A 72,089-nucleotide genomic window follows, 5' to 3' on the forward strand; every position below is an offset into this window, starting at 1 on the left:
AGACCCCCCCTAAATAGAGAGAGAAAGAATGAAGGACTAAGAAGCCCCTCCTCAAGTAGACACCTTTTGCATCCCAAGAAAAGATCGCAAATGAAGGAACTTGCTTTCGGTGAAAGGTTTGGTGAAGATGTCCGCAGTTTGCTCCGATGTAGAACAATACTTAAGATCAATGATGCCTTCCTGAATGAGCTCCCGAATATAGTGCATATGTATCTCAATGTGTTTCATCCTCTGATGATGAACTGGATTTCTTGAGATCTGTATAGCACTCTGATTATCACAAAAGATGATGGTAGGCTTTCTGACTGGAATACCAAGCTCAGTAAGAATATTTTGAAGCCAAATAGCCTCAGTGGTGGCATTGACTGCCCCTCGATACTCGGCCTCTGTCGATGAAAGAGCAATTGTAGACTGCTTCTTGCTCGACCAACAAACTAGACTAGAACCAAGTGAGAAGCAATACCCAGAAGTAGACTTGCGATCCTGAGAATCACCTGCCCAATCTGAATCCGTATATCCTACCAAGTCAATATCCACACCTGCTACATACTGAATTCCATAATTGTGAGTACCCTGAATGTAGTGGAGGATTCGCTTAGCTGCTTTCGAATGCAACTCATGTGGCTCCTGCATGAATCTAGAGACCATGCCCACAACATAAGAAATGTCGGGTCTCGTATGAGTCAAATAAATGAGGCTTCCAACAAGCTGTCGATATAAAGTGCCATCAACCAAGGGTGAAGAGCACTTAGCCTCAAGTTTGACTCCTGACAAAAATGGAGTAGGTGCAGGCTTACAATCAGCCATGTGAAATCTGGAGAGCATATCAAGTGCATACTTGGGTTGTCCAAGGAAGATTCCTGAAGATGATTGAGTGATCTGAATTCCCAAGAAGTAATGTAGAAGACCCAAGTCTGACATCAAAAATCTATCATGTAGAGCAATTTTCACTGCTTTGATGGTGGATGAGTGACTCCCTGTGAGTAACAAGTCATCAACATAGAGAACTAGAAATGTGAGAGTTTCATCTTGTTGCAGAATGTATACGTTCGGATCAGAATGGCACCAAGTGAAACCAACTGTCAGAAGGAATGAGTCCATCTTGGCATACCAAGCTTGAGGAGCCTATTTAAGGCCATAGAGAGACTTTCGAAGTCGACACACAAGTGAAGGATCCTGAACAAACCCCTATGGTTGCTCCATGTAGATTTCCTCCTGAAGGTCACCATGAAGAAATGCACTCTTCACATCCATCTGATGAACTTCCCAACAATGGGCTGCAGCTATAGCAAGAACAAGTCGGATGGAATTCATCTTAGCAACTGGAGCAAAAGTCTCAGAGTAATCAACCCCTGGAACTTGGGAAAAACCTTTTGCTACCAAGCGAGCCTTATACTTATCAACTGACCCATCCACTGCAAATTTTGTTTGATAGATCCACTTGCATCGAACAAGTTTCCTTCCCTTAGGAAGAGGAACTAAATCCCATGTGTGATTCCTTTCCAAGGAATTGAACTCTTCTTGCATTGCAGCATCCCACTCAGGAACACTTGAAGCTTCTCGAAAGGACTATGGATCAGAAGCTGAAGCAATGAAGAGATGTGGAGCTTGCTGAAATTGTGACCTTGTTCTTCTAGTATCTAATGGATCACCAAGCCAATCTCCTGCTGACTCAAAAGTTTGTCGAGACCAAAGAGGCACTGAGGCTGGAGAGTCTGGGGGAGAATCATCAGCCTCTGAATGATGACTATGAGAGGAATGTGAATCCTCATTATCACTGTCACCATCTGAAGTAGAGGAAGAAGACTCCTCATCAAGATTAGGAGGATTAAGATCCTCTAAAGAACTGTCATCATAATGCAATTTCTCCAATGTGATAGTGGATGGAGAAGTGGTATGAGAAGAACTAGAAGAACTCTCCTCAAAACGAACACTCCTCTCAATGAACAACTCATGAGTAGTGGGATGGAGAAGCCTATACCCTTTGACATCATCTGGATATCCAACAAATATGCAAGGCTTACTCTGCGGATCCATAGCCTTGCGTTTTTCAACTGGAATGTGGGCCCATGCAAGAGAACCAAACACTCTAAAGTGTTTAACTATGGGTTTTCGACCAATCCAAGCTTGAAAGGGAGTTACCCCCTTCACAGCTTTATGAGGAACTCGATTCTGGATGTAACATGCACAGTTGATGGCCTCTGCCCAATACTGAGGTGCCAAAGACTTGGAGTGAATCATACAATTAGCCATCTCCTTCAAGGACCTATTCTTTCATTCTGCTACACCATTTTGTTGAGCACTGTATGGAACTGTGTGCTGCATGTTGATACCTTCTGAAGCACAAAACTGTTCAAACTGATTATTAACATATTCATCCCCATTATCTGTACGCAGAATCTTGATGGACTTCCCAGATTGTTTCTTTGCAAAAGCTTTGAAATCTAGAAAATTTTCAAAGACTTCAGACTTTTGTTTGAGAAAATAAACCCATGTATATCTGGAAAAGTCATCAATAAATGTCAAGACATATCTAGCCTTGCTGAAGGATGGTTGTGGAAATGGTCCTGCCAAGTCACTATGTACCAACTCCAATAGTTGTGTAGCTCTCCAAGCTTTACCTTTATCATACTTCTCCTCTGGATGCTTACCAAGAATGCACCCCTGGCAAACTCCATCAAAAAATCGAATAGAAGGCAACCCTGAAACCATTTCTTGTTGACTGAGTTGTTGCAAGTAACGGTAGTTCAAGTGGCCAAACCGTTGATGCCACAAACAACTCACCTCATCTGCATGAGTGAGTAAAACTGTCGAAGGAGAGTTAGGAACAAAGTGAGAAAATTGATATAATCTAGAATGATGATCTGCTTTTCCCACAGCAACAGTAGACCCATTATGCATTTCGCTGATTACCACTGCATCTGGTGTGAACTCAACTCGCTTGCCAGAACCAATGTGAGTGATCTGATAAACGGATAGGAGATTAGTTGATAAAGATGGAACACAAAGGACATCTTGAAATGTTCCTTCACCCACATCAACAGACCCTCTCCCATGCACTTCAACAGGAGTGTCATCACCCATTAGGATGGAAGGCATAGAACATGGCTCTAAAGATGTGAAATCATCTTCTGAAGAAGCCATGTGGTGTGAAGCACCTGAGTCAATTATCCAAGAATTTGGTTGTGAAGCAATAGCAACTAGGGCCTTACCCTTTCCTTTCCCCTTACTCTTATCTATGTCCTTAGAAGATCCTTCTGATGAACTCTGTTTGACTGAATCAGGAACCTTGATATTATTCTTTTCAAGAAGATTTGAAAGGTGATCAATTTGTTTCTTTAAACACTTATGTTCATCATGACCAGGCCTCTTACAATAAGAACACTTGACCTTCTCCTTCTTAGGTTGTTCACCTTTTGATGAAGAGGTCTCATTGTTTGCTTTTGAAGTAGCATATTTCTGATCTTTCTTCTTCTCTCCTTGGTTCTTTTGTTTCTTATCTTGCTTACTAGACCCTTTCTGTTCTTTTGTGCCTTGATTTACAACTAAGGCATGTGACTTAGAGGGCTTTATTGTACCCATTTGAACCAATTTGTCCTGCTCCCTAGTGAGTTCTGCAGCAAAATCATCTAAAGAAGGCATTTTGAATGTGGTACCTAGGGCACATTTGGTAGCATAGAATGTAGAAACAAACACTGAATAGTTAGGACCAAGCTTAGAAAGAATACTCAAGATCAGTTGCTTATCATCTTTCTTAGTTCCACACTGTTCCAACTGCAATCTTATAGACTTAAGTTTAGTGAAGAAGTCTTGTATAGTATCAAAATTGGTTGGATTCAACCCTATGAGTTCATTCTCCAATTGATGACCTCTTAGTTCATCCTGCTTACCAAAGAGGTTTCCCAAAGTAGTCCATACTGCATTTGGTGTAGTAGCAGATTCAATGTGAAAAAGAAGGTCAGGAGAGACTGACATGCACAATGTACCAAAAGCTTCATCACATTTATTAAACCATTTAATCTTTTCTGCAGCATCTTGAGGTTCAGTTTCAAGTCCCATAGTAACACGATGATATCCATGTCTTTTCAGATATATTATCATCTTAGATTTCCATTCAAAGTAATTATATGGTGTTAAAAGTGGAACTGTAGATGCATCCATGATAGCAGAAAAGAAGATTGCAAAGAGTCAAGAAGAGTGCAAGAAAGAAGACACAAGAGACACCCCCCCTTTTCACTAGTCTTTGAAGTCACCCCCCCCAAATATTACAAGGTTGGCACTTTATAATTAGTGCATTTACAAGGCTTTTATCAGATTACAAAGCTTTCTAAGGCTTTAATGGCCAAAATAGAAAGTTTAAATACATATAAATTTAACACAAAATCTGAAAAAATTAGCCTTATAGCTGCTCAATGTATCTTAATACCTTTCCAACAACTATTCGTTTTTGTAAAATAGAGTTGTGAGAAGAAAGATATGATCTATAGAAGGGAAAAAAAAACATGCAGCTGATTCAACCTGCAATATCTAACAAAGAAGGGTAGAATATTTCAATAAGACCTGCAATTATGAAGAGTGCTCATTTCCAGCTTTCCGTCAAGTACTCTAATTTTTTTTACTGTGTTCTCCAAACTCTGAATTTGGTGAAATAAAAGTCACTTATGATTTTCACAAGCCTTCTGGACACTCTGGAAATGCTAAAGAAGCCTCCAATATTACCAAAAATGCTGCAATCACCCAGATCTCAAAGAACACATATATAAAACCAGATTTAACTAGAAGCTTATTTTCCTTTAAACTGTTCTGATTCTCCAGATCACACGAAAATGCAGGAGAAGAGCATACTTGGTTTTTAAGAAAAATATTAGCTATCTAACAATCTCAAATCTTTCAAATAAATCAGAAAAGCAATGAGCTATACCAGACAACACGGCTCTAATACCATGTTAAATTCTGTGAGAAGCAAGAATTGAGCCAGGATCTGATGTCGGTCATAGATCACATGCAACTCCAAGCAATGGATGATCGAAGATCAAAATAGCTTAATGAAGATAAATCTGATATGAGAGAAAAATAGAGATAAAGAAGAGAATTTAGAGAAGACTCTCACCGAGCTATCACTTAACTTGTGAAGGTGAGAGTATATTGCTTATTATATAGAAAAATAATAGCATATACAACCAAGAGGTGCATTAACTCCCACCTCCATAAAAAGTGGGAGGTTTTACCTACTACCCCATAAAAGGTGGGAGGTTTTTACCTTCTTGGTAAATGCCAAAACATGTGGCATAACCTCCTTACATGAAAACAAAAAAGGAGTTATAAGAGGTGGCACATAAGGCCAAAAGAGGGTGAGAAACCCAACTACCCCATAACCCACTTAGGAAATGACAAAATAGTGGTTATGAGAGGTGGCACAACAAGCCAAAAGAGGGTGTGTAACTCAACTACCCATGTGAGGTGGAGAGTTACACATGTAGCTAATGTATTCCGCCACGTGTCCTCATATTAACCACACCTAATAACCTAAGCAAGCTTAATAATATATGTGTAGGAAAAATAAATACCCCCTAACATAAGGAAAATAAAAAAAACCTACACTAACAGAGGCATCTAATAAGAACCTATTAACTATCTTGCACAGAACAGTGAACAAATCAGGGAAGGATTGGCATCTGCAGATCAATCCTGCATTATGGGCTTACAGAACAAGTATCAGAACACCTACTGGGGCTACACCTTTTTCTTTGGTGTACAGGTCTGAAGCAGTATTACCTATCGAAGTAGAAATACCATCTCTAAGAGTTTCATTGCAAGGCCTCATTATTGATGAAGATCATAGAATATCTAGATTGCAAGAACTCGAATTGCTGGATGAGCATCGGCAAGTGGCATTTGATCATCTCAGAGTGTATCAGAAGAATGTCCAGATGGTATAACAAGAAAGTTTGACAAAGAGAATTTCAAGTTGGAGACCTAGTACTGAGAGAAAATCCAAAAAATCAACAATTTCGCGACAACAAAGGGAAGTTTGAACCCAACTGGCTGGGTCAGTACATTGTTACTGCAGTATTCGACTCTGGTGCCTATCAACTCTCAAACTCGGAAGGAGAACAACTCCGTGAACTGATTAACACCATCCACTTGAAGAAATTCTTCACTTAGCACTCTTTGCTCTAGCAAAACTTGTACAGTTGGAAAAAGTCCTAGAAAAAAAAAATCCTAAAAATTAGAAAAAGTCCTGAAGAAAAGCAAAAAAAATAAAATAAAATAAAATCCTGAAAATTAAAAAAAGTCCTGAAGAAAAGCAAAAAAAAATAAAATAGAAAAGAACAAAAAAATAAAATAAAAAGAGGAAAATTGCCCTAGTGAAAACCTGGTAAACAGGCACGTTGGTAAAAAAAAAATGAATCTCTGCCAACCAGGTGAAAACTTGACAAACAGGTGCCTCTTGTACTCAAGCACTCCATCTATCAATGCAACATTGGCATTTCTCGCTTTCAAGCATCTTTTGCTTTTGCTTGTACATATTTGCAGTCACTTTTGTGACAACCTGGTTCGTTGGAACCCTCATGACTTGAAACTGATCAACATCCTAGTCTTAGGTTACTCAACAGAGCACATTGCATATCCTAAGCATTTTCAACCAAGTTATTATTCCGTCAGTGAAACCTGGTTGTCCACTCCAAGTCACTTACCTGTCTCCTGACTACTACAGAGTTTTTATCACTGAGTTCACAAGCAAAACAACATACGGAAAACAATTACTAAATAGTTTGAGCTATAAATGACAATTTTCTTTGTATGCTATCTTTTGTATTGATTTTTGATAATTATCCCCTTGAGTAACTCGAGGAAGTATGTATTGACTAAGAGGTACAAGGATTAGGGGCATAATATTTTCTTTGTTTTCTGCTTGTAGGAATGATCCCGATGATCTGGAAACATACAAATTAGCTGGGTGTCTGTGATAAGAGCCTTCACATTAAGGTGAAATCGCCTCACATACCTCGACTCTGCTTATTTGTATGCTACAGGGAGGTCCATATCATTTCTTTGTCTATTTTGAGGGAATTTCTTTATGATGCAATTCGGGTCCCTGCGAAATCTGTCCAAAGATATGAACGAAAAAAGGGTCATTGCGGACAAGATAATTAATATTGCACATTGAAAAAGAAAGGAACTCTAACCTGCCTGTTGTGTTCCTTATGCTTAGTGATGAATCTTAAGTATTTTAAATCTAGTGACTAGGTTTAGGTTGCATTTTGCACATCATTTTGCATTTCATTCTACATTTTTGTGAATCTAGAGTGATTTTGGTATAGTAATAATCTCTTTGTCTTATGAATGACAGCTGAGAGAATCATCATTTCTTACACTAAGTGGTCTTTTTTATCATTATTTCTTCAATTGAGTACTTGTGTTTTGAGATGTTTAGCTGCATACATGACATTTCATATAGATTCATTCATTCATTTCATTATTATTCATTTATACTGATCTTATTGCATAGAAAAACAAAAAAATTGCATTACTCATTACTCATTACTCATTACTCATTACTCATTTTCATTCATTCATTTATTTGCATATAAAAAAAAGAAACAAAAACATAAACATCCATATTCATTTGCATTATATACATTCATGTTGAAATAAATGCATACATATAGAATAAAGCATATAGAAACATCTCGTAGTCGATCAACATGAGTACAATGAAGTCAAATCAGATCTCGTATTTATATATATATATATATATATATATATAATGTCAAGTATGAGGGTACAAAATGATGTCCAATGACATATACAAACTCCCATTGGAGCAAGAATCATATCGGCTACAAAAAAATGGGTGTGTCTACAAAAAAATATCCAAGCTACAAATTGAATCATCTAGCTGGCGCCCTCTCCCTCATCACCTGGTGGAGGAGGAGGAGCCTGATGCCCGGGATCCTGTCGAGGTGCTCATGCTCCCTCTGATCTAGCCATATACTATGAATAGGGTTGCACCTACTGTGCAACAGGAACTGCAACACTATACGCTGCTACATAATACGCAGCCCTACTGCTCTGGAGAAGCACCTCCTGTCGAAGAGACTCTATCTCTGCTCTCGACTCAGCTCTCAATGCTGTGATCTAGCGATCACACTTGACCCTAATCTCGACTAGCTGCCTGTCTCGCTCTACCAGCTGAGTCTGAGCCACTGTCAACTATGATTGTAGCTCTGCAAGGCGTGCTCTCATCAATCATCCTGTGTTGACCCCTTGCTCTCTCGCAGGCTCTCTGCCACCATCTCCACCGCCATCTCCACCTGTGGCTCCACCCTACTCATCCCGCCGCTATCGTACCTGCCTCAGAGCTTCTCGCTCCTCCTCTCTGCCACCCAACCTCACGCCTACTCTCCCAAGGGATCCACCCTCACCCCTCTATTGTCCAGCATCAACTCACACTTCGCTGCTGCTAGCACCAGGATCACCACCAGTCTATCATGGAGCATTTGGTCTCTGTGCCTGTCTCTGGCCCTGTCCCTACCTATGGCCCTGTCTCTGTGCCTATCCCTATGCTGGTGTAGGGGCATCATCCTCCACATCCTCAATATGAGGAGCATGCTCTCCAGGATCCGTAAACCGAGGGAATGGATGCTGCTGAAAGTAATCCCTGTATTGGGGCAATACCCCTGCATCTGCTATATTATCCAGGTAATCCCACCTCAGATGGTGTAAACCTATCAACTCCTGCATCGCTAAAGCATAGGATAGCCTAGGTGACCATCCCTGCCTCTCCTCATCAGTGTATCAAGCATATGTCGTATACTCCTTAGAGATCCCCTGTGGCCGACCGTACTGCCTCATCACTCATGAAATAATGAATCGCTCCACAATAGTTTGCGACCTCCCAATCAGTGGGCGTGTAACAAAAAGATCTCTCTGAATCGCCCGCCAGTCATCCCATGACTCCAACCCTTTGTACGGTCTCCATATGATAGCTATCAGATCATCAAGCTGTCATCGCCAGAAGTCTATCTTGCCCAGATGGGGCTGCGTAATATATCTGGCATACCTGTAGATAATAAGCTGCCCGGGCTCTCTGCTATCATCGACTATCAGCCGACAAATGGGAAGGTGCTCCCAAGCCCACACCTATAAAATGTAAACCCCTACAGCCATGCTCCGCCCATCTTTGTAAACAATCTCATGCATCTCCCAATAAATGTGGGCTAATAAGCAAGAGCCCCAGCCAAGTCTTTGAGGGGTCTCTATCAACCTCTCCAGCATACGACCCCATCCGCTCTAAAAACCCTGTTGCCCTCTGTCTGGTATCAAGAAGCAACCAATGAAACCTGCTAGGACACATGCCAGCGGATATTCCTCACTGTACCTGCCCATCAATATATCCCAACTCGTAGAATGAGTGAAGATGTCAGGATCCCTGAATACATTCCTAAGAGCCTGTAGTCTAGGTAACAATGCAGTATCATAATCCACCTTATCCCTAGCAAAAGGGATACGAAGGATCCTATACACATCCTCGGGAGTGATAGTCAACTCCCCAACTGGCAAATGAAAGGTATTATGCTCTGAATGAAATCGCTCTACCAATGTTGTCAGCATCCCGTGGTTCACACGGATGTCAGGTAACCTCATCAAGTGAGTAAAGCCACACATATCAATATTAGCCTACTCGACCTTAGACAAATCACAAACCAAAGCCATAGTAGGAGGATATACGCATCTAAAGAGCACAGGAGGTAAGCACACCTGCAACAATCCAATAATGAAGCATCAAAAAATAGTCCAAGTGAGCCTACAAGAGAAGTTAAACATCACACAAATCCAACTAAGTCAAATGCAAAACCAAAATTTCATGTTTACACTTTCAAAAATGGTCACTATTTTTCGAACAACAAAACACAGTTAAGCAGAATCTCATACGAGTCAGGAATGGCTTTCGTACGAGAAAACAGCCTCAAACAACACTTTATTGGACTCCGCACGACAAAATGGTCTCCTAACTGACCTGTCGTATGACACAAGGGTGGATCCAATACGACAAATCTAATGGCTTCAAACAATAAAAGAAAAATTGCCAGTTTTTCGTACGAGACAGGATCTTGTCTCACACGATGAAACGTGACACTCGACCCAAAACCCGTGAAAAACGTGAAAAATGCATTAAAAAATTCAAAATTGGAAACATAAACAGGCTTAAGATCAATCACTTAATGCTGGCTCGTATTTTCGGGGTTGATTATGTCTTCTCTGGCTCGAATCGATGCTGATGAGTAGGGACCACCATTTTTCTTCACAGAAGGATTTTTGAATTTTCAAACTTGGAGGGTTAAGATGAATTGAAAATGACACTTTCGTCCCATATATAGCCAAAAACCTAATTTTTCAACTTGCTTCGATGGACATGAAAATTGTACCCTTAGCTAATGTGCCTGCTTTGATTCCATTTTCGAGATCGAAATCAAAATTCGAGATCATCTTGCTAGTCAATTACACAATTTGGACCACTTATCGCTCTGTTCATCAAATTCTCAGTCTTTCTTCGATTTGCACTCAATTTCTCAACAATCAACGCTGAGTATCAATTTCAAATTTACGAATCAACTTTGCGATCAATTTAATTTTCAAAATTCTTCAAAATCACTTCGCACTCAAATAACTAATCATTGCTCAAAATTGCCTAAAATCAACTACCCTCGCTATCATTTTGATTTCGCTCCCGAGGGGGCATATTCACGACCTTATGACCTCAAATCTTACAAGTCGAGAAAATTTTCAAATCTTCATCAAAATTCAAGCAAAATATTTTCAATTAAAGAAAATCAATCCTTATCGCTAAGAGGCATCTCAGCTTCATCGCTTCACATCAAGTTGAGATCTCTCGATCATCCGAATATAATCAATCACTAGGGGCATATCAGTTTCATCACTTCACATCAAGCTGATATTTGTCCTTCATCTGAATTAATCTCTTAGCGTTAATCAGTTTCATCACTTCAAATCAAACTGATTATTTGTTTAAACTTAATCAAAAGTTTAAAGAGTTTCTTTGATCACACTAAATCTAAGTAGGTGTTCAGTATTCGTTTCTTGATCAAGCTGGATGGTTTATTCTTCTCTCATCGTGTCTTGATCAATCAAGTTCAAGATCGATTTTTTATCATCACTCACTGTATCTAAGTTCAATCAAGTTCTAGATCAGTAAGATCTGCTTCTTGATCAATCAAGTTCAAGTTTGGTATCTTTGTTTTCTATCGCTCCTTAGTTCAATCAAGTTCGAGATCAGTATCACTTTAATCAGACTTTATTCAGCTTTGTCACTTCGAATCAAGCTAAACACCTTGCTTTTCATCTAGTTCGTGATCAATCAAGTTCAGAACTGGTATCTCCTAGACATCACACATTCTTTGAACCAATGCGTTGCTCGCACATTAATTCAAAGAGGGGCAAATGTAATACCCTAAAATTAGTCATCTAAACCATGGGCCTCTAATCTCGACAACATCACCAAGGTCCTAACCAAGGCAATTAAATCAATCTTGAGCACATTATTAATTCTTTAATTATCAAAAATCACATGGCAAATCAATTACTCAATATTAATTAAATATTTATTTAATTAATTGAATCATTTCCAAGAATATCATTTTGATCAATTATCCTATTTTAATTTATTAAATATCTTTGCATATTTAATTAATTAATAAATTTGCCATTCAATCATGCGAAAAGAATTAATTTACTACAAAAAGAAGAATTTATTACAAAACAAAGAGTTGAATTGAAAATTAAATAAAATAATTGAATTGAGAGAAATCAAACTTGAGATATTATTTCTTTTTCTAAATTTAGAACATGAAATCAGAAAAGCAATTAATTGAATTATTAATTATTCTCTTAAATTGGAACTCGAAGCTTTTCAGAAAAAGAAGTTCAGTTGCATTAAAAAGACCTTTTTCTTGAGTAAATCAAATATGTGCATGGAATTATCTATTTTTATCTGATATGCATGGAATTAATTTATTATTATTTTCCAATGCAATTTGGACTTCTAATTTGAATGCATTTCAATTAAACTATAATTGGAATCTATCTCAAGGTTAACTCAACCTGATTTCTCAATTATTTTCAATCAGTCCTAAATTGAGCTTTTTCTCTTGTGATTCTCTATAAATTCAGTCTCCAGCTCTCATTCCAATTCACCCCAGAGATTTTTGAGAACATGCTTGGAGATTGTTATCATGTTGATTTTGCTCTGGAGTCATTGATATATTGTGCTCTTTTTTTTTAGATTACTTGCATCCATTATTGCTTGAATTGATTATTGCTTGAATTATTCATCCATCTTGCATCCATATAGATTAAATATCATATAGATTAAATCCTTCATCTTGGTGTAGTCTACTCACTGGTATTGCTTATAAAAATCTGAGAGCAATCTTATACTCGCATCTTTTAGAAGGCAATTGGTCGATTTGTCATGGTTTTCTTATTAATGCTTATATCTGACTAACCATGCATATAATGACTAAATTGAAGTGTTGTGTATTACAGATATAGCTCCTCATCCCACTTTTCACACACACAACGTTCAGTTTTTACTGCTTTGCAGATCCATTTTCCTTTTCGCCACTTCGTGAAGCCTAAAACCCGCGCACCTTCACCCAGTGAAACCGGGCGAGCTGTCCAATCAAAAGGAACTTGATGGGTCTTTACCTTAGTCTTTGCTTGGATGTCGGAGCCAATTTCCTTTTCGCTATTTCATGAAGGTTAAATCTCAGTCACCTTTGTCTTGCGAAACCGCGCAGGCCATCCGATCAAATAGAACTTGATCGGTCTTTATCTTTAGTGAAAACCTGGAAGCTAGGCCCACTTCCACCTTTCGCCACTTCACAAACGGTAACTCACGGGCATCTTAGGGTTGCAAAATCACGTGCGCCTTTAGATTAAAAGGAACCTGCTCACTGGTTAGGAAACCCGATTAAAAATTAAAAACTGTAGGAAAAGACTAGAAAAATAATGCGTTGCTAGACCCGCCTAGGAAGAAATAAGAAAGGGGGGGGGACACTTCTCACGACAAACGAACCCTTCTTTAAGTGAATAAAGTAACACAGAATTAGAAAAAGAGGGTTTTTCTTAGACACTGGAGCTATTAAGACTTAAACCCTAAACCCTTTTGGGACCTAAAGCAATTAGAGGTAATAAGGCCAAACCAGACTCAAAATTTTCATAGACTTAGCCAATTATGGGACAAGAATACCCTTTTTTTAAATAGTGATAATAGATCCTAAGTTCTCTAAGGAGAATTACACCATATGGTGTGGTAGAATGAAGCTCTACCTAAGAACCCTAGGAGATCAATACTGGAATCGTATAATCATAGAGTACAATGAACTTACAGGGTTTCTCACTACAGATCAGATCAAAGAAAGGCAAGACAACACTGCTACTATGGATTTGATTGCTAGCACTCTATCTGATAATGAGTATGTTGAGGTTCAAGATTTGAAAACAGCCTATCAGATGTGGAATAAGCTAAAGATTATCTATGGAGGAGATCCTCATGTTCAAAAGGCTAAAGTGGATAGCTTGAGAGGAAAATATGATGAGATGAGGATGCAAGACAGATAAAATATAGAACAATATAGTAAAATAATAAAGGATATAGTAAACTCCATCAGAAGTGTTGGAGGAAAGCTTGAAGAAGATGATGTGGTTAGTTAAATCTTGAGAACCTTGCTACCACAATATTCCATAAGGGTTTCTACAATTCATGAACTCATATTCTTGGGAACAGTTAGTGTTTCACTTGACTCATTGATTGGTAAGTTGACTGCCTTTGAACTGGGCAACTATGATAACAGTGTACCAAAGATAGATGCTGCCTTCAAAGCTTCCATGATATCTGCACCAACAACAAGAAGAAAATAAACTGGAAACAGTTCTACTAAAAGAACCATTCATTCTCATGAAGTCGAGAACCTGTTATCTAAAGAATAGGAACAAGATGAGATTGAAGCTCTATTGGCAAGAAGACTGCCAAGAGGAAAAGGAAAGTATAAAGGTAAACTTCTCTTGAAGTGCTTCTCTTGTAATAAGATAGGTCATAATGCATCAAGATGTCCTGATAATGATAGAGATAGGAAGGATAATTTTAGAAGCTACAAGGACAAGAGCAAGAAGGAGTATTATCTTGCATAGGAAGGAGTTACCGATGAAGAATCAGAAGAATTTGATGGAGATGAAATTGCATTTGTAGTGATAAAGGAAGATAACACAAAGGAAAGTGACATGGAACTAATCTCTAGTTCAATTCAGTGTGGAGACTGGGTAATTAATAGTAGTTGCACTCACCACATGACCGGTGATAGAAACAAATTCCTCAGCATGGAGGACTGCAATGGAGGAATGGTGAGATTCGGCAATGATGCTCCTTGTGCAGTAAAAGATAAGGGATCTATAGCCCTAAAGAACAAACTAGCTTAAGACACCTAGGGCTACAATTTCAAGGTGGCCAAACACCCTCTATCATAGTGACTCCAAAGAAGAGGTCAATGGTTTGATAACCCTTCTTAGTAGGGTTAAGAGCCTACCAATATAAAATATTTTTCAAGAATGGATGTATCAATACATCCACATAATTAAGAAAGGTAATTCAAAGATATTTTGTAGTAAACAAATAAGTGATGCTATTTGTGATCAAATTTCCAAAGTCACAACTACTCTTAAGTTCTACAAGAATTCTTACCTTGTCTATGTTGATGCATTTATGAGACACTTTCCAAGCTTGACCACTGAGGGTGACATAAAGAAAGTTCTCGTGTACATGTATTATTCACAGTTAACTCTGAAGGAAAGCATCAAGCATTTTAGGAGAGTTAATCATGCCTTCTTTGGTTCTTATATGTGTATGTTTCACAAGAAACTTGAAAAGAGGACATTTTTAGACAAGGCATGAGAAATTACTAAAATTTTTGGTTGTATGTACCTACAGTTTCCAACCTTTACATATATCAAGATAGGGTATTTTGAAGTGTGTCCCTATATGCTTTCTAGGTACCCAAGTGACAAGATTGTATTTATGGAGTTGTGACACCATATCATGATTATACATGGAAAACAATCTGAATCACACAAGTCTAGTTTCAAGTTTCCTCTTGCCATTGGTAGGCATTCATTGACAACATCTTACAAGGCCAAGGCTATGCAAATAGAGATGCAATGGTTCACAATGAAGAAATTCAAAAGGAGGGAAGATTTTGATTATATAAGAATGAAGGATAATATTAAGAGAAAATTTACTCATGTTCATAGGATTGAGGACATATGGGGTGACTATATATCAAAAGAAGGTGCAAGGAAGCTGGACTACAACTAGCTTACCATAAAGTAAATTAAGAATCTAGATCTTGTAGATATTCTAGAGGAGATGGAAAATGATGAAGTTATCCTAGACCATACATATGAATAGAAGATGAGTGTTGATACTCCTCTTCCTCTAATTCTGTGGTCTCAAAAGGAGTCAAATTATATAAGGGAAATATTTCAACCTATTCTTTTGAATACAAATGTTTGGTAGTAGGAGAAAGGAATCAGGTTGAAACCTTTTAAAACAAGCTCAAAAGAGGACACTGCAAGATCTATTGCCAATAATTTTGAGTCGAGAACCAAGAATCCGAAGGATGTTTGTATGCCTAAGAAGACACCAAGGTAAAAGTTCACAGTGGGTAAGGATAAAAATGAAAAACAAGGGTAAACGTCTACACAAGCTGAGGAGAATGTTGATAAACAAGGTGTGTAAGAAGGAGAGGAACAAGAGGATGGATATCAAGAAGAGGATCTACTAGAACCTCCAACTACATTAGAGCAATAATCTACATAAAAAGTTTCTCTATGGGTTTTCACTCCTATTTATGTCATAGTACCTCATCTTGTCACTAGTGTGCAATCCCTTCTATTTCTATTTTTTCTACTATACAATCTTTACCTTCCATTTCTATTGTTTCATCTATGCTAATTGTTTCTACTATTTCTATTGTTGCACCCATGATTTCAATTCAACCCATCCATTGTTCCACCAGTAGTGAGTCCATTTTTTGACACATGATAACATTGAAAATGTTTTTGGCTCACTTTCTTCATTTCCCAACCTATCTAAAGTATCTACAACCATGCTTGATGATATAATGAATGATTTTGATAAGTTTATATTTGAATCCTTGCCAAATGTATCAACTATAGAAACCTCATTTGCAATAATGACTCATACCATGTAGTGTCCCTCCTAGACTCGCATTTTGATTTGCATTTTGATAGGATTTTATAGACATATGGTGGATACTTAGATGGTTATTTATGATGCTAGTACTCTATGTGGATTTATGTTATTTGATATGACTCATCATGTTTGGATATTTATATGATTGATGATGTTGGACATACTATATACATAGAATCACCTTGATTTTTGAAGATGTTTATTGGGTAGAAGGGCTAAAATATAGTATGTTAAGTGTTGCACAACTTAACAATAAGGGTTACCAGTTAGAATTCAATGAAGGAATATGCAAAATAAATGACAAATCAGGAAGTCTAATTGCTACCGATAAACAATCTAGAGGTAATATGTTTCTCCTAGACACCACCATAGGTAGTTGTCTAATGGAAAGGTAGAAGACAGTTGGTTGTGGTACAAAATATTGTGTCATGTTAACTTTTATAGCATAACAAAAGTGAGTTAAATGAAGTCTGTTAGAGGTATGCCTAATATTATGAAACCTGAAAATGTTATGTGTAAAGAATGCCAACTAGGAAACTTAACTAGGTCTAGTTTCAACATCAAAGCTTATTCATTTGAGAATGTGTTGGACTCAGTTCATACAAATTTGTGTGGTCCTATGAGGACCAAGAGTTTCTATGGAGACTTGTATTTCATGTTGTTTGTAGATGACTTCTCAAGAATGATGTGGGTTGTATTCTTAAAAGAAAAATATGAAGCCTTTCACATGTTTAAAGTCTTCAAGGCTCAAGTAGAGAGAGGAACCGGTAAGAATCTGAAATGTCTGAGATTAGATAGAGGAGGAGAGTTTAGCTCTCAAGAGTTCATGAACTACTATGAAGAACAGGGGATTATGAGACAGATGTCTGCACCCACAACACCTCAGCACAATGGAGTTGATGAAAGAAGGAATATAACTTTGATTGATTGTGTGAGGACTCCGATGATACAGAAGGATATTCCACATATATTTTGGAGAGAAGCAGTAAGCATTGTTGTGTATACCTTGAACTAGATACAGGTGAAGAAAGGGGTAAATAAAACTCCCTATGAATTATAGTGTGGATACTCACCCAATGTGAGCTATTTCAAAGTATTTGGAAGCAAATGCTATATCAAGAGGGATGAGTACTCTGGAAAGTTTGACCCAAAGAGTGATGAAGGAACCTTCTTAGGTTACTCCACAAAGAGTAAATCATATCGATGTTTGAACAAAAGGACCGGTAAGATTATGGAGAGTGCCAATGCTAGAGTAGATGAGTTCTCTGAGAAAAATGAATAGGATAGCAAGAGTGAACCAGAGGATTATCAAGGATTCGAGTACACTGTACCAGTCAAACCTAGTGAAGAGAATCTTGTTGTAGTGGCAAATAAGTATGTGAAGTAGAACCTACACAATTGGTAGAAGAAGCTCCAATAAGTGAACCGATATTAGCAAGGTATGTTAGAAACAATCACTCTGCTAAAAATATCATTGGTGACAAAGATGTAGGAGTATTGACTAGAAGAAGAGAAAGAGAGAATGCCTGTCTGCTCTCTAAAATTGAGCCAAAAATAGCGAAGGAGGCTCTAAAAGATAAAGACTGGATCAAAACCATGGAGGAGGAACTAGAGCAGATTGAGAAAAATAAAACTTGGACTCTAGTGCCCAGACCGGAAAACAAAAATGTGATAGGCACCAAATGGGTGTTTAGAAACAAAATGTATGCAGTCGGTCAAATAGTAAGAAATAAAGCAAGGCTAGTTTGCAAAGGCTATGCTCGGGAAGAAGCTTTGGATTATGGATAAACCTTTACACCGATGGCCAGGCTAGAAGGGGTCAAAAATTTTCTTGCCTATGCTGCTTACAAGAAATTTAAAGTTTACCAAATGGATGTCAAATCGACATTCTTGAACGATGTTTTAGAGGAAGAAGTATACATATAGCAACCGAGAGGGTTTGCATCAGAAGATGAAAGAGATATGGTATGCAGGTTGAAGAAGGCTCTATATGGACTAAAATAAGCACCAAGAGCTTGGTATGAGAGGCTGCACTTATATCTATTAAGCATAGGGTTCAAGAGAACCAGTGATAACAATAACCTACATATAAAGACTGGAGAAAAAGGAAAACATCTGATTGCAAAAAATTTTGTTGATGACATTATCTTTGGAGGAGATGGTCAGATGAGCAGAGGTTTTGCAGAACAAATGAAACAAGAGTTTGAAATGTCCATGGTCGATGAAATAAAATTCTTCATCGGCCTTTAAGTATCACAGCTAAAGAATGGCATATTCATTAGCCAGACCAAGTACATAAGGGAAAGTTTGAAGACTTTTGGAATGGAAGATTGCAAACCTATTGGAACTCCAATGGTTACAGGTTGTAAGCTCTCCAAAAATTATGAGGCTTATGAAGTGAATGAGACACTTTACTGATCCATGATCGGTAAGTTGCAGTATGCAGTACAAAGTAGACCGGATATAGCACAAGTTGTTAGCTTGGTTGCCAGATTTGTTGCAAATCCAAGAGACTCATATGGTGGCAGTCAAGAGAATATTTAGATACCTTAAGGGAACTGATAAGTATGGTCTCTGGTATCCCCATAAAGGATATTTCAGCTTAAGTGTCTTCACTAATTCAGATTGGGTAGGGAACATTGATGACAAAAAAAGCACTAGTGGAGGTGCATTATTTCTTGGAGATGGGATCGTGTCATGGACAAGAAAGATACAAAATTGCATCTCGCAATCCACGGTTGAGGCTGAGTATGCGGTTGTTGCAATCAACTGTACACAGGTAGTATGGATCAAGCAATTATTGGAAGGTATCCAAGAAAAGGTGACTTAACTAGTGGTGATTCACTGTGACAACACCAGTGCTATCGACATATCCAAGAATCCAATGATGCATTCCAAGATAAAGTATATAGATATCAAATACCACCACCTTAGGGAACAGGTTCAAGACAAGGAAGTGAGGTTGGAGTATATACCAACAAAAGAACAGGTGGCTGATATCTTCACCAAGCCACTACAAAAGGACACCTTTGAATACCTCAAAGGTAAGCTAGGGATGATACCCCTACCTGCATTAAAGTAAGTAAAAAGGGCTCTATATCAATCTAGTATGATTTCTTTATGAAAAATCTCTAAGACTAGATTGATAAGTGTGGACTACTCTAGTTAGGGGGAGCAGTCTTGTAAGTGTACTGAAATACATCTTTGGCATTGTTGTCAAAGGGAGAGATATGCTTATAGTGTTTGAGCATTGGTAAGTAGTGATTGATCTGAAGTTGTTGAAACATAGAATTGCCAGTGTTAGGGGGAGATATTCATTACTCAGAGCAGAAGTAATGACCAATACAAAAATAAAGAAGTAGTGATTGAGCTCAAGTTGTTGAAACACAGTATTGCCAATGTTAGGGGGAGATATTCATTACTCAGGACATAAGTAATGACCGGTACAGAAATAAAGAAAGAAATGAAGAAAGTATATGTAGGAGAAACTAGTAAGATATATTCTGAAGTGTTGCCATCAATGCCAAAGGGGGAGATTGTTGGCATTGACAAAACCAGTTAATCCAGAGAACTGATATACTTGCTGATATTTTTCATTGATGTCTAACATTGACCAGTGGAGTGGTACCGGTGGAGTGGTGTATCTCAGTAGCAAAGGTGATGACTTGTAAACAACATGGAAACAACATAAGAGACAAATGATCAAGGTTCAATCAGCTCAAGGGAAGACAAACTAAGCTAACTGGTCTGTCACTCAAGAAGATCGGTGTTGAGGTCAGATCTTCAAGTTGGTCATTCTAATGATGATGAAGTCATAGAAGGTGACTTATGCAAGAAGGCTTGAGGTTGTATGCAAACCGGAACCTCATTAGCAAACAAGAGAAGAGGCTTGATGAAAATAATGTAAACTGACGTCAAAGAATGAACCAATAATGAAGAGCATAGTGGTATACCAATACATCGGTGAAGCGAAAGGAAGATAGGTGGACACCGTAAATCTCAGAGTGGTGATCGATTACACAGTTGCGATGGCAAAAGGTAAGTTGGTGAGCTTGTGTTTACGACAAACTAAAGGTTGGTGAATTCAACTTCACTCATCATGTAGTTAAACCATGATTACTTGCGGATTTTTTGGTTCACATTTAAAAGACTATACTCGACCCAGAAGTCACTATTTTTGGGGAATGCGGTGGCAGAATTGGTTGAGTAATTGGCGGAATTGTTGCAGGGCCTACTAAGCAAGAGCGGGAAGATTTGAATTTTAAATCTACCAAAAGCTATGATTGCATTGATTAAGGAAACACCTGAAGGTGACGATAGAGAATGTATAAAGTATTTTGAGTTCATTCAAAATATTCTTGATTGTAAAATTTGCAAAGTGTAAATCTTGTAAGAGGCGATCCGAAGTGCAGATTCAAGAGTGAGGAAGTGTTAAATGATTTAGCAGAGTAGAGTGTGTGTGAAGTAGACCACCAGAGTGCAGAGTTGATGGTATGAGCAGAGGACCGGTGAAGTGCAGACCAGACACAACTGGTGGAGACAGTGTATGATTTTCATTATGATCTGATCAAGCTATCAGTAGCTATTCTAGTAGATCAACTTCTTGTTGCTTTCTAACCATTGCAACTCAAAATCCCTTAACCGGGTGGACTTTAACAGGTCCCATTGTAAAATCCCTTAACTGGGTGTCATCTTAATTGATGATCCTAAGACCTTTAACAAGGCTACCTCTAATAGGGTAAAGACACTAACAGGCCTTAAACAAATTCCCTTAATTGGGTGGCACCTAACAATGTCTTTGTAATCTCCTAACAGGGATGGCTCCTCACCGAGCATACTCCAGAAGAGTGCAAATTTTGTGAGTTTCTACTCACGTCGTGGTTTTCTTCCATTTGGGTTTCCACGAGATAAATCTTGGTGTTACTTTGTATCTTTTCATGCATGCATGTTCTTCTGCAATAACTATTTATATTGATGAATATTAAGTTAGTGCAAACTTGAGTTAAAAGTTTTTAATTTTGTAAAAATGGTAAAGTTTTGATTCACCCCTCCCCTCTTAGCACCAGTTGGGACTAACATAAGGATACATGAAGGGTTAACTTTAGTATACAATCTTCATTCCCTGAGTTAGCAAGTATGGGTTTTGGGTTTTCTACAAAAATGGCTCATAGTAATTCTTTAAGGAACAAAGTTGACGGGAAAATTTTGTAAAGTAAACTAATTAAAGCTCTGTCAACCTTTATCAAAGGAGTAGAATTCATATTGCACTCTAGCCGTAAGCAACCTTTTGGAAAAAGCCTTTTATATAGTGGCCAGAAGAGAGATATCGCATGGAAATCACTAAGAGGTGATGAAATCCTCAAAGATATTCCAAGTTCTAATTACCTTGCAAGGTGATCAAATCACCACAAAATATTTCTCTAATAAAAAAAAGTATGTGTCATTGCCACCTTTCTCATTCACCCAAGATCCTAAAGGCATGGATAGAGGATACTTGGTGCAACTATGGTTGCACCCTATAGAATGAGCAAGTGCTCAAAACACAAAAAACACACGTTCATTCCCATTAAACAATTTCGTTGTGAGATAATCTACAAAAACAAAAACACAAATTGTTTGGGGTTTTAGAATGCCTTCGACAATATATTATGCCAAACAAGTCAGTAGTTTGTTTTTTCTTTCATTCTTTGTCCCACGAATGCCAAGGAAGCTACATAGATGATTAGTAACAGAGAAAACCCTAATGCTAAATAGAATTGAAATCTCTACAAATCTTATTAAAAACCCTAATTTGGAATGCACTTATACATGTCAATTGCGCAAGAACAGAGGGTAAACTGCACTACGGGATGCTTCAATTGTGCAATAGGATGCTCCAAATGCACAACATGATGCTCCAAATGCACAACAAGATGCTCCAATTGTGCAACTCTGGTCTCCACCTGTAAATCTAATAGAAATTCAAGTCAATTTTGCAAATTGATTATGTAAAACACTAAATTAAGCATAAAATGGCTAAAATTGATGAAAAATAGAGTGTAAATCCTATCGAGGAAATGCGGTAGTTGCTTGAAGAGCTTGATCTCATTTGCATCATTCATGTTGTTGTTCATTTTTTTTGCATACGACATCGTCATCACGTTTGTCTCTTTCCTCTTCTTCCTCTATGACAAACATTGTTCACATACTCAACATAACTGTTTTTTGTTTTCCAAGCAAGGCTATTCAACCTGGAGATAATATCTTCTTGCTCATCTTGAAATCCTAGGTTGGGTTGAAGCGCATGAGTAATGTTCTCACCGAGGAGAATCATTTTGATTTATTTTAACAAATTCTAACCAAATTGAAGTTCTAGATGCAGAACGATGTCCCAATTAGACTAAACAAGAGTTGATTTATTTTAACAAATTCTAACCAAATTGAAGTTCTAGATGCAGAACGATGTCCCAATTAGACTAAACAAGAGTTGATTTTCTTAACCTTGCGAGATAAAATGGAAACTTTGTGATTCACTCAACCTTCTACTTAAGCTATTTGTGATTATGGATTGAAATGAAAGGTTAATTGACCTCTTATTTGTGTTGTGTGAGAGTTGTTAATAGAAAAGGAAAGGTTAATTGACCTCCTATTTATGCTATCTGAGATTTGTAAATTGAAAAGGAAAGGTTAATTGACCTCCTAATTATGCTATGTAAGAGTTTTACACTGAAAAAGAAATAGTAATTGACCTCCTAATTATGTTATGTGAGAGTTGTGGTTATTTTAACCATAAACCTATAAATTTGATTGTTAGACATTCAAATCAACATAAAATCTTGCATGCAAACATTAGATCTTTTTGAAACCTATAAATGAAAACCCTAATCAATAAAATGCCTACATGTGATAAATTAGATTAGAGAAAATCCTACATGTAAGTAACAAATAATGAAAACTGACTATCCTAATCAATTGCGCAACAATATTGGTCAACTACATAGCATAAGTGATAAAATGCACATGAAAATGACCCCAAATGCGCAACAGGATGCTCCAACTGCACAACTTTGGGCTCCAACTATGCAATTGTGGTCCTAGATTGCTCTAGAGGTGAGATTTTTAGTTTTCAAAACCTACAAATGATCAGGAAAACAAAAAGATAATTAGTTGGGCGCTAGTTCACGTCGGGTTCACCAAATGTAGATTGGGAAAATCATGTAAATAAATCATTTACACAATTGCAGCGAGTCAAAAACTTAAACAATTATGCTAAAATCTCCAAATCTAACCAACAAAGACATTGAAATAAAATAAAAATTAAAAATGAAATAAAATGATATCACCATAGCATTCCTTCAATGTGACTTTGTTGTTCTTCCTTTCTACTCTAATTTGATGTAGCTCTCAATGTGCAAGTGCAATTTTTGACATGAAAGCAAGGATGATATCAAAGATACTAAAAAATGTGAGTCTAAGCTTAAATGATTTCAACAAAATGATAATGCTAAAACTAGATGATTGCTAAATAATCCAACAAAGTAAGGATGCTTAAGACTAGATTATTTGAATGAAGAATGAGGTCTCAATTTATAGAAAAACCGAGACTCGGTGGACAGTTGGGATCAAAATGATTTTTGGTTAATTGGATGGACCTGGTTAAGCACATGACAAAGCTTTCATTTGAGGAAGGATGAGAATGATGGAGATAAAGTGGAAGAGATTAAAGAAAGCTGATTTTTGAATGTGCATGTCTCATTTTTAAATTAAAAAGAAAGATAAATGAGATATTGCCAAAAGGATTGATTTTTGAAAATCAATTAAAACAAGATATTAGTTTCCCAAATTTGAAAATTAGGAGGATAAATAGAAGAATGATTAAGAAAATTTTAAAAAGCAAAAAATATCCTCATATGAGAGGATAAATCGAGATAATTAATAAATAAAATTTATTAAATATCTCACCATAAAAAGCAAATAAAGATGAATTAATAAATAAAATTTATTGATTGTCTTTATTTTGGAAGAATATAAATACAAAAAATTAACAATAAGCAGTGTTCCTTCTTATGTAGTTTAATACAATTTATTAACTTATTATTCACATTTATGACTTAATTAATTAAATAAAATAAATTTATTTAATTAATTGACAAAGGGGACAAATAAATAAATTATTAAATCTATTTATTTAAACTTTAGAAGAACTGTTAATAAGAAAGGGGGTTTAATTAATTAATTGACTAATTAAACCTAAAAGGGCAAATAAGTCAAACCGACTTCCAGAGACCTTAATTTGGTCAAATTAAATCAAATTAGGTCAATTTGGGTGAAATTGGAAATAATTGGGAATGTTTGGACAGAAAATGGGAGGAATTGAGTCAAAATGGGAAAATTATGTTAAATCGGGTAAAAGTGGGCAAACCAAGCCAAAGCGGGTCAAAAGACTGAAATGGGACCGATGTAAAGCCATGAGACATGAAAAGAGGTCAAAATAATATCATAAACTTGAAATTGGGAGAAAATTATGCGATTTGAATAGAAAATGGGAAAGGGGAAATGATAAGATCAAAACAGGAGCAAGTTGACTTCATTGGGGTAGGTTTTTGACAAAATCAAAATGGGGAGGAACTGGCATCGATGGGATGGATTTTAGGACAAATTGTTATCGGAAACTTGAAATGGGGAAAAAATAATGTCAACTGGACATAAAATGGGAAGAGAGAAGCGATACAAGATCAACAAATAGTACGGACTATACACGCGATTAGGTTAAAAATGGTGAACCTAGTCGTTGACCAATTTTTAGCGTCTACACTATGTAATGTACTAAACATTCAATACAATAAAAATAAATGATTAAATTTCCATAAAGTTCATTGTGAGTATATTTATGCATTCAGTCAAGTGTTTGTTTGAGTTAAAAACAATTTTTTTCATGTTTTACTACCTTTTAATATTTAACTTGTAAAAAGTAAATTGAGTTTAGTTCTTTAAGTGTTTAGATCAATGGTTGTTTCATGTGGTATCAAAGCATCGGGTTCAACTCATGGACCTATGAGATTATTACAAAAATCTAATGTTTGAATGTTCATGTACCAAAATGGTAAGGTTGAAGCAAATTGCTAGAAAGTCAATTGTTTGCAATGAGATATTACTTAGGGTCAAGAAAAAGTGGGCAATTCTTATAAAAACCATAGAAGTAACCAACACCCTGGGAGATAATTGGTTGGGAAATGAGTAATCTTTTAAAAAATCCCTTTATTAAGTCAAATAATAGAGGAAAGAGCTATAAGAGTTGGCCTCAGTTGTTGAAAACATAACTAATACCCCTCCAATGCTAACTGAGGAACCATCCTTCACCAGATATGTACCTAGCGAGTGTAGTACCACCAAAATGCAAGTCAAGACTATAGGTTTAGAGGAGCAACTACATGTGCAACCACCCCCTAAGGTGATAGTGATTAGCTCAGATGAATTTGAGAGATATACCCCTCTTGACCACAACTAGTAGTCATTTAGGTCAATCTTACTATAAATAAGGATGTAATTTTCCAAGTTGAAATATAATAAAGATGTGGAAATTTTTCAAGTTATCCTTTATTTTTATCTGACTTTATGTGAATGATGAAATATTTAAATCTTCAAACATAGGTAATTCGCTTGATAGCCTAATTAGCTTTATCAATGGGTAACCAAGTTTGAAGGAAGCCCGTTATGGAGCATACTCGAACTAACTTTGGGGGAAGTCATGAAGTATCACACCAATTTCAAAATATCAAAGATAAGATTGACCAAATCTTAGCAAGGCTTAACTAGGTAACCTAGAGAATCGGTACCTTGGAGCAACGAATAGAGGGTCGGGGACAGTTGAAAGGGGAAACTCATTGATATGAAGAGGAGGAGTCTAGACATGCTAGACTCACTAGAATGGACAAAAAATAATCATAACCATTTTGAATATGTAAGTAACAAGAGGGATCAATTAGCTGGAGAGTTGTCAATAGATATCAAAAAAGTGACTTCACCTAAATTTGATGAGACAGTTAGCGACGATGCAACAAAATATTGGCTCTTAGAGATGGAGAAGTACTTTGACATTAGGAATTACTCAGAATTTTCCAAGATAACTTGGGGAGTAATTCAATTGTTTGGAGAGGCATCCACATGGTGGATGAACAAGTAAAGGAAGTTTGGGCTAAAACCCATGAATTTGATGTTGGATCAAATCGTGGTCCTCTTCCATCAAAGATGGCTTCCCTAGTTGTTTTTTGATCAAAAGCTAGTTGATTTTCAAACTTTGACCTAGGGAGGTATGTTATGGTTGAATATCAAGAAAAGTTCACTTGTCTTTTAAAGTATGTACCTCGATATTTGGTGAACAAAAGGCTCAAAGTGAGCAAATTCCTCATGGTTTTGAATACCCATATTGGGGGAGAAGTGGATGTCCTTAGCCATATAGCTATGGACCAAGTCTATGAGAAAGTTGGAAAACATGAAGAACATCTCAATTCCTTAGTTGCTCAACGAGAGAAGAGTCATAAGAAGTATAACTAGTCTCAGTCAAATCAATCTTTAAAAAAAAAAGGGAAATATGCAAATATTTAAGAAGGATGATAAGGGTAAGAATGGGAAGAAAGGGAACTTCAATGCCAAAAAGAACAAAGACAATGGGTAAAGTCTGCTAAAAAATGTAGACCTCCTGGAGGGTGTTTCTCTTGCGGTGTTGGTCATTATGCCAATCAATGTCTAAATTAGAACAAAGGTGCTCAACCTTGGGAGAGCTCACTACCAAGTCAACAAGGCACCTTCCAATAAAGAATTCACGTAGCTCTTGAGAATCATTAGGTGGAATTTCAAATTAGTCCTGTTGAAACTTAGGTATGCTTTTTGGAGTTCCTATATCTATTCTAATTGATATCGGTGCAACTTAAAAAATTTATTGCACCTAGAGTACTTATTAAATTCGCTCGAAGAGATTTTTATATGACAAATACTTGGACTATTGAGTATACAAACCAATTCAAAGCCAAGGTAGAGAATTTTTTGTTTGAAGCCATGGTTAAGCTTTTGAGTTTCTCTACTAAGGTGAATCTTTATGTAGCATCCTTAGGTTCATATGATGTAGTCCTAATAATGAATTGGTTGTGGAGACATAGGGATAAGGTGGATGGCCACTCCAAAACAATTGAATATCTAGATGACATAGGAAACATAGTTTTTCTTTAGGGAATTCAAAGGGAATTTAAGTTGAGACAAATCTCAACCATGCAGCTAAAAAGGGCCAAGAGAAGAATGTGTCAACTCTTTGTAGTCAAAATAGAGAAGGTAGAGGAATTCTGTGAGACATATGCCCTGGATGATTTAGTCTTTAGTAACTCTTTCGTACTCCAAGGAATGGGTGACAAGCATCTTGAAGAGTAAAGGAAACCATGATTGGAGGATTATTGTTTCCTTTGAGACTACCAAGATGTTTTTCCAGAAGAACTTCCTAGATTGCTCCTAAAGAGGATCTTTGATTTTTCCATTGACCTTGTAATATTGGAAATAGAAACAATTTCTAAGGATCCTTACTAAATGAATACTAGATATTTGATGGAATTGAAGGCTCAGTTGCAAGAACTATTGAGTAAAGTTTTGATTAGACCTAGTGTTTCACCTTGGGGAGCCCCAATTATCTTCATTAAGAAGAAAGATGGAACTTTGCAATTGTGCATATTATCATATGCTAAACAAGGCAACAATAAAGAATACCATTGCCATGTATAGATGGTCTTTTTGATCAAATGTGTGAGGTGAATATATTCTCCAAGATTTATCTTAGGTCAGGGTACCATTAGTTGAGGATCAAGGATGAGGACATTCATACAAGAACCTTTAGAACTAGGTATAGACACTGTGAGTTCATAGTCATAGCATTTAGATTGACTAATGCCTTGCAACATTTATGAAACTTGATGAATATTGTGTTTAGAGACTATCCTAACAAGTTTGTCCTAGTGTTTTTTATTCTCATTTATTTAAAGAATGAGGAAGAACATGTTTGACATATTCAATTTGTTCTTCAATATCATGCACAAATTATATGCCAAGCTCTCGAAATGTACCTTCTTCAAGAAGGAGGTTCAATATTTGGGTCATATAATCTTTGATGAGGGAACTGTAGTGGACCCAAAAAACATCATAGCAATTAAAGAATGGTCTACTCTAAATAATGTGCATGAGGTTTGTAGTGTCCACCCTTGACTTGACTTGTTTTAATTAGAGTTGACTTTTATTTCATGTGTGATAGACTTATCTTGACTATTTATGATGATTTGAATGATTATTATTCATGTGTTTTAGTTATGCATTGTGATGATAGACATTATTGGGCATAAGCTATTGTGGATGATTTATACGATGTTGATACTATCATTATTGATCATGTGATTTGATGGACACTATATGCTTACTATGTGATAGATTATCGAAAGATTATATTGATCATGGATTTGATGTTGATTATGATTCCACTAACCCTATTTCATGATTGCATTTGATGAGATTCTTATGAGATGTGTTTGACTATTGTTTGATTGTCTTCGTGATAGAGATGATTCCACATCACTCATTGCAAGCAGGATGTGTCATCGCGACTCTCTATCACTTGCTTGTTATGATATATATGTATATGTTGTATTATCGTTTTATGGTTGCAGGACCTTGTAGGTACCAGACATCGACTCCACCTGGCTTCATAGGTCTGAGCGTGTCTTTACCGTAATGGCTTATGTGGTCCGGAGATGACATGAGTTCCCTACACATACTCTAGGTCTAAGTTGTTCACTTTGAGTTGTCAACATCTTGGCGTAATTCGCCATGTCAGTTAGTGAGTTGTGGCTTTGTGAGTATGCTAGTTATTGTTGATTTATTTAATTAATTGATGCGTGATTTTATATGGTTCTTGATTGATTAATTTAATGGTTGGTTTAATATAGCTTAATTTGAGTATTTAATTATGTGTGTTTTAATGCTCTTTTATTTATTATTAAGTTATTGGCATTTTGATTATTTGGAATTTATTATTTATTTATCGTTCATTTAGAATTTATTGTTTAAAAAGTTTTTTATTTATTTATTGTTTATTTTATATTATTATTATTTATTAATGTTTTAAGCTTTAATATTGAATAATATTTTAGTAAGGATATTTAATTATTTTACAGTCTTGGGTTATTTATTAATTACCCATTTGATTTATTTATTATAGCCTATAATTTGACTATTTATATAGCTTGCTTAATAATAATCTGAGGTGTATAAAATACTTTAGCTTATAAAAATAATATGCCCCCACTCATATAATTATAATATGTTTATATTTCTTTCTACCTACCTTTTAATCCCATTGGTGGAATTCAAATGGGAAATAATATTTTAAACTATGCTGGGTAGGTCAAATATATTCTAAAATGAAATATTTTGATTGGTCAAGAATGTGGCTAGGGTTTTTGGTTTTTCATGACTTTTTATTTTCAAGCATGTGACTTTCACGGGTTGCTTTTTTTGGCCTTCTTTGTAAAAATTTGGTTTTGGCATTTTTGGATTTGGGGATTTTGTTGTTGGAGCTTGTTGGAGTGTGTGGGCTCTTCTTCAGCTTCCTTCCATCACAAAGGGTGCAGGATGGAGCCTCTTTTCTCTTTGTTTTTTATTTGGTTTTCTGGGTTTCATGGTTGTATGCTCCGTGTCTGTAATTGTTTGGGAAGCTCGAGGAATGAAATTTATTCCCCTTTCATATAGTTTTATATAGTTTATGGGAGAAAATTTATTTATATTACATATATTCTTGTTGCAATGAATATATTTATTTGTGCATATATTGAGTTGTTGGTTGTATGCATTTTTAGTTGCCTGTAGAATGTTGTTCGCGACAATGGCCTCATCTCTATACATTTCTTGTTTGAGGCTGAATAGCTATTGTTATTTTATTCATACCATTGGAATCATTTTGGGATAAACTATATTGGGTGTCTGTATTCATAGTTTGTTTGCAGAGAGATTCATTTCTTGTGAAATCTCACTCTTCACTTAGCCCTTTTCATTTTGTTTGTTCCTGAGTGTTGTTAGGATTAGGCAACCCTGTCAATACCTATTTTGTGCATTTCCTTCAAGTGTTGAATTTATTTTCTTAGCTGTAAAGTCTTCTGTGTCGCAACCTGTATTTTATGTTTGCATTGTATTTGTTGTTCTTATGTACAGGTTTGCAACTTTCTATTGAATGTATCTCAAAAATTATCAACTAGGATTTGCGCTAAATTATTAGGTGTTTTCACCTTGTAGTATTATAAATTATGCATAAAAATCATAAAATTTGCGATTTGGGATTTTAAGTTATTACTAAAACATGACAACTCTATTTTTAGAGTTTTCCGGTATTTCTACTTATTTTGATTTGTTTCTCTCAGTCATTTTCTGTACCAGAGGCTAGGTTATGATATATATTTTTTGTGTGTTTCAGATTTTCCTATGCTCAATTGTATGGTTTTGTGATGTTTTATGAGCTCTTGATCTTCATATTTTAGTGCTATTGGGTTCCTCTCATGTAGAGATGCCACGAGAGAATGTTGCATCTGGTTGTTGTTGATACCAGCAAGTGTATGGCCTTGTTGTGATTTGTGTTATGTCTTTTTAGAAGCTTATTATGGCCTTGTTGATTGGCCCTTGTTTTATGATTTCCTACCAAGAGGTCCCCTTGCTTATTCTCCTTATTGTTGTAGTCTTGTTTCATGCTTCTTGCTCAGGTATATGTTCATGTGGAATGTTTGGGCTGCATGATATGAATCTCTTTTTAGTTTGCATACTTACTTTTAGGAACTCTTGGGCATGTTACTTTTTAACGGGTCCATGGTAGGGGGAGTGGGATTCCTTGTGATGACCGAGGTCATGAGAGATAGAATAACATGAGGTTCCTTGTAAGGATGCATGAAGTCTAGATCGCTAGGTCACAAGGGGGTTTTCTTTGCATTGTAAAATAAGTGATAACATAAAATGAATATGGGATGGGTAGTTAGAAAACTAATAAGATAATAATTTGATTTAGCCTCATGGCCTAGTCCTAGGGAGGATGTTTTAGGATAGGTATGAGAAGGTCGTGAAGATGATAAGCTAATCTCCCTTAGTCTCTCATAGGTTGAGATGACTCCACATGTCCATCAGGCTAGTGCCTTGTTGTTATGTTTTGAGGATGGCATGTGATGACACTCCACTCCTACATGTGTTCCCTTGATGATTTTTGATTATGCCTTATTGGATGCATTTATGTTTTGTTAATTTGTATGCCTCTGGGAGTATATTATTGTTATTTTGTGTTGGTTCTTGCATGAGAGTCCTTGTGTGAGTGGTCTCTTTGGTTATAGGTGCTAGCTTAGGTTTAGAGTGTGTGTTGGGACCTTGTATCATCTCCTATCACGGGGGGTGGTTCCTTTGTTTCCACATGGTCGGGTAGTTGGTGATTTTTAGCCATTGGGATGTTCTCTTGGTTTCTTCATGTGTGGATGTGGATTCTTCTTCATGATGATTATGGACGTACCTTGTAGCAAATTTATGTAATGAATATGATAGAGTTCATGTAATAAATATTCTTGTATGTAGTAGTTGGAAATTAGGATTATGCCATAAATTGTAATAAGACATCAAAGACGTAATTGTAATATTGTAAGGATGTGATCTTATGTACCTTGAAATAGAAATGGAGTTGCATTATGGTTTAATTGCGATATTCTATGGAATGTTTAGGATGTATAATAGAATGTAAAGGAAACTATTAGAATTCCTGTATTATGTATTGGAGTCAATGTCAAATGAAATGATCACGTTAGGAAAGTGGATGCATGCATAGTCTAGGTAATTGATAAAATGGATAATTAACCTTAAGGAAATGATCTAACCCGTAGTAGATGATGTGGAATGATACTTTGACTCTAGTAAGAGAATAATCATGGATATGTCTTATTGCGTCATGTAGTTGGTTTAGAAAAGGAAACTATTGCTATTGGATTCGTGGATTTGCTTTCAGTGCTATGTGTAAGCTATGATGTAATGAAGGAATTATAAATGTGAATGGATCATGTTGCTAATAGGTAAATCATGAAAGAGTAGACATATATGTTCTTGTGAGAATTTGGAATGTAAAATAAAATTGGGATTAAAAAGTTATTCAGGCTTTAGAATGAAGTTAATACAAAATGGTTATTTTGCATAGTAATGGAATGTATAATAAATGACTTTTATATGATGTATGCCATGTACTTATATTGAAATTAATAGATTCATATTGTTAAATGTTTGTAAGTTAAAAAAGAAAAGAATTCCATGATTGAAGGTTAGTGTGATGTTGTGCTTTCTCATGCTTAAGTAAAGAAATAAGGGAATTAGTTTATCATGTTGGTTAAAGAATGAATTACAATTCATACATTATGAGTAGACAATCATTATAGATGGAATGAAATCATGTTAGTATTAGATGGGATTGAAGTATGTTTAGATAGATTAGTAAATATGGATTATACCCTCGCATTAGGATTACATTATCATGGAAAAGGATAGAGAGCATGTAGATAGGGAATGATGGGTTAAAACATATTTGGTTTTGGTGCATAAAATGAATGTAGGATTAAGGGATTGTCTTGCATTTTTAAAAGAAGAAATGTAATATGCTAGTATAATGATAGAGCGTTATGCATATCATGATGGATAGATAATCTAGTAGGTTGCATATCTCATTATTTAGAAATTCAATATGATGCATTAATTCAAGATGGAATATGTGTATCATGTGTGTATGATGTCATTATGGTAGTTAACTAAGTAATGACGTTGAAGTGCCATAGGGAAATATTAATGATGTTATGTTATTTCCGCTTGCATTAATTAATGAAATGTGTAATGATGTATGTTCCTAAATGGGTAAATGGTTAATGAATATAGTTAGATGAGATGTTATGTGTTACATTAGTTATTATTAGTTGTTAAATAATTATTTTTTATCTCCATTAGCATGTTAGATGTTTAGTTTCTCTAGGGTATTTTGGCAGGCATTACAAGGTTAGGATTTTCATGGTAGCAGGGTATTACAGGAAGTTTGTGTCAAACTTTTCCAAGATCGCATACCTTATTACTTTTATTCAAAGGAAAGAAGGACATTTTGAATGGATAGAGAAATTTTGAAAAGTGTTTGATCTTCTTAAGGAGATGTTGAGTTCCACTCCAATTTTGAAAGTTCCTGATCTTGAAGGTTCCTTTGTGTTTGTTATTGATGCTTTGGGAGAGGTAATAGGAGGAGAGCTTATGCAGGAAGGCCAAGTCATTGCCTACGAGTCACTTAAATTAAAGAAATACACCCAACAAAATGAAAAAATAGAAAAACTTGTCTGATTCATCTTGCCTTTTTGTACATCAAAGGATTATATTGACATAGCTTAATCTATTTTAAAATGATACAATGGCATCATTCTATGTACTTGTTACAAGATAGGGTTGTCGTTGCACCAAAAGATCAACTTGTCAATGCCCGATACAACCACTAGACTTATAGAATCCACATGAGTTTGTTAAACCATGTCGCGAATCCCTGCGAGGGACGTTGGCCCACTGCCAACAATCCCCCTCTCAGCATCACTCACTATGGCCTACGTGATTTGAACTCGTGACCAAGCTCTGATACCACTTCTTACAAGATAGGGTTGTCATTGCACCAAAATATCGACCTGGCAATGCCCAATACAACCACTAGACTTATAGAAACCACAGGAGGTTGTTAAACCATGTCGTGAATCCCCGCGAGGGACGTTGGCCCATTGCCAATCGTACTAACCCTAATTCATGATTATATCAGATATAATGATTATGATAGTGCTTGGTTGTTGTGATTGTCTTCTACTGTGGTTGTGAAAAGGACGATGTCATGCTACTCATTCGTGAACACGATATGACATTGTGATTCCTTTTGAATTTTTTGTTTGTTTCGTGATTTATGTTATTGTATAAAGTGTTGTACGTGTATTGTTGATGATAGGTTTGCAGGTACCAGACATCGACTCCACTTGGTTTCATAGGTCTGAGTGTGTCTTTATCCCAATGGCAAGTTGTCCCAAGATGACATGAAATCTCATATTACACTCTAGGTTTAAGTTGATTACTCAGTTTAGTGTCTTGGTGTGAGTTGTTATTTAGCGTGAAGTGTTCTCTTGAGTTGTCCTATGTTGGATTGCTTTGAAGTGTTATGATTATTGAATGATTTAATTATTAATTAATTAATTAATATAGTTTAATAATATTAAATTAAATTAATGCATTTACATAGTTTATAATAATAAATTAAATAAATAGTTGATATAAATATTTAATATTAATGTGTGATTATTATTTGGGAATTATTATTTATAAATATTTATCCTTTGGATTTATGTTTAATTAATGATTTTATATCATTATTATTTATCAAGGATTATTGTTATTTATTTAATTATTAAGTTGTGGCTTTTATATTAATTTGGGTGTTTATTTATATACTCTTGGTTATTTTATTAATGGGCTTTTATATTTAATTGTGCCCATGGTTTAATTTGTTATTGGTTGATTATATTTATTATTTCTCTTTTTACCCCTTTGGTTATTAATTTATTATTTATGTTACCTACCCTATTTTACCATTGGGTGAGGATATTGGGGTAAGTTAATTAAATAATATTTTATATTTTTACCTTGGTATTTGCATAAGGGTTGGTAAGAAATATATTTTTAATCTATTATTTTGATTGGCTGACATTATTCTATAGTTTTTGGTTTAATTTTTCATTTATGGAGTTTTCTGAGCTTTCTTGTGGGGGTTGACTTCCAGGAGGAATTTCTCTGCAATTTTGGTTTTGGCTTTGGGCTTGAGCTTGGATTTGGATTATTGAAGCTTATTGGGTCTATAATTCTAAATGGCTCTTCATCGAATTTGCATTGCCATAACTTTTAATTTCCCAGGTTGGAGGAGTTTCTCTTCTTTGTGTTTTTTGACTTCCTAGAAAGAATGTTTACTTCATGCTTGAATGTTGTATGTGGGAATGGGAGAGATAATGGAAATGGTATATTGGAATAGTTCATGATGCAGTTTGGGGATTTGATTTGAGATATATTTATTTGTTTTCATTCTGGTTGCCTGATGATTGTTGTGAATGGTTCTGTGAATAAATTTGTAATTCCTTGTTGTTGTGATTCTTCATCTTGGTCTTCGAAGAGTGGAGTGATTTGACATCCTCTTGTGGGTGTTGGATGATTGTTTCCCTTGCTTTAGATTTGGTCAAGTTGATTAAATATTTCTCTATTGAGTTTTGTTGTGAGTTCTTTGTGGCTATGAAAATGAACTTATATATTCACTTTGGATTTGATTGAGTTAGATTTGTACTTGTTCTTGTGATCTACTTGCTTTTGCGTCACTTCTAGGTTGTTTTCGAGTCATGTTTATGCCTTAGTATTTTTCTGGACAAAGTCGCAAATCTCTGCTTCCATTTTCTGAGTTGTTCTACACTCTGTTTAATATGCACTACTTTCTATTTTTATGTGTTATTCTGGGATTTATATGTGCTATACTGGACTATATATGTGCTATTGTATGTGTTTGATGTGCCAATTTACTTTGTCTTTTGATTTTTGGGCTCTTTCTCATATGCGCTAAAAGAATGGTCATATGTGCTAAAATATTGGTCAAATGCACTAAACTGCCCTATCTTTTATGTTTCAATCATTTTGGGGTTTTCTGAGACTTTGATTTTTTCCAATTCTAAGTTTATCTAGAGGTTGTCTTATGTTGTGTCCAGAGCTCCTGAGTCGTTCCAGGACCAGTATATTAATTTATATTGATCTTTTGAGGTTTTGATTTAAATTTGGCTATCGCTTTATTTTAGGAAAGTAGGATGATTGTGATACCTTGTTGTATTCTTACCTGGGCTCATGTTGATTATATCTCTGATATTGTTGATGGATTTCTTATTGCTTTGGTACTTCTCATGCATCTTGAGATTGTTCATTATTGTTTGAGATCCTTGGAAAACTAGGTTATGTCTTGAGAGCCCTTGGTCATGTTATTTGTGATATGTATGTGATGTTACCCTAAGGTCTAGGTGCATGCTAGGGGGAGTGGGATTCCAAGTGAGTGACTAGGGGTTGCGAGGAGTAGACAGGCATGTTACCCAAGGTTTGGACCACCGAAATATCTCATTGGGACTTTTACCTTGTAATCAAGTGAATTTAAATTAATTAATTCTTGAGGGTTGGGTAGAATAGTTCATCTTAATTAAGATAAGGAATGGTTATGGTGGCCTGAATGCCTTGCCTAGGGGTGATAATCCAAGATAGGATTGGGATGACCTTGGTAACCCAAGTAAGCTAATCTCCCTTACTCCTTTAAGGTTGATATGGATCTGCATGTGCATCTAGGATGGTCGAGATAGGTTCCCATTTGTTGCATGTGATGACACTCTTTCCCTACATGTAGGTCCTTATACCTTGAGTCTTGATTTTGCGAGTAGCCTCTAGAGGTCTTATGTTTTGTTGAGCTTTGATTTAGCCACCTGATGTATGGAGTTTAATCCTTTGGTTATTAGGTGTCATCCTAGATCTAGAGTGTGTGTGGGATCTTGTGTCATCTCCTAGCATGAGGGGTGGTTCCTTATGGTTCCACATGGTCGGGTGGTTTGATGCCTTCTTCCATTGGGATGTTCTTCATTGGATGATCTTGTACGTGGGTGTGGATTCATATCTTCTCTTCATGTAGATGGATTCTTGGAGTATATTTTATTTATTGGAAATTTAGATTATGTATCTTGTATCATAAGGAAGGTGTAATTGTAAAGGAAGAATATGTAATAGTATCTTGTAATCATTTGTAATAGGATTTGTAGTAGATTAAGATCATGATGCATTATAATAGAATATGATTGTTGAAATCATTTTAAGTGACTATGTTGTAATTGGATATTCATTATGTATGTAATTCTAGATTGGAAGGGACCAAATGATTGAGTGATGTGCATGTTGGCATTAAATGAATGTTCTTAATGGAAATGATGTTATTCTTGGTTCATGGATATCTCTAGGATATGGATAGGAACGAGTAGCTTGTAGAATGTATGGTTATACTTAAGAAAGTGAACTATATTGCATTAGTTTATGACTAATTGAGTATTCATTATAACTTGACATGTTAGATGGTTTGGAAGGGGATTAGGAACATTTGGTTTGGTGTTTTAATATGAATCAATTGGATAAGGGGATATGATAGGATATGCATTTGTTGAATAATGATCCACATGTTAAGAAGGAAAGTGATTGATGTTAAATGGCATCATAGATGGAGATGTGTTTATGTGTTAGAGTTATTTGCGTGATGATGTTAAAGTACCGTAGGGAATTGTAGATGTTGTATTGTATTCCGCTTGCGTAATTATGATTTTATCTTATGTAAATGTTAATTAATTTTTTTGTAATCTTGTAGATGTTAAATAATACTTTTTGATTAATGTTAGTTTAATATGTTGTATTTGCATATTCTTTAAAAAAAAATTGTCTCTATTAGCATGTTACTTGGTTGTATATCTCTAGGGTATTTTGGCGGGCATTACAAAAACATACAACCAAAAAAATTACAAAAAAACATACATCGTCATTCATTTACATTGGGATTCATCCTTGAATAAGTCACATACTCACGTGTTAAGAATATCTACAACATGCTCCTAAAGAATGAAATAAATTTTAAATCGTGCTCAGTGAGTATGAAGCAACTAGAGAACCCACATCCATATCAAGACCAAGACATAAAATAAATGAAGAGTAAAGAAAACCAACCTCTAAACTCTTGCATGCATCAATTGTGTTAATGAGATTTGTCTTTTCCATTTAGAGGCTTTCAAACTACATCCATAAAATGACCATTGTTCATTTTATGTGTATTTCACATCAAAGCCACCCTTAAAATTATCAAATGGAAACACAAAATATAAGTAGCCTTCAATTTTACTCAAAAGAACATCTCAATTAGTATAATCATTCCTAGTAGATAGTCAAGGATCTCCTTTGAAGCACATATACATACTACATTCCCCAAAATAGTGTCGTCCTCATTTCCATATAACCAATGCAAAGTGCAAATTTTGTCTCTCCAATGAAAATCCAGTGCTTGAAATGTTTATATAGTTTAATTGTATTAATATAATATAAGGATTAAAAAAACACCAGGGTCATATACGAGGGTTTTAGCACTATAAATAGTTCTAAATATAGACACTTAAAAATATCCTATTACTAACTCACTAATTATTCTTCTATATTAATTAAATAATTCTTTAATTATTTGATTAATCTAACTCTATTCTTCTAAATTAATATTTCTTCATTTCTCATCACAAATTAACTATTATATTTCTATCTTAATCAACTAAATCAATTAATCACTATGAATTAAGTTAATTAAATAATTTTATTATTTAATTAATCTTGATTATTTATCTTAATTAAATAATCTTTATAATTTAATTAAGTTCAATTTCTAATTTCTCTTAATTAAATAATTTCTTTAAATTATTCAATTATCTAATTTTTTCTTCCAAATTAAATTAATTTCATTTCCCTCTACTTTCCAATTAATTCAAATTTTCCCAATTCGAATTTCCTCTAATTTCAAATATTCCATTTCTGATAAATTTGCATGTCATTTCACATTTTCGAAAATCAAATGCATATTAAATTAAATTAAATTCCATGTCTAATTTCCTACAGCACATGCCTAAATTCCTAACTGCCACAGACTCTGAGAACTCCTAATCAGCGTTTTTTGACAAGTCAAATTCAATCAGCTAGTCAATTAATTTAGTTAACTCTCCAATCGCCTTTTTTAAATAAATCAATCAATTCAGTCATCTCCTCAATAAAATTAGTTAATCAATCAAGTTAGTTAACAAATCAATCAATTATGTCCAATTGATCAATCAAGCTAGTTATCTCTCAACCAATTCAGTCATGCAACTAGTTTCTATCGTAATTATCTCCAATCAATTTTGTCTCATCCAATCTTGATCATTGATGGAATTAGTTTGCATACGAATCTCTGCCCTTTGAATTCTCTTTCTAGAATCTATAAATTTAGCATTGATTTCCCTATTTCGACAACCATGATCTTCAAATTCTTGTTGTCATATTGTAGGTTAGCAGCGCAACTCTAAGAGCTAGCACTCCACAGGAATGAGAAGAACAATGGAAGTGACTTGCATTTATACAATAGGGAGTTTTTGATTGGTTTTATTCATATTTTTGTTGTTTTGATTACATTCTTTCATTGGTATTACATTTGGAATTTGTTAATTAGATAGGGCTTTGTGGTTTCCCTTTAATCTAATTATCTTGGTTTGATGAATTTCCCTCGTAAAACAGTTAGTGAACCTGACGTGAACAACCTTCTAATCTAATTTCATGATTTATTTGTGTTTTGCAGGTCGCTTATTGTGTTTCACATTCGCCCAAATTGCATTTCGCATTCAATGGTTCGTTGTTCTACATTTGACCCACGAGAATTTCACATTTGCTATAAAAGCAAGGAAAAATAGGAAAGGTATAAACATTGTTTGCTATTTATTCTTATGTTAAATTACATGTCTGATTTTCTGATTAAATGACCTAACCCTAAGAATCGGGAATGAATACAAGAAAATGAATCGTAAGGTAAAAGTTAAGCCTGCAGGTCACCATTATAGAGCAGAACAAAGACACCTAAAGAAACAATTTCAATGGATCCTACGAGTAGAGAAATTGTTGATGGAACCTAAATAAAGCATTGAACTTACAAAATATCAAATGCATGTTTTTACTTATATACAAAAATATAAAATACTCCCTGGATCCTAAATAAGATTCTAACTTTATTTTATGTTGTCAGAGTCATCAAATATTTATATTTTGCATATTTGATTTTTGGCTTGAGAAAGGATTCTACATATGCCAAATGTCTTTCACATTTAATAATGTTTCATTTTGCATTTGATTGCTTTGCATTCCACATTGGCTTTTCTTATTTTTTCATTTTATGTCTTTATGTTTCACATTCAATAGTAGTTTATTCCACATTTTGCTGTTAAAAAATAATAAAAAATTTCTAGTTCTATTTCTGTCAAAAGGGACATATGTGAAATCAAGGAGGGACATATGTGTGGCCTCCTTGTTTCTTGTGTTGGTGTCACTGTAGCACCCATTTTGTAGTTGATATTTTATACTTTTTTATGAACATAGGGCTTTGTTCGGCAATCCTTATGTTCTAGAGTCTCTGAAACACCCACTTTACAGTTGATTTTTTGGATTTCCTTACAAACAAAGGGCTTTGTTTGGTATTGCTTGATTTTTTGATTGCTTTGAAAACATGAGGTTTTTTTTGGTAATCATTGTGTGTGTATGCTGCAACAACCATTTAATAATAATTTTTTTTAGGTTATTTAGTAAATGGTAGGTTTTGCTTTGTAATATTTCTTGCGATGAGTCAACTAGCACAACACACCTTGCTAGCCTAGTTTGACTCTCCTTGATTTCACATGGATTGCACAACATAAAAAACTTTATCATCTAGTGGAATTCATACTTCTCTTCGTTTTTCATGGATCACCTAGCATAACACAACTTGCTTTCCAATGGAATCCATTTTCCTTTCTCTTTATCCCATGAGCCCATAGAATAACATTCCTTACTAGTTGTTGGATAATTCATATTATCTCTAAAGTTGCGGCTAAATGTAGTGTCTTAAATTGTAATCACTTACAATTTCACACTCTTTTTTGTGCCCTTGCCTTAGTGTGTCTCTTCTTGGCTATTTTCCAAGCATATTTTTGGCTTTGCATTGTAAAATCAATTTTATATGATGATATGGTGATTTGAATCCTTGTTGTGAGCCTGTGTACACTATAATCACCTTTGTTTTACCCCTTTCTAGGTAGACTAGGGAACTAGGAACCCTTTTCCTAGTGGAATAGGGTGTTAGGTGCCACAGTCCCCCTAGTTTGGGCTCATTTTTTCAATATGTCAGTGTACTAGTTTCGACCAATTGATTCCCAATCCCACTATTTTACTATGATCATTGGAGGTCAACTTAATTTATGAAATAAGTTTGTAACCCTATATAAGAGAATCTTTCCTAATTTATTTTTATCTACAAGCATTCCACAAAATTTCTATCAACTCCCAAAACAAGTATTATGAGAAAATTTCTTCAGTTCTGAGTATTATAGAGCAACAAGTTGCAACAATCTTCATGCAAGAGTGTTTTTATGATTGAGTCTTTTACATTCCTTGTCGTGTCATTTTATTGCATCAACATCTATGGGCCTTATTCAAATAGTATTGCATCATCATAATTAACAACAATATCAAGCTTGAGGTCTAATATTGTGGATCCAACATTTTACTTCAAAGATTTCATTTCTATCTATTTCATTAAAGGGTTAATTCCAAACCTAGGGTTTGACTGAGGAAAACCCTTATCAACCCAACATCATTTTCCCTCTCTTGTGTGTATAGGTTACAGGTTCAAAAGAGAAGAAAGATAGATTCAAAAAGTGTAGACTCGGACAAATAGAACCAGGTTTTGAAGAAGAAGAAAACCCTGGATTTTGTAGCTTAGCTATAATGTCTGATACTATTCCGAATTTTTTTTAGGGAAATACTTACAGTGATATCCTAATCTCAAATCTAATTTTAATATCTACACCAAAAACATATAGGACTAGGTTGCGTAACTACATAGTCCAACACTTTTGGGCTTAATGTGAGATTTTGCCAAGATCTAGAGGAAATGGAAAGCACAAATAAGAGAGAACAAAATAGATGATAGGAATAAAGTGTATTCTATCAAGATGCAAAATATGATCAACTGGATCATTACAAGATGTTCAATTGATGCCCATACAAACAATGTAGATGAGCCTTTTTTCTATAGGCAAGGCTTATGGATATGTGAGCACAAAAACATGACATGTGGCTCAATAAGAAACAAGGGTAGGTAGGAGAAACAATATAATATTCCACATGAGGTGGAATGTAACAACAAGATAAGATCAACAACATAAAAGTGGAAATTCTCCTACACACACTATCCCAATGTGACACAAACACCCAAGTGTCTCATACCCAAACTACTATTAAATGCATGTACCTAAGTAAACTTAAGTAAAGTGTAATAATATCCATGATGAATAATTATTTACACCAACACCACCCCTTAAGTGCAACTTAGGCGGATGCACTTAAGTCTACAATGCAAATAAGCAATGCAAGATGGGTCCCGACTACGAGGCCATGTAAGGTACCCATGTACAAATGCAAATGCAATCTCCCATAAATGGATAAAGAGAGAAAATCCCAATGGGAAAAAACTCTCCCCCAAAAGAGAGATGATGAAAGCACACAATGCTCTCAATGATGAATGAGAAGAACAAAAAATATGTCCCCCCCATAAGAGTGAAGAGAGACCATGAAGCCCCCCTCAATGTTGAATCTCCTGCAAAGATGGTCCAATGATGATGACCAAAATACCTCCCCATAAGGAAGAAAGAGAGCCTATGTTGCACCAAAAATGTCAAAGTGTGACAAAACTAGGTACCAAGTCGATGACTATGAATCACTTGCTGAAACAAAATGAAGATCAGGCATGAACACAACCTGCTTTGAGCATCATCTAGATACTCGTAAGTCTCATGGGATACATGCACAAATGTGTACAATCTAAGTTTCAACTAGAGCCATGCACCAAGTCTCACAAGATATTCCTAATCTACGTGTACAAGAGGATTACATCAAATAGTCAACAATGACAAGATACAAAGAGGTGTGGCACTTTATGATAGTGTGAGTACAACATTTCTCAAGCAAGAGCATACATCATGATAAAATATTCAAATATGAAAACATGAAAATGATGTCACCAACAAAGAAGCCCTATAGAATACTGCAGATGAAGATGCCTCTGAATGGAATTTCACCAAGAGATATAAATGAGAAACTGACCCCCCATAAAAAGATCATGTTGGCACTTGCAAATAATGGCAAAGTGGACTTCTAATTTCAATGATTACAACTTCTCAAAATGAGATATAAGAGACTTTAACAAATACTACTAGTGATCTAAACTGAGATCCAAGCAAAATACAAGTACCAAATAGGCCAAATAATGAACAAATACTGAAAGTACAATTTCTACTCAAAATCATTGCAAACTAATGGCATATTATGAAAGTAGACAAAAAATTATGCACTCTCAAAAAAATGACACCTGAAAAGGAGTCCATATGAGCCCAAATGAAGCCTCCAAAGTTGTAAAAATTGGGATTTCACGATTTTAGAAAAATCTATATCCGAAAATCCAAAAACTCCTACACCATTGTACAAATCATGAAATTCTACCCCAAAACAAAAAAAAATTCTCGAAAAAAGGAGTCTGGATGAGTGAGATATCACTATTTGAAAATTGTCTACAAAATTATAAATTCTGGAAAATTTCTGTCGTAGCTTCAAACTTCAAATGCCTCTAGATTTGGCCTCTAAAGTTCAATTTGGATGAAACAAAAGGAAAAACTTACTTTCTTGAACCTCCTCAATACAATGGTGACCTCATATTTGACCCAACAAGCTCCAATAATAACCTGCAATAGAAAGCTCCAAAATGCAAAACCCCAAATAGCATCAAATTTCTCTCAATTGGCAAACCAATGACACTCTAATGCCTCTGATACCATGTGATATTTTGCCAATATCTAGAGGAAATGGAAAGAAAAAATAAGAGAGAACAAAATAGATGATAGGAATAAACTGTATTCTATCAAGATGCAAAATATGATCAACTAGATCATTACAAGATGTTCAATTGATGTTTGTACAAATAATGTAGATGAGCCTGCTTATATAGGCAAGGCTTATGGATATGTGAGCACACAAACATGACATGTGGCTCAATAAAAAATAAGGGTAGGTAGGAAATAGGTGTGGGTAGGTAGGAGAAACAATATAATATTCCACATGAGGTGGAATGTAACAACAAGATAAGATCAACACCATAAAAGGTGGAAATTCTCCTACACACACTATCCCAATGTGGCACAAACACCCAAGTGTCTCATACCCAAACTACTATTAAATGCATGTACCTAAGTAAACTTAAGTAAAGTTTAATAATATCCATGATGAATAATTATTTACACCAACACTTAAATTGCAAACAAAGGTTCCTTTTTGTTCCTTATTTCTAGATTTGTATTTAGAGTTTACATATTTGTTCTGAACCTTACTTTTATGTTTTTTACTCTCAATTTTTCACCTTCAACCTTAATTCTCATCTATCTTATCAATTCAAATTAAATTCAAGAGAATAATCAAATCATTAACACCTAGGTTTTTCAATAGGTATGACTTTGGGGCTATTGATTTTTCTCCAATGTATTGATGTGTTAAATGAGCTTGGTTCCTAGTTCATATTGTTAGAATAATGGATCCCATTTACCCATATTATACCTTCTACATTAGTTGTCACGTGATCATACCTTATCATATGAAAACTACTCTAAGTTACCTAGGTCAACACTTTAGTTGTCTCGTTACATAGGATTAGTCCATATGCCACAATATTTATTTATAATCCTACCTCTTACTTGCCTTTAAAAGTAAGCCCTCTCATGTAAATTTTCATGTCTATTATTATATTTAATCTATAGCATTGTTGAAGCAAGCTATTCTTTTCATTCTCTCTTACAAGAGATAATTTAGTGTTGCAAGGATCTTGGGGGTGTTGTGGTGTCAACAATCAACTCCAACATGGTATAAGAGCTCATGATCTGAAGATTCCTTCCCATATTTGAGGAATGTATTTTGGATTGAATACTTTGTTAGGTATGAATTGGGGTTTCAAGAGCCTCATGCTTGAATCTATGGCATCAAGGAAAGTTAGATTTGCCTTTTGTTTTGTCAAATGTGGATATGTTTTTCCAAGTCAATAAGGGTTTGAAGTTGTATGAGGGTTGGATGATCCAAGAGGCCATTGATTTTTAGGAGCACTATGGGCCCAAATCAACCTCACCATTGTGTTTAGGGTTTGAATTTATGGGCTTAAGCAAGGAATACAACCCCCTTGAGTGTAGGTACTACATCATCTTATTTCACCATAAAATAAAGCTTATTATTTATTTTTTAGTGCATTATATTGTGTCAACAATTCTTTTTGTATGGTTGAAAATAAATATAAAAATGTTTAGTGATCAAATTTGTAGTATTGTTGACCCATTTTATTCTCTAGTTGACATTGTGCTTTTTGTTATGTGAAAATTTTGTAAACTGGGGAAGTTCACAAAATTGTGGTTTCGACTAGAGTATGCAAGATTAAATCTCTCCTAATTATAATGGAAGGCTCTCCCTTTAACTTTTTTTTTGGTCGGTAATATAGTTATTTTAGTGATATTTAGTGAAAAGATCACATACATCAAAATACCTCCATCCAATCCATCCAAAAAAACATCCCACCCAATAGATCTAAGTTTGGAATGAACACACCCAACCCCCCACAAAATTCACTCCAAAAAACTAGAGTACGAAAAACCACCATAATGAGCATGTATTCTGCCCAACATTCATCAAATAACACCATACATTAAAAACTATTTCACAGTCTTAAGCCATCAAAAGTAACATAAACGATATGTAACTATGCATTTATTTGTTATTAACAGTTTTATCTTTGAACCTCAACAGGACCATCACTGCCTCCATTGTTCGCGTCCTCAGTCTTAGCTCATGACCCACCTCCGCCCTTTACACTTCATGCACCGCTTTGAGTGCCTCTTCAACTCTCATCAATTCTACAAATGTCTTTAAGGCCTCCTAACCATGTCTTGTCAGAGCCCTGCACCTTGCATTCAACTCATCCTATTACCAGTGAACAAATGGTATGCAATTCACCACCTCAATGACCCCTTCAGAAAAATCAAGTCCCACTCTAGGGATAGCCCATTCAAATATGGAGTCCATTCCCATCAAGTAATCTTCAACTATTAAATCATGCAGAACCCTCGTCACCTTGTTCTCCGAGTCCTCAAATTCCAACCCCTAAGCTGCAATTAAGGAGTAAATCTCCATATTAGTCATGTACCTGTGACTTACATATGAAATCTCCTCCCCCAAAATTAGCTTTATCACCTGCACTAATCTCTCATCCTTGAAATTAAATAGGCCATGTAGTCACTTATCTGTCACCTTGCCCATGAAAGGCACTAACATCTTCTCAGTTTTGAAGGTAAAGCTTACCTCCATGTTAATACTATAGTGCCACCATCTCTGTGATCTTTCCCTTCACTCACTTTAACTCATTCTCGATGAAATCAATTAAATAACAAATAAGTAAAGCAGAGCCAACAAAAATAAATACAACAATCAATCTCACCATCACCAAACCCAACACCATCGTCCTACTCCACCTACACAAACCAATTTCATCAATGCACTTTCATAAATGCATTGTCTGAGCTTTATCCTCCATTTTCTCCATATGATACAACATTAATTCCACCTATAAATCATGCCAATAGGCTTGGCTAACTCCCATCACTTCGTATTTCCATAATTTTAGGATTTTCCATAGAGACATTAACATCCACCACATCATCAATCGACAGACTGCGAAAATATTCCAGTTGATATTCGTGTACCTCTCCAAAAGATGTGGTCCATTTGGATGAAACATCTATCACATTTTTCACTGCTCTTCGCACATGAGAGACTTTGAAGTCTCTAAAAAATTTAAATCACTCTCAATTTTCTAAACATACTTATTTAATAACCAAGTTTGTATTTCCCCTTTAATGATTGCATTTACAATAATCAATGAATCACCTTCCAAATGAAATTTTTTGAAGCCAAATTTTAATCCTCATTCAATTGCCAGAAGTACTGCTTGTGCCTCTGCTTCATTATTTGTGCCTTTCTCCAATGGCTTGGCACCCCATGCTATAATGTTGCCATGCCAATCCCAAAACACCACCTTTGCACCAGAATCTCTCAGATTACCTTTTGATGCACCATCAAAATTTTCCTTGATCCACTCTTCTTCCAATGGTTCCCATTGACATTTAAAATATGAATTCGTAGTCCCCAAAGATGGATCATCCCGTCTAGGCCCATGAACGCACCTGAACTTAATCTATGGCCAACATCCTTGAATGCATGAGTCCTCATTTGATAACACAACATCCTTTATAGATAATCTTGACGCCACTGCCCCTACTACCTCTTCTATAGATGTTTCAATTCTAGCAAGAACCCTTTCCAAAGGATCTATTTTGTCTTGAAAAGTTCTTCTATTTTTCTCCTTCCATATTTCCCACATAATCATTGTTGGGCTAATCTTCCACACATAAGAGGAAAAAAAAATTTATAACTTATCGACCAGCTCAAGAAAACATCTTTTAACGACCCAGGAAGGGGGCCTTTCCACACCAACTTTCCCTGCACCTTCCTCCAGCACACTGAGGCAAACTCACACTTGAGAAGAAGATGATCCATACTTTCTTCATTCTTGCCACACATAAAGCACTTTGTCAAACCTAACATCCCTAAAAGCTTCTTCCTTCCCCTTGTCAAAATTTTTCCTCATACCGCTAACCATGCAAAAGCACCTATCTTAGGGAGACACTCTTTTCCCTAGCATAAACCTATCGGCCAATCATCCTTCTCTTCCCCACTATGCATCAATTGGTAACCAATCTTTATCGAATAATTATCATGTTTTATACCACACCACTTTACTTTATCCTTATGACCAGATACCCAAACTTTCCTTTCCTTAAAAATATCCTCCATTATTCTAATGTGATCAAGATTTTGCAAAACCTCTCCCACTAATTTCCTACCCTATTCAATCCTCCCATCTACACTTTTAGGTTCCAAATAGTCCCTAACCTTATCACCCCATGCCTCTTTCATCATAATTCTTACCTCCATCACATCCCCATTAGTAGTAACCTTCTTACCATCCCATGAGTCTATCTAGAAATGACCACTCCTGTCATCTCCAATATACCAGGAAATATGATTTGTTATAACCTTTCTACAAGACACAACAAAATTCCATATAGCTGACCTAAGCTGGGGGCTTGCAATCATAAAAATTATCTCTTTAGAATAGATGTTATTCTCTCCTCTTTTTTTAGGAAAGAGTTTACAATGTAGAGAAGTCTTGGTTAATAAAACTTCAAAGTTACAAAGAATTAACTTAAATTATATGAATGGAAATACAAATAAAGAAGCAAATTTTCTGTGAAGGCTCAAAGTCCTTCGTTGCTTCTCTGGGGCGAGAAAACAATGTTCAAGCTCAAAGTCTTGTAATCACTACAATCTTATCAACCTTTTTACAAATACTTCTATAACTTAGTATATAATAAGATAACAAAAGAAAGCACAAAGTCTCTATCTTGATATCCTATTACAATTTTGATAATATTTTCTTGAAAAATAATAAAGTGAAGCTCAAAGTCTTCAAATCACTACTTTCTTATCAAGATGACAAAACAAAGCACAAAGTCTTTGAAATGCTATCTTATTACAATTCAACTAACTTTTCCTCAAAATAACAAGATGAAGCTCAAAGTTTTCAAAATCTTACCTCTTTTACAATATCCCTTTACTAAGATAACAAAAACAAAGCACAAAATCTTTATTTTGATATCTAATTCCTGACTCTATTTGACAAATGTTGAAATATGACACAAAGTTCACAAATCAAATCTTGTCCTACTCTTTAATGATATATTTCCATAATACCTCTACTTAATCAAAACAAGATATAGTAAGAATTCTCTCACCGTAAACACAATGAATCCAACACAAAGTTTGAATCCCAAAGATATCTTTTTATTTGATCAGGTTTTCAAAATAACAATATGAACTTAAAGTTTCACTTTGTTCTTTACTTTGAAAGAGTTTTGTTGCTTAAGATAAAAGATGAAAATTATAATAAGCAACCTCATATATATAGGTGAGGGGCAATGAGCTAATCTAAGAAAAATTATGACTAAATCAAAGAAGAGTCATATTTTTAGGACTCGTGCATGTTCTAGATGCAAAAACTTGAATACAAAATGACACTTAAAGTGTTGAAGTCGTATTACAAAAATGCACCTACAACTCTAGAAAATATGAAAAATACTAAGTGTCACATGACACTCCATTTTGGTCTTGTTTCATGAATTCCTCGAATTTTTGTAGGATTGCTTTCATCTATTCTTTATTAGGTCCCTTGGTGTGGCTTGTGATTACCTTGACCTAAGTGAGAGAATCTTTGAGGCTCATGTAGCATTTCTTGTGCTTCTTTAGAAGGGAGGCTAAATCATCCAGATTGACTTGGATGTCTATCAATTTGTCAATAGAAGATAATGAGAACACTTGTTTTATCAACCTCTTCCCCAATGAGCAAGTTGGATTCTTTAATAGTAGCATCTTCATGAAGAGGCTTTTGGTTTTCATCAAGGAATGTACAAGGAAGTGCTAATATCTTTTCAATGATGTCCTTTCCCTTGTCATTACATTCCTTTCGGAATTTTCTCATATCTTTGATAAGTTTTTCAAGGGTGTTCATTTGATGTTCTAATACCTTCCTCTATTCAATATACATATCCCTTGAAGGAAGTACACCATTGTCAACCAGAACATCTAATTGGAAATATTTTAACTTCAACCACGAGCTGAAGTTCTTCTCATGTGTATCCAGCTCATTTGAGAATAGATCCAAAGTTTTATCTATCTTAGACTATACGTCTTCTAAATTATTGATTAGGGTGACTACTGAACATAAGAGATGTGTACCTTGGCTCAAAAATATGTCCATCCATTCACTAACTGAAATTCCTCATGAATTAACCTATTCAAATTGCTTGATGATTTGTTCATCAATTGATGAGGTGAGTGGTTTTATTATCTCTGATGACTTTCTTATCTTGATCAAAACATCAATGAGTTGATCCACCTATTTCTTCAGTTTATCCTTATTGATCTGTCATTCATTATAACCTCTTATAAGGTTATCAAAAGTCGCTTGAGCATCTTCCATTGTTCCTTCATGTGTCTACTTACCCAAATCAATCTTGTTGATAACATAATCTGTAGGCTAAACTTTATCCAAATCTGTCTCCAAGGGAGGAATTATCATTTCTATATACTTATTCTTTGACTTATCTACCTTTATTCTAGATAAATTCTTGGCCTTCTTTGTACCCTTGGATTTTACAGGAATCAACTAATTGAAGTCAAAGTCATCTAGGGAGATGGCTTGCTTTTTCCTTTTAGGGGTATTGGAAACTAACCAAGGTGGCAAAGGTGTGTTATCTTTTACTCCTGTGGTCAATACCTGAGATGCAAGCTCTTGATTATGTACAATTGTGGTCACAATATTAGGAGTAGAGGTTACAATGGTAGGAGTAGAAGTCACAATGGTAGGTGTATTTTTAACATTTGAAACCTTCGGAGGAAGTTTAGTTTCTAACATTAACTTATCAAAATAATCCAACATAGAAGAGAATACTTCAGACAAGTTAGGAAGAAACACATTTTCAATGTTGTCATGTGGGGTGTCAAGAGTTGACTCACTAGTAGTTGTAGAAGGAATGATATGAATCACATGAACCTAGGATGAATATGAGATAGTAGAACCAAAAGGAACAATGTCAAAAACTGAAATTGAAGTAGTACCTATAGCATTATATGACGTAGGAGGAATACCTTCTTGCATCTCTTGAGACCTTGGAAGTACTCAGAATTTCTGGTATTCCTCCCTCATCAAATTCTTCTTCTTGTTCCTTTTCCATCTCTTCTTCTTCCACTCTCTCACTTCCATCACCAAGCAACTCTTCCTCAACCTCATCCTGTGTTTAAGTGTTTTGGGCTGAGGATTCTCCTTGGATTTTATCCTTCCCTTTTCCAACTATGAACTTGAATTTGGGAGCCTTTGGATCTGCTGGATCTTGTCTATTATTTGTTCTTAACTCAGATGTTTTCCCAATTAGCCTTGCAATTTCATCTTCAGATCCAGTTTGGAAAGGTTTTAATTGAATCCCTTTCTAAGTTAGCCAAACATTGGTATTGGCAAGAATGCTTTGAAATCTAGTCCTTATTAAAGTATTTTCCTTTTGGGGCCATTGGATAAGAGGTAAAGGTGAACTGACAACCTTATTTTTTCATACACGGGATCTAAAATGTCCCCATCATCTTCGAGATCCTCAGGGATATCAGCAAGATTCAGGTTCTCAATTTGCTCCAGAGTAAGGCAACATTAATCAAGCCTTCTTATATCCTCTTATGTTCTACAATCAATCCAAATTTCCTCTATCCAGTGAACATGAGTGTAACTTTTCTTTGGTTTATTTTTCATACACCTGTAATCAAATTATTTTCTGGCTTTGAAGAATTTCATTGTTACTCTTCGTATTTCCTCATCCATGGATCGGACCTTGTAGATATAAATGATAGAATACCTCCCAATGGTAATGGATAACTTGAGACCAGTCTTGTGAGAACCAGATTGGCGTTCATGCACTGCTATCATCTAACGAGCTAACTCGGTGAGTATAATTTTATGTGAGGGATACCTAGGAAGCATGGAAGTGTTGGAAATTTGGAGTAATTGATTATGTGTTTGCATTGATGTTTGTCATTGATGTCAACACTAGTTGTTTTGTTGTCTACTGGCTTTCGGTAGTGTGGTTGGATTATCATGTTGATCTGGAGATTTGTCTTTGGTTTTGGTCTAGTTGTTGGAATTTGTTTGGATTGGTTATTCATGTGTTCCTGATGTGTATCACATTTAGTTGGTTCAGGATTTGATGATCTGGATGCTATCATATGTTATAGTAATCCTTTTGGTTACTAGTAAGGGTTCTACCAGCAGCACTTTGATGAAGATCTTTTGGTGTATCTAATAGCTAGGATTGAAGCTGAGAGATTATTTCTTGCTTATGTTGCCCATAAGAAATACAAGGTTGATCGGATGGATGTTAAGTGTTCATTTTTTAATTGAGATCTTGAAGAGGAATTTTACATTGAGAAACCTGATGGATTTTCACTTTCAGATGACAAAAACATGGTTTGCAGGTCAAGGAAGTCTTTATATGGATTGTAACAAGCCCCTAGAGCTTGGTATGCTAGATTGGACAAATATCTTTTGAAGCTTGGTTTCACTAAAGGTAATGCTGACAGTAAATTATATTATAAGATTACTGATGATGACATATTGATTGTTGAAGTCTTTGTTGATGATATCATTTTTGGAGGTGAGGATAAGTTATGTGTGGAATTCTCTAAAAATATGAAGAATGAATTTGAGATGTCTATGATTGGGGAGATGAATTTTTTCTTAGGTTTACAGATTACTCAGAATGATAAAGGTATTTTCATATGTCAAACTAAGTATTCTAGAGAATTGTTGAAGAAATTTGGTATGGAAAATTCCAACCGGTTGGTACCCCTATGGTTACAAGTGAGAAATTGACAAAGAATGATGCATCAGCTCCGATAAATCCTACAAGGTATAAATCTATGATTGGAGGTTTGTTATATATGACTCAGAATAGACTGGATATAATGAATGCAGTTTGTATTGTATCAAGATATCAGTGTGATCCTAGAGAGAAACATGAGAGTGCGGTGAAAAGGATTTTTAGCTATTTGCAAGGAACAACTGAGTATGGTTTGTGGTATCCTAAAAATGATGACTTTACACTATGTGCATATACATATGTTGACTGTGTTGGAGATGTTGATGACCAGAAAAGCACATCTGGTGGAGCTTTCTTTCTTGGAAAGAAACTTGTTTCATGGATCAGCAAGAAATAGTCATGTACTTCTTTATCTACTGTTGAAGCTGAGTATGTTGTTGTTGCTACTAACTGTACACAAGTTCTATGGATGAAGCAAATGTTGAAGGACATAAGGGTGGATTGTAATGAACCGGTAGTTATTCACTATCATAACTCTACTGCTATTGACATATCAGAGAATCTGGTATTTCATTCTAAGACTAAGCACATTTCTATCAAGCATTATTTTCTGAAGGAGAAGGTGGAAGCAAATGAAGTCGGACTGGTTTATGTGAACACTAAAGAACAGATTGCAGATATCTTCACTAAACCTTTGCCTAAGGAATCATTTGAGTACTTCAAAGACAGATTGGGAGTTTCTACCCCTCCGGTAGAGACTTGAGTGATGTTGATTGGCATCAGTCTGTTATACATTTATTAGTACTATCATTCATTATGGATTGATGTGATGGTGCTACTACTCAGGGGGAGTAGTCAGTTGTGTGGTTTAGAGTTTTTATGACATTTCTTTGATGTTTATGTCAGATTTTTGGCATTTATGTCAACAGGGGAGATATTTATGTGAAAAATAGACATTTCTTTGATGTTAACAAGGATATCATTCGTAGGGGAAGTTTGGTCTGTTGGTTCAAAACTTCATTATCATATTATTTTGGGGAGATTGTTGGATGTCTTCCTTTGGGGGAGACTTGTTTGGCACTTATTGGCACTTGGATGTTTTTCACATCTAGTGTTGCCATCAATGCCAAAGGAGGAGATTGTTGGCAATTTGGAGGAATTGATTATGTGTTTGCATTGATTTTTGTCATTGATGTCAACACTAGTTGTTTTGTTGTCTATCGGCTTCTGGTAGATTGGTTGGATTATCATGTTGATCTGTATATTTGTCTCTGGTTTTGGTTTGGCTATTGGAATTGGTTATTCATGTGTTCCTGATGTGTATCACATTTAGTTGGTTCGGGATTTGATGATTTGGATGCTATCATATGTTCTAGTAAGCCTTTTGGTTACCGGTAAGGATTCTTCCAGCTGCGCTTTGATGAAGATCTTTTGGTGAATCTGATAAGTGGAGTTGGTACAACTTTTAGAAGGTTATCTGGATGTTGATGTTTATCATGTTTGTGATCTATTTGTCTTACGGCAACCTATTTTGGGTCTGGTGTTATTCTGTTAGGTTATGGACTGGTTTATGTAACGTGTTGGTTGATGCTCCCGATGCATCATCGGTTGGATTTATTGTTTGGTTTATGTTGTTTCGATCTTAGGCCGACTTGGTTTATCATTGGTTTGTGGGATTATGTAACAGATCTATTGTATTATCTTTTAGGTGGTCGACCTAATTGTTTAGGTCTCATGTTGGTATAAATATGATGTAAGATCTCTTTGAAGATCATGGTATGTGGGTTATAGGATTATCTATGTGTGAATAAAGTTGTAATCATATGCAAAGGTTTTGGTCAATCATAGGTGATCGAATTGGGTTTGTGAAAGAGGTTTAAGACCTCTGGTATTGAGCTTAACTGGAACTGTACTCAGGCATAGGAGATGCTATTCTTGCAGTTCATTCATCTTTCTGGATTGTAGTCTGGATTTACTTTGTAATCAGTGAGGCTCCTTTTGTGATGAGCAGTGCGCTCTAGGTTGTTGGCCTTCCTGAATGTGTAGGCCCCTCTTATTGTAATCACATACCTGCTACAAAAGTATTATTTGACTGTGGGTAGACTTCCCACTGTGGTTTTTCCCTTTACCAATTTTTTGACGTACAAATCATGGTGTTATGTGTTATGGATGATTGGTAATTGTTCTGTGATTTATGTTTATGCTTAATTGTTATATCTGCTATTTCAGTATTTGGTATATGTATTCTGGTAAAAGGTTTTGTGTGCTTAAATTTTTTAATCTATTGACAACTGATTCACCCCCCCCTCTCAGTTGTCCATCGGTTATCCTAATAGAAAGGCTCTCCATCAAAACATCCAATTCTAAGATATGGGAATGTTGGTAATTGCAAGAAGATGCATCCATAGTGATTTACCACATTCCAGGCTTCATCTGTCACTCTCTTCTTCTAAAGGTTTTTATCAAACATGCACATGTACTGATAAAAGAAAGCATCATTGACTCTCCTGAAATAGTGTAAAGTCTATTTAAGAGTCAATTATGTGCAATACTGATATACAAGAATCTGACTCATGTCTTCTGTAGAAAATAATCCTAGAAAATGCCCCATTGAGGCAACTACATAGACAAGATATGAAGTTGTGTATAACTTCAAGGTGGTGGGAACTTTAGTTAGCTGCTCACACAAAGCGTCAACTATCTATTTACCCCAATAGATCTTCTTCTCATTTTGTCAGATGATATGGATGTACTAATACATCCACTTATGATAAGTGTCTGATACTGGAAGCCCTTTTACTCTATTAAGAAGAGTAATCAGATCATTAACCTCATGAATGAAGTCACTTCAGTGAATAATCTCATGCCATCCTGTAATAGTGGGCCTTGGGGTATTCAACCATTTTCATTGATGTTCCTTCTACACTTATTTGAATTTTTCTCATAATATGTCAATGTTGATTGCATGTCAACATTAGCATATTGATCTATATGCAAACACTTGAAAATATTGTCAAAGAAATTCTCATCCAATTTGATGATTCTTCTTCCCCTCTACATCTTTAACTGACTTGCTAACTGGATCATAGCGGTTACCTAATGCTAACACAAACTCAAGATTTTTTGCTGACATGGGGAAAGTCGTAACCAAATAAATGTTACTATTGATGTTTGCCTCCATTTTGTAGTATTGTGGCAGCTATTTGACTCTTTTGAAGAAATATTCAAGATCAACATGCCCTATCTTTGTGACCCTAATATGGTCAATGTTAGAAGACATGGATGAAGGCGAGAAGACCTGATGTGGGTCTTGCTTCTTGAACTTCATTGATATTTTTCTTGGTGATGGCTTTGTCATTTGAGTATGATTGCACTGTAACATTTGAAAAAGGTCATCACCATATTTAAGCTCACTAGCCTCCTTATAAGGATTCCAAAAATTCCAATTGATTGAACAAAAATCTCTTATTGATTGCAAATTGGATTTATATTTGCAACTTGCAATTGTGTGCATTCAGTGTAAATTGGACTCATAATTCCGATTTGCACTAAATATTAGTGAAAAACACAAAGTTCATATCAAACTTAATAAGTCCGATTTACACTTGGGGGAAGATAAAACTTACATAAGTGCATATTGGGCTTACAAGTTTGATATGCACTTGGGAAGGATCAACAATTATAGATGCATATCGAACTTATAAGCTCAATATGCACTTATGTTAAAAAGAACATAGGAATAAAACTACCTTAGGTGCTAATCGAGGTTATAACCTTGACTTACACCTAAGGAAAGCACCATGGTGCAAGTCGAGGTTACTACCTCGATTTGTAGTGCAGGAGCACCTAAGGTCTAGTCAATTTGTCAATGTGGTGTTTTGAGTCTTAGAAGTTAGGGTTAGGTCTATTTTGATTCAATAAGGTCTGTTGAGACCATTTGTAATGTTATTTCATGTTTTTGGGTTTGTTTATCAAATTGGAGTCATGATTTTCAAATTTGGAAAGTTGCTCAAAATGTTGTCATTTATGTCATCAGGATAAGTTATACCGATAAAATGTCATTATGGTAAAAAGTTGTCATTACTGTTATCAGGATAGGTTAAACCGACAAGGTACCATTGTTGTTATCGGGATAGTTTATACTATTGGATTTGCAAAATTCTATTTGGTCGATGTTAAATGGCTATTTCAATAAGGTATCAATATGGCATCAAGATAGTTAACCCGATAAAGCATCATTGTGGTAAAGTTATCATCGAAATAGTTAATCCAATAAGGTGGTCATCGGGATAGTTTACACTATCAGGATTGCAAAATATTGTTCAACCGGCTTTGATGGGTTATTCCGATAGGCATCCACATGTCTTGTTCGGCATAAGCTATACCGAAATGAGTGACATCGGAGTAATTTTTTCTATCAGGATTACATGAAATTGTTGCTCCACATTTATGTCTTATTCTGATGGGAGGTCAAAATTCATGATTGGAGTTGTTATTCCGATATCGGTACCCCTCGCTAGTCTATCAGCTCGGCATTGCTATTCTGACACCTGTGTTCGACAGTGATTTATCAGATTAGGAAATTGAAAAGTCATGCAATCCAACGGTCACGACGGGAAAGTTCAAATTTGTTATAAATTGTATGAGCAACAGATTGAGAATGAGGGAAGAGAGAAGGGGAGAAATGGGGATTCTGGAATGTAATTCTGTAACAATTTTTTTTTCAAATTTGAAATCATCAACACCAAAATTTGGAAGCTTATTTTCTGTAATTGAACATGTTTCTGCAATTTACTCTATTTTTTGTACTTATATATTGTCATTTGGACTCAAACTATTTGGGTGAACACTTGTGGATTAAGAGTAGCATAATATCTTTCATTTGCTGATGATTGAAATTTTGAACTAGAAAGATTTTGCATATTTTTCACGAGGTTGTCTGGCTAGTTAGGATAACTAGGGTTCTAACAAAAATATGACAGTTTCTCCCCGATTCGATTGTCAAAACACCTTAGAAATTGGTGTGAGGATCCAAGAGGGGTTAGAGGATAGAATTAGAATTAATAAGAGGCATCAGTCCAATTAGGGCTATAGTTGTAATTATGTATTGCTAATTTGATGAGCATATAAGCTTAAGTTTTGTTGCAATTTGACTGTTAATTTGGTAGCAGAGAGTCCCAGTAAGGGTATTCTATGTTTTGAATGTTGTAAGTCTGAAGGAAGGAGTTTTTGTCTTGTATTAAGTGGTATCAGAGTAAGGGAGTAGATTCCTTGAAGGAGATACTAGAAGTTGAGAGAAGAGTGAGTAAGTGATTACAGATAAGATGCCTCCTAAGAACGTTGGTACTGCCAGAGAGTTGTAGGAGTTGAGAGAGAAGAATACAAGGTTGCAAGAGTCTTACAATGTTTTGTTGGCAAGGATTGAAGCCTTACAGTCTAATCAGAGATGGAATGTTGATTTGGGAGATGTGAGTGAAGAGGAAGAAGAAGAAGAGTTCAGGAAGAAGAATGAGAAGAGCAATTGGGCCCTGAGGAACAAAGGACAGTTAGACTCCTAAAAGAAGTTCAAGGTGACAAACATAAGGTGAAAGTTTAATTGCCTATGTATGGAGGTAATTTGGATGATGAAGAGCTCCTAGATTGGATTGCATCTATGGACAATCACTTTGAATGTGAAGATGTTCATGAAGAGAAGTAGCTGAAGATAGCAAAGACAAAGTTGAAAGGACATGCATTATTATGGTGGGACTATGAACAAGATGAAAGGAGGAAGAGAGGTAAGGAAAAAATAGTTTCTTGGGATAAAATGGTTGCTAAACTTAAAGGTAAGTTTCTTCTTTAAGATTATGAAGTTCAATTGTATAACAGACTCCAAGGTTTGAAACAAAAAGAGTTAGATGTCAAAACTTATACTGATGAATTTTACAATTTGAGCATAAGATCGGGTAGGATGGAAGATGAGGTTTAAAAGGTTGCTAAATACCTTGGTGGACTTAGATTTAACATTCAAGATTAACTAATTGTGGTAAATCCAAGGATGATGGAGGAATATTTTCAATTGGCAATTAGAGTGGAAGAAAAGATCAAGAGAAGACAAGATAAGTCAAGTAGGGGCAGAGACAGTACCCTTAGGGGCAGAGGAACATTTTCTACTTCAAGCCAAGAAGATGCAAACAAGAGTCAAGAGCAAGGTGCAGATTTCAGAGGTAGAGGCACAAGAGGTAGATTTGGTGGAGGTAGGAGTTCCAATATATTTTTAGGTAGGTGCTATAATTGTCAAGAGTTTGGAAACCTAACATTAAAGTGTCCTGAGAGACAAGGATATACATCAAGTGGTGGTGAAAGAATGGGTAAAAATAGAGTCCAAATTGTGCAAGAAGATGATAGTGAAAGTGTCAGCCCTCCAAATTATGTTGTTGGTCTAAAAATAGGTGAATCATTGTTATTGAGAAGAACACTTTTGAAGGAACCTAAGGAGAAGGAGATGACTCAAAGAAGGAGCTTGTTGAGGACCACATGCAAATGTAAAGGTAAGGTATGCAAGGTAGTAATAGATTCGGGTTCCACTAACAATATGATGTCTAAATAGATGGTAGATAAACTGAAACTAGAAAGAATTCCTCATGAAGCACCTTATAGAGCATCTCTGGTAAATGGTAATCGGTCACTTTTGGTAAATGAACAAGCCTATGTTGAGTTTCAGATTGGAGGATATAAAAATAGGGTACTTTGTAATATTTTACCCATGGATTGTTCCCATCTGCTTCTTGGAAGGCCATGGAAATTTGATAGGCAGGAACTTTATGATGGTAGAGGGAATACCTACACTATTACGAAGGATGGAAAAACTTTTGTATTAACCCCATTGCAGGAGACTCGAGAAGAAAGAGGAAAGGCAACAAAAATCATCTTGGTTGGCAAGGAGTTGGTGAAGGTAAGTAAAGATGAGTCAAGAGAAGTTGCAGTTACTCCTATGTTTGGAGATACCAAATCAGAAGGTTTGCAAACTATTTCAGTTAGGGATGACAAAGGTAAGGTGTTGGTACCTAAAATAGACCAAACAAAGGCTAAAGATCAGGTGTATGTGCAGCCATAAGGTGGGTGGACAGAGGATAAGGCAATCCTAGTTGGGACTCTAATTTTTCCCACAATGGAAAAAGAAGTTGGTAAGTAGCCATGTTTTGCAATGACAGAGCATATTGGGTCTGATAAACATGATGGATTAGGGGTTCCAGTGATAGAGAACATAAGGCATAAAGGACAAGTGATTGGACAAGGAGATGGGAGTGTTTGGCAAGACTCAAATGACAGATATGGCAAGCATGAAGCAGTTGTGATGGAGAAACTAGTTCAAGGCACTCAAGCAGGGAGGACACCTTGGAAGGTCAAAGATGGACAAGGACAATCCAATTTCCAAGGGACTTGGAAATTTTTCAAGCCTGGGTGTTTGGTGCAAGAGCACTTAAGGTCTAGTTAATTTGTCAATTTGGTGTTTTCAGTCTTAGGAGTTAGGGCTAGGTTTTTTTTGATTCAATAAGGTCTGTTGAGACCATTTGTAATGTTATTTCATGTTTCTAGGTCTATTTGTCAAATTGGAGTCATGATTTTCAAATTTGTAAAGTTGCTCAAAATGTTGTCATTTTTGTCATCCAGATAAGTTATATCGATAAAATGTCATTGTGGTAAAAAGTTATCATTACTGTTATCGGGATAGGTTAAACCGACAAGGTATCGTTGTTGTTATTGGGATAGTTTATACTATCAAATTTGCAAAATTATGTTCGGTCGATGTTGAATGGCTATTCCAATAAGGTATCAATATTGGTATCGAGATAGTTAACCTGATAAAGCATCATTGTGGTAAAGTTGTCATTGGAATACTGAATCCGATAAGGTGGTCATCGGGATAGTTTACACTATTGGGATTGAAAAATATTGTTTAGCCAACTTTGATGGGTTATTCTGATATCCATCCACATGTCTTGTTCGACATAAGCTATACCGAAATGAGTGACATCGAAATTGTTTGTTCTATCGAGATTAAATGAAATTTTTGCTCTGCCTTTATGTCTTATTCTGATGGGAGGTTAAAATTCATGATCAGAGTTGTTATTTCGATATTAGTACCCTGCATTGATCTATCAACTCGGCATTGCTATTCTAACACCTGTGTTCAACAACGATTTATCATATTAGGAAATTGAACAGTCATGCAATCCAACGGTCATGGCGAGAAAGTTAAAATTTGGTATAAATTGTATGAGCAACAGATAGAGAATGAGGGAAGAGAGAAAGGGAGAACTGGGGATTTTGCAATGTAATTCTGTAACTTTTTTTTTTCAAATTTGAAATCATTGGAGCCAAAAATTGGAAGCTTATTTTCTATAATTCACCCTGTTTCTGCAATTTACTCTATTTTCTGTACTTATATGTTGTCATGTGGATTCAAATTGTTTGGGCTAAAACCTATGGATTATGAGTAGCGTAATATCTTCCATTTACCGATGATTGAAATTTTAAACTAGAAAGATTTTGCATATTTTTCACGGGGTTGTTTGGCTAGTTAGGATAACCAAGGTTCTAACAGAAATATGAGAGTTTCTCCCTGATTCGATTGTCAAAACACCTTGGAACTCGGTGTGGGGACCCAAGAGGGGTTAGAGGATAGAACTAACATCAAAAAGAGGCATCAGTCAAATTAGGGATATAGTTGTAATTATGTGTTGCTAATTTGATGAGCATATAAGCTTAAGTTTTGTTGCAATTTGACTATTAATTCGGTAGCAAAGAGTCCCAGTAAGGGTATTCTATGTTTTGAATGTTGTAAGTCTGAAGGAAGAAGTTTTTGTCTTGCATTAATTTGCACCAACACTAAACACTTAGCAAATATAGCCAATAAAAAAGGTGTATGACAGAGCCAGGGCCTCGATATGCATTGTTGGGTAAGGCTCCAATGCATGGCGGGGTCATGAGTCCGCCATCCATCGCTTGGGAAAAACATGTGTAATAAAGTTATGTGAGTCTGATGAATAATGATGAATAGTAAATACCCAATAGATACTAAAAGGGGGGGTGAATCAGTATGGACAAAAACTTCTTAAACAACTTACACTGCAAAGACTGCACTAACTGGTAAACAATCTCACCAATCTAAATCAAGGCACTACCGGTAAAACATAATATGATTGTAAAAGACATAAACCGATAACATCTAGATCTTCTCAAAACCTATTATCTCATCTCAACTTCACTCATATGCTTAAGCAAGTAATACATTAGAAATACAATGACCATTGGATCAACTTGCATTATCGCTTAACAGAAAACACTAAGACATCACATGAAAAAGCATCACACATAACACACTGATTTTTTACATGGAAACCCAACTGGGAAAAACCATGGTGGGGATGAATACCCACAAGTTGTTCTTGAACTCTTCTGAAGTTCACTCTGTTAGGAGCCTAGTCTGGTTAAAGACTTTACAACTAGTTCTGCTAGGAGCCGATCCTGCTAGGGATGACCCGATTAAGGGATGGTTAAATACCCGGTTAGAGGTTAAAACCCTGTTAAAGGTTAAATTGTAAGAGGATTTGAAGAACTCAATGATTTTGAGTCACCCTATTAAAGGATTTACAAAAATCCTGTTAAAGCTACCCGGTAAAGGGATTTTCCATCTGCTGAAATAGTTAGAAGTCAACAGGTAATATACTGATCTAATAACAACACTCAAAGCCAAGGCAAATCCACTTTAGTTCATTTACATCTACAATCACACTCTACAGATCTCTACTCACTTCTTCGATCTGGAAAGAATCACTTCACATACATTCATTTGCCAACAACTTCAAACAAAAATCATCATCGACCTTATAGACAACAATTAGGTCGGCAGCCAAAACCTAAAACCCTAAGCATCTAGGTTAACAATACAATCAGTCCAATCTTGGCCATTTAAACACATTACATAGGGTAAAACAATCTTGAACAAATCTCAAGATGTTCTCCATCGTCCGTTCTTCATCGCTTCTGGAAGTTGATAACCCATCACATGCTCTCCATCGTTTACTAAGATTTTTCTCATTCCCGAGGTAGATAGAATCAATCTTCTTCATGCAAGATCCTCAAGGAGATTCTTCATGCGTACAAGGCTGACGTGGCAATGCGATCTAATCTTCATTTCAATGCTAACTCATCACAAGATGTCGTCGGTTGAATCACATAGACTTGGAATGCATCAACCAGAAACCCTAAAGCTGAGACTACCAACTGGTAGTCATATCAAATGAAACCCCGATACAAACTTTGCATATACCAGTTCACACTCCAACATACCGGTTCACTTTTTTCATATACCGGTTCATACCATTATACCGACTCACTTGTCAGTTTGCCTACTTCAATATACCGGTTCATACTTAAACATATTGACATCAATGACAACATACAATCCCATCATGTCATCAAATTATGCACATATGCCAACAATCTCCCCCTTTGGCATTGATGGCAATACTCAAAGATATCTCTACATCTTCTTACATATAATATGTCTTCAATACTACAAATATCTTCTCTACTTCACATCTTCTCCCCCTTTGAGAACAATGCCAAAGTGGAGGCACAAACATCCATGAGCTACTATGTCGCTCCCCCTAAGGAGTTGCATCCTTCAACACATCAATCCTAAAAAATATTTGGCAATGCAATAGCTGACTGATGTGGAGCACATACCTTTAGTTTACCTCTTGAAGGGGTAGCACCCCTAATTCACCTCTTAAAGAGGTAAATGTAGCCTTCGATAGAGGCTTGGTGAATATATCTGCTAACTGCTTTTTACTGGAAACATGTTCCAATACAACCTCTTTGTTCTGAACTTTCTCCCTCAATAAATGATACTTGAGCTCGAAGTGCTTGGTTCTAGTATGCAATACCAGATTCTTGGAAATATTAATTGTACTTATGTTATCACAAAATATACTCACTGGTTCAGATACGGGGACTTTAAAACCACTTAATATATGCTTCATCCAAATTGTCTGAGTACAATTCATAAATGTTGCAACATATTCTGCTTCTACTGTGGACTGAGAGATACAACTCTGCTTCTTGCTCATCCATGAGACTAGTCTACCACTAAGAAAGAATGTACCACTGGTTCTGCTCTTCCAGTCATCCACATTACCAGCCCAATCGGCATCAGTAAACACTTTGAGATTGAAATCATTATTGTATGGATACCACAATCGATAATCTATAGTTCCCTTCAGATATCTAAGAATTTGCTTGACTGCTACCAAGTGGGATTCTCTTGGACTTTTCTGGAAATGTGCAACAATGCCCACTGCATGTGCAATGTCTGGTTTGTTGTGTACTACATAGTGCAACTTACCAATCATTGACTGGTATTCCTTCTCATTCACCAATGTTGAGTCATCTTCTTTTGACAATTTACAACTGGTCATCATCGGTGTACCAACCGGTTTGCTGTCTTCCATGCCAAAGGTCTTCAACACCTCTTTGACATACTTGGACTGAGTGATAAAGATACCATCTTTCATTTTTTGAATCTGTAGTCCAATGAAGAACTTAATCTCTTCGATTAGTGACATCTCGAATTCCTTCTTCATTTCATCTACAAACGCATGGCTCATCTTGTCATCTCCACCAAAAATTATGTCATCAACAAACACTTCACAGATCAGAATCTGATCTCCTTCTGTCTTCAGATATATATTTCTATCTTCACTTGTTCTTTCAAATCTAATATTCACAAGATGGGAGTGTAAACATTCATACCATGCTCTAGGTGCTTGTTTAAATCCATACAAGGCTTTATGTAGCCTACACACCATATCACTATCTCCTGATAGGGCAAACCCATCCAGTTGCTCTATATACACTTCCTCTTCAAGTATTCCATTCAAGAATGTAGATTTCACATCCATCTGATACACTTTGAATCCCTTGAAGGCTACATACGCAAGTAGCATTCAAACTCCTTCCAATCTAGCTACTGGATTTCTCCATAGTCTTCTCCTTCTTCTTGAGCATATCCCTTACATAACAATCTTGCTTTGTTTCTTACCACTGTGTCATCTTCATTCAGCTTGTTTCTAAAAACCCATTTGGTGCCAATAACATTTTTGTGCACAGGTCTGGGTACCAAAGACCATATACCATTCTTTTCTATCTAGTCAAGTTCCTCTTCCATAGCCTTAATCCAGTCTTCATCTTTGTGTGCCTCTTTAAATGTTTTGGCCTCAAATTCAAAAATCATGCAAGAATTCTCTCTGACTTTTCTTCTTGTAAGTATTCCTGCATCCTTATCCCCTATGATCTGCTTTGGATCATGATGCAGCTTTACATACCTAGGAATGATCTTAACTAATTCCTCTTGCTTTTCCTCTTCATCCTCATCTTCATCAACATCTACTGGTGTAGGAGCATTGTTACTTGTACTTGGTTGTTTTGCAACCGGTTCCCATAAGGTCACATCCGGTTCATCTATCACTCACTAATTGCTAGTTTCTTCAGGTTTCTCAGAGGTTTCATCAATTCTAACATTGATACTTTCAACAATTCTCTGAGTCCTATTGTTAAAACACTTGAGAGCTTTGCTCTTGGTGGAATACCCTAGAAATATTCCCTCATCACATTTTGCATCAAACTTGCTCTAGTATTCACTTCTCTTGATATAACATTTGCTACCAAACACTCTAAAGTAGCTTACTACTGGAGTCTTACTGGTCCAATACTCATAAGGATTTTTATCCTTACCTTTCTTGATGAGTACCCAATTCATAGTGTAGACTGCAGTGCTCACTGCTTCTCTCCAAAAAGTGTGAGCAACCTTCCCTTGAATCAGCATCGTTATGTCAGCTTCAACTACAGTCCAATTGTTCCTTTATGCTAGGCCATTCTGTTGTGGAGTCCGGGGGGCAGACAGTTGCCTCTTGATGTCGTTCTCTTCATAGTACTTATTGAATTCACCAAAAGTGAACTCACCTCCTTGGTCGGTTCTAAGGCATTTAATCCTCTTACCGCTTTCCTTCTCAACTAGTGTTTTGAAGGCTTTAAACTTTTCAAAAGCTTCAGACTTGTCTTTCAAGAATGTGACCCAAATCATTCTTGAGCAATCATCAGTAAGAATCATAAAGTACCTATCTCCTTGAACACTCCTAGTTTTCATAGGACCACACAAATCAGTATGCACAAGATCAAGTAAATTATCTGTTGTGAAAGATTTACCTTTCAAAGGTTGAGGAAGACATTTTCCCCAGTTGACATTCTCTGCACAAAGGATTCTCCAATTTGTTCAGCACAGGAAATCCTATAACTACCTTGATCTTACTGGCCTTACAATATTATCAAAATTTACATGGCAGAGTCCCCTATGCCATATCCAAATGTCATCAAACTTATCCATTAGACATTGACTGATATTTGTATTTAACTTAAATAAGTTACCTTTGGTCTGCATACCGGTGGCCATCAGTTCACCACTCTTTCCTTTTATTTTGCACACTCCATCTTTGAATTCGAGAGTGAGTCCTTTATCATTCAGGTGGGCAACACTCAAAAGGTTATGCCTGAGACCTTCTACTCAATACACATTATCAACACTGCTTTTTTCATTTAGAGAGATGGACCCTTTGCCTTTTACCATACATGGTGCATCATTACCAAATCGGACTAAACCTCCATCATACTCTTCCACAGATAGAAAATTCCTCCGGTCACTAGTCATGTGGTGAGAACATCCACTATATTTAATCCACTCATTAGAATTATCAAATCAGGAGACAAGAGTCTTCTTGTCTGACACATCTTCCTTAACGGCTACAAACACTATGTCTTCACTTTCTTCATCTTCTGATTCATCATCAGTGACACCTTCATCGACTGCAACAAGACAGTTTCTCCTAATTCCTCCTTTGAACTTTTTAAACTTCTCTAGTTTGTCCTATTATCATTGTTGGGACAGTTGACAGCAATGTGTCCAATCCTATTGTAAGAAAAACATTTCAAAGGGAGCTTACCTCTGTATTTTTTAGTTCCCTTAGGAAGTCTCTTGGCAAGAAGAGCTTCAAACTCCATCAGGATCTCCTCATCATCCATATCCTTGCTTTGTCTGGGTTCACAACTGGTACCAACCTCTTTTCCCTTTCTAGATAGTGTAGCAGATGCTCTAAAGGTTGATTCAGTCTTCTGAATACTGCCATCATAATTGTTTAGCTCATATGCGGTCAACTTAGCAATGATGGATTCAAGGGATGCCTTTGTCCTGTCAATAGATCTCAACTACTGAATAGCGGCAACCCTTATTGCATAGACCGGTAATAAGGATCTCAAAACTTTGCTAACAATGGTGGAATCATCCATTGTACCTCCTGCACTCTTGATGTCTCCAACAATAGTTTTAATCCTTATCCCATATTATTGAATGGTCTCTCCTTCAACCATCTGCATGTCTTCAAATTTTCCTCTAAGGCTTTCTTCCTTAGCTTGCTTCACATTCTCATCACCACCATAGATAGACTCTAGAGTATCCCATACATCTTTGGGATTGTCTTTGTCTTGAACATCTATAAACTCAATATCAAATAGACTGCTGATAAGAGCTTCCATGACTTGCCCATTCTTCTAAATTTCTCTTCTTTGATCATTAATGAGAGTACCAGTAGGGACAACATAAGTATTCTTAACATAGTTCTAGTGTTGAGAACACATGCTTTTAATGTCGATCTTCATTATGTCCTTCCATATCTTAAAGTTATCTCTGTTGAACTTAGGACCTTCCCTCTTCATCATTAGAATAGGATCTTTTCCTCAAGCGGTTAAGCTTATAACACAGAGGACCTGGAGGATGCTCTGATACCAATTGATGAATAATGATGAACTGTAAATACCCAACAAATACTAAGAGGGGGGGTGAATCAATATGGACAAAAACTTCTTCAACAACTTACACTGCAAAGACTACACTAACTGGGAAACAATCTCACCAATCTAAATCAAGGCACTACCGGTAAAACATAGTATGACTGTAAAAGACATAAACTGGTAACATCTAGATCTTATCAAAACCTATTATCTCATCTCAACTTCACCCATATGCTTAAGCAAGTAATACATCATAAATACAATGACCATTGGATCAACTTGCATTACCGCTTAACAGAAAACACTAAGACATCACATGAAAAAGCATCACACATAACACACCGATTTTTCATGTGGAAACCCAACTGGGAAAAACCACGTTAGGGATGAATACCCACAAGTTGTTCTTGAACTCTTCTGAAGTTCACTCTATTAGGAGCCTAGTCCGGTTAAAGACTTTACAATTGGTTCTGCTAGGAACCGATCTTGCTAGGGATCACCCGGTTAAGGGATGGTTAAATACCCGGTTAGAGGTTAAAACCCTGTTAAAGGTTAAATTGTAAGAGGATTTGAAGAACTCAATGATTTTGAGTCACCCTGTTAAAGGATTTACAAAAATCCTGTTAAAGCTACCCGGTAAAGGGATTTTCCATCTGCTGAAATAGTTAGAAGTCAACAGGTAATATACTGATCTAATAACAACACTCAATGCCAAGGCAAATCCACTTCAGTTCCTTTACATCTACAATCACACTCTACAGATCTCTACTCACTTCTCCAGTCTGGAAAGAATCACTTCACATACATTCATTTGCCAACAACTTCAAACAAAAATCATCATCGACCTTATAGACAACAATTAGGTCGGCAGCCAAAACCTAAAACCCTAAGCATCTAGGTTAACAATACAATCAGTCCAATCCTGGCCGTTTAAACACATTACATAGGGTAAAACAATCTTGAACAAATCTCAAGATGTTCTCCATCGTCCGTTCTTCACCACTTCTGGAAGTTGATAACCCATCACGTGCTCTCCATCATTTACTAAGATTTTGCTCATTCCTGAGGTAGATAGAATCAATCTTCTTCATGCAAGATCCTCAAGGAGATTCTTCATGCGTACAAGGCTGACGTGGCAATGCGATCTAATCTTAATTTCAATGCTAACTCATCACAAGATGTCGTCGGTCGAATCACATAGACTTGGAATGCATCAACCAGAAACCCTGAAGCTGAGACTACCAACTGGTAGTCATATCAAATGAAACCCCGATACAAACTTTGCATATACCGGTTCACACTCCAACATACCGGTTCACTTTTTTCATATACCGGTTCATACCATCATACCGATTCACTTGCCAGTTTGCCTACTTCAATATACCGGTTCATACTTCAACATATTGACATCAATGACAACATACAATCCCATCATGTCATCAAACTCTCCACATATGCCAACAGAGTCAGGGGTAAACTCGATGCACATCGAAAGGTAGGCTTTTGTGTGTGTCAGGCTTACAACCTTGACTCACACCAAAACTAGGGCAGGAGAAATACATGATGTGTGTTGGGTTTTAAAGCTTGATACACATCAAAAAGAAGAAAAATGATAGTATAATGTGGAAGATATTTACAATATACATCAAAGCTAAAACTTTGGTGTATATCAAAAAATATCAACCCAACTTACACTGTCAATAAAACTAAGGCCAAAGATCAATGGAAACTTAGAAAGCATGAAAGAAAGATAGAGAAAAAATCACATACTATGGAAAAGATGATCTCAACTTTGAGAAAATGATCTTCGTGCCTCACAAAACCTCAAGCAAACGAGGAAAAAGAAAGACTACAACAAAAATAAAAGAAGAAGAAAACAAAATCAAATTGAACACTTAAAAGAAATAAATGCAAATACATGCACAATAATGTTGTACTTCGGGCTTACAAGTCCGATTTGCACCATTAGACTAAAAAAGAGGTGTATGTTGGACTGTAGGCCCAAAGTACACAAAAATTAGACCGCTAAGTGCAATGTTGATCTCTAAATACAACTTTGCACCTAAGAACCAAAGATGGTGTAAAACCGGGTTTAGAATCCGATTTTGCACCAAAACATCAAAAACTCATTCTAAATTAAAATTTTCAATTTTAACTAATAGAACAAGATTTTAAAAATATGAATACAATGTATTCAAAGACCAATGAGGCAAACAAAATTCCTCGTTAAACTAACTCCTAGAGAAATGAGAACGAATTTTAAATAAAAATTCATTGGGGGTTATCTTGTTTTTACCTTAAACGAAAAAAAGGATAACACTTTTATTGTTGACAAGCATAATTAATATTTTTTGTTGGCTTACCACACAATCTTCCAATACTTATTGGTTGTCTCAATCATCATACCTTTGACTAATGCATATTTGTGGATCTACTTATGAAATGTATTGGTTGATGCATTGTGTTTGATCAATCCATGTACCATGCAGTTGATAATCTTTTATGTTGAAAGGTACCTTTATGTACTAAGGCGTGATCCTTTAAGTATATTGTCAACTTTACCATTAAATGGTAGGCTTTTATGTGCAAGGCTCTTTTCAAGTTTTGGTTGGGTGTGTAATGAGTGTGTGTTGTATTTTGGGTTGGCACTTAGCACCCAAACAAAAAGCCTGAGTGCCTTACCCTAGGCCCTAGCACTTAATGCACCCACCTTAAAACAACATCCCACGCACCTCTAATTTTTGCACCACCTTTTCCTAAGTGGATAGCCACCTAGACAAGTAGCACCATATATTTTTTGCTCCGACGTGTACCAAGGTTATAAGGGAAACCAAAAATTTAACCCCCAAGTGCTTGATTCACCCCCAAAGTGCCTAAAATATGCCCTTTTTTCAAATGGATGTAAATTTTGTATAGGAAGCAAATATTTTTGGAAAGTTGGTTCTGTAAAATTTTCAATGGTGTAAGTGTTTTGTAAAATAAATGTTGTTTTGTACCATTTTTCTAGGTTAAAGCTAGACCTTCCCTTTCACCTCCAAGATCATAAATTTTTGCTCAGAACATTTTTCATGATTCAAGTGGCATCCAAAAGGTACTCAAGAGAACATTAGTTCTATAGATATACTTTTTCCAGATTTATCTTTTGGATACATTGTTGTGAATTTTTATAAAAAAGTGTCGATTTCTATTTAACAAAATAGTTAATTGCTTGTATTGTGAGAGGTATTATGTTGCTCCTTTATTATATTATTTTATTTTATTTTATTATAGAATTTTCAAATTTGTACTTATAACTCCATATAACTATCATGAGTGGAAATAAGAAATTGAGGTTTTGATGTTGAAATTGACGTTGCATAGAATCACATTTGGCACAGATCTAGAACCCACAAGTGCTTGATAAAGAAGAAAATGGCTTGATAGAAGAGATGGATCTCTTAATACCCTCATTACATCCATTTATCCCGATCTTAGATATCATGTTGTATCTTGTAAACATCCCAATGAAATTTGGATTACCTTAGAGAGTCTCTTGAAAGGAAAATTTCAGCCATACATATGACGATTCCCACATAACCCAATTTAAAAACCAACAAAATAATCCTTAGAATCCACATGCAAAGAATAGACAACATACCCATCAAAGATGACACAAGATATGCCCTAGGAAAAACTCTGTGAGGGAAAAACTCAGCCTCCAAAAGCATATATCGTCCATGTATTATCAACAATGGAACATACAATATATTCATGCAAGCTTTCAAAACCCCAACCATCAACAAGAACTCCATGTGAATAAGAATGTAACCACACATCCTATGCCATGCTTCCAACCTCCACAAATGCTAAACCTATCTTAGCCAAACAACTACCCTTGTGGTTTCTCTTATAGACATGAACTCCCACAAAACCACCAAATGGTATTACATCAAAACCATGTTCTAATACCATGGGCTAACTATGCCATTGACCCCGCATCCATTATTGGCTACTTTATTAAATTAATTTCTCCAATATCAAATTACAATATAATATATCCCTATATTATAATACAACTCATCAAGTGGCCCTGAGAATATTCAAGGAACTCTCTACACTTTACACATCCATGTGAAACTCACATAATAAAATAAAATATTACAACAATAAACATTATTATGCAAGGTGTACAATTCCTATTTACCCAACACTTCTTAGGTAAGCTAGATAATCTAAGGAAATTTAAGTTGGAGAATGAAGTATTGAGACTCAATCCTTCAAATTTTGATAATATCTAGGACTTCTTCACTAGGCTCAATTCTCTTATATTTCATTTATTTGATTGTGGGGTAACTAAAAGGATGAATAGTTGATTCTCTCTATTCCCTCTAAGATATTTCTTGATTATTTAGTGTTTGTTTTTGAATTTT

The sequence above is a fragment of the Cryptomeria japonica genome, chromosome 1 (genome assembly GCF_030272615.1).
Source record: "Cryptomeria japonica chromosome 1, Sugi_1.0, whole genome shotgun sequence".
Lineage (NCBI taxonomy): Eukaryota > Viridiplantae > Streptophyta > Pinopsida > Cupressales > Cupressaceae > Cryptomeria > Cryptomeria japonica.